Source organism: Zingiber officinale, chromosome 5A (genome assembly GCF_018446385.1).
Source record: "Zingiber officinale cultivar Zhangliang chromosome 5A, Zo_v1.1, whole genome shotgun sequence".
NCBI lineage: Eukaryota > Viridiplantae > Streptophyta > Magnoliopsida > Zingiberales > Zingiberaceae > Zingiber > Zingiber officinale.
In genome coordinates this window covers 139,451,105-139,523,193 of record NC_055994.1, presented here as the reverse complement: position 1 = coordinate 139,523,193, position 72,089 = coordinate 139,451,105, and the positions used below count along the sequence as shown (strand labels likewise).

Below are 72,089 nucleotides of genomic sequence, written 5' to 3'. Positions count from 1 at the left end.
CGAGAAAGAACTTCTTCCCTTTTAATTTTTCTGCTAGAGTTTCCTGGAGCATGTTCAGATTTGTAAGATCAAATTTTGACTTGGTCGCAGCTTCAACCATCGCATTCGTCAGTTTGATATTATTGAAATTTTGAGACACGAAGACCCACATCCTCAGATCAAAATGTTCAGTCACCCTCGTGTCGTTGTAGATGATCTGAGCAAGTGTCGACTTCCCAAGACCCCCCAGACCCAGAATTGGAAGGACTGAAAGAGTGCTTGTTGTATTATTATTATTATCCTCAGACAGCAATAATTTGATAACATTCTCCTTATCTTTCTCTCGGCCAAAAACAGTTGACTCATCTACCAGTGAGCTGGTCGGTGGCCGACGGAGAATTTCGAACCGGCCAGTGTCAGTCAATTCTCGAAGGCGCAGGGTCTCACGCTCCTTAGCGATCCCATCTAATCTCTCCCTGATGTCCTTGATCTTATGTGCCGCCTTTGTACTGAATGACAAATGACTCAACCCAAAACAAGACAAGACACCACATACCTAATTAATGCCAAAAAAAATAATTATTATAATTATAATGCTTGATTGATCGAATAGATTCTTCCTTCGTAATCTTCTTATATTTCATTTTATATGTAATAATATATAAAAGAAAGAAAGAAATACCTGACTGGTTTGCTCTCCACCCTCCATCTTCCTTCGCAGAGCTTGGAAAGCAAACTCATCCAGAAAATCGTCAGCTTCGTAAAAAACGTCTTTCAGATTCCGAAGCCAATCGCGCACTGTCGGGTTTTTGACCTGCTTCTCCTCCGCATCTTCGAGCACAGCACGTATTGTCTCGTACGTCTGGCTGAACTTGCTCAGCTCCTTGTTCACTCCTGCAATCAACTTCAGCTCCTGTTCGGCTTCAATCAGGGCCTTGTTCACCACGTAGCTAACGAAGGGTGATAGCACCGCATCTCCCATTGTGAAACTTGCGACAGATTGCCAATGCTTCGCCTCTGGTACGTACTTCCTTTCCGGAGTGTTCAAACTGATCATATAATCTGATTCAGTGTCTTTCATTGCCTCGTGATATAGTTGTTCGGTTGACTTGACTTCACTTGACACAGTCCTGCAGCGTCAAGTCATTTTATAAGCAAAAGTAATTAAATCCTTTTTTTCTTCTTTAGAGTTATATTTAGATTGATGTGTAATAAAGCTTCTGCTTTTTTACTTCTTTAGTCGATTTGAAATAAAGCTCTCTATTATTTCTCTCTTTCTGTTTATTTTACTCTGCCACCAAACTTTCTTTCGCAGGCACTGCCATTACTCATTCTCTTCTTTAATTCCTTCGTTTCTATCCTCATTTCTTCACGCCCATTTGCACAGCAAATAGTCATTAATCAAATGAACAAACTTCATCATCATGTTGAAAGGAGAGAGATATATATATATTCTCATTAATAGTCTTTCATAATAAATTTGCTCCATGAATGAAAAAAATATTATTGTAAATTTGGATATCCCAGAAGTTATAAGACTACGACATCTCAAATGCGAGATTTTTAAGAGGTTTGTGAAATTAAAAAAATTAGAATAAAAAAGTTCAAATAGTGAAATTTTAAATCTATTTTTTTCTCTCAAAATTAGTAATGTCGGTGAGTGATCATTCGAAATAAAGATGTATGAGTTGATAATATAGGGTCAATAAAAAAGTTATAGGGATATAATTTTAGGATAATACTAAATGTATCTGGTAAGTCAAAATATGTATGCATGTACAAGAGTATTTTAATAATATCATATTTATATATTAATTACATGTATGTATTATAATTGGAAGATAGAGATTTCTATCTAATCAGATTCTGGCCAACAAGATTTACTATTTTTTTAATAGTAAATTTTTATATTTTTGATGTGATATTAATGTAACATATTGAAAATCATAAAAAAAAAAACTCATTTAGAGTTCTAACGATTAGAGATGTCCTAATTCTAGAGATAACATGACATATGTAAAATACTGAAAATGGGCGAATCACCAAAAGGAAATTTTCTGAAATTTTTAGAAATTTTTCGAAAATTTTTTGGAGACCGTATGGACGAGTTTACGGGGATAAAATTGGGGCCCGGGAATACCTGTTTATGGTACCCCATTTAAGCGAGGAAAAGTTGTGTTTCTTTTCCTTTTTATTTTTTTTTCTTTTATTCTTTTTATTTTTCCTTTCTCTCCCGCGCGCCTCGCAACGTCGATCTGCCCTAACCGGCGGCGGTTTCTTCCCCTCGCAATTAAAGTCGTGGCCGAGGGTTCTTGGCATCTCCTTCTTCTTCTTCTTCCCGAGCTCTGCCCTAACCTCTCTGTAGTCTGCCTCACACCTCCCTTTCCTCTGCCACTTCGCCGAGCGACGGCGCCGATCGCCACCCTTTCCCGATCCCTTTCCTCAACCCGATCTCCTCTTCGCCTACTCGCTCCACCGCCCGACGCGCGCAGCGTCGCTGGCCGAACGCCGGCCACCTCCTCTGTGCTAGCCACCAAGCACCACTTGACCTCTCCCTCTCTTGGCCGCGGTCAACAGGAGCTCACCGGGAGACCAGGTGTCAAGTCGTGCCCTAGGCTCTGCCCTCCTCTCCTCTTTCTTACCCGTGCCCTAGTCTCTAATCGACGTCTCCTTCTCGCCGGCAGCCCGAGCCCCTTCCACCAGTCGACCTCAGCGTGCCCTAGCTTCCACGCAGACGCCACGATTGTCGAGCATCTGCACGAGACCGCCGGCAACACAGCCAACCATCTCCCTGTCTTCTTCTCCGGTTGATCCTCTATCCAAAGATATGGTGTTGGATCTCTTCCTCTGTTTCGGCCAAAAGCTTCTAGATGCCTTGTACCGGCCAAACAAGCTTGATCAGGCCAGAAGAAGAGGATCGATTTGGGTGTAAGTAGTTGGTTTAGAGGTTATGCATTAGTAACTAAATCTAATGCTTAGCTGTGGATGTAATGATTTTGTTTTAGGGCAATTGCTTCAGAAATCCACAACTCCACCTCGCTCCGGTTAGGTTTATTGGCAACAAGTTGTCTCCGACTATGGATCACCGGCTGATCATCCGGATTTGGGTGAGTCTTGATGTTTGTTTCATTTTTTTTATAAGGGATGAGGATGGTGTGATGTGGGTTAGGGTTGAAGCTGGAATAACTCGGGTTTTAGCGGTGAATTGTTTTATCGAGACCTAAATAATATATAGGGGGCAAAGTGATGATCATGTTTTGATTGGAGTTACCCTAAATAGAGTAGCTAAATAGGTGTGAGAATTTTATTTAGCTATTTGTTATATATGTAATTAGCTAAATAAAATTATATGTAATTGATACAGGACTTTGCCGCGAGACGAGTATCTTGATGACTGGATTGGACATTTCTATTGGAGGCAGGTACCTTGAATTATCTTTTAGATATGTCATTTGATGTGCATAGTAGATTTTTTAACAAATAGTAATGATTATGTTTTTTATATCTGCATTGGTATGTCATTATCCATTACCTGTGCATACTTTGATTGTTTCCTGTTTGCATTCATGTTTATACCCTTCAGATTACTTATGATCATAGAGGTAATGCCATACCATGCCTTTTGATATATCGGACTAGGTTTTTATCATACCTTACATGTGTACCTTAGATCTTCGGATTTGATCCATTGATGCTAGGGTACACATTTTATATATATGGATAGGTTCAGGATATTTTCATGCTTAGTGTCATGCATCATCTCGCATGATTGCATGTTGTGCGATAGTCGGATCCATTATTGTTGAGCACATCGTCAATTACATAGATCTACACATACCACCACTCATGGGTTAGTGGTATGTCATGCAGGTGTGTGACAGTTCTGCTGTTAGGCTCCGCTAGTCCGGTAACTCAACGTGGTAGTCGGCAGACATTTCTGCTCTGTTAGGCTCCGCTGGTCTGGAGACGCAGCGTGGTAACCGGTAGACAGTTTGCTCTGTTTGGCTCCGTTGGTCAGCTCATAGGTAGTGTGACGCAGCGTGGTAACCGATAGGGATCCCTCCTCTGGACTTGCTCAGAGAGATGAGAGCATTGAGCTCCCCCACTTATGATTTGGGGTAGGAGGATAGGTGTACTCCGACAACATCCTGTCCACTCGGTCACTCATCAGGAGCAGTGATGGCAGAGTGCACGGTTGTCACAGTCCTACCCACTCGGTCTCACCATCGTGTGTGAGATGGCTGACTGGAGAGTAGGAGTGACCAGGACATGTCATTGGCATCATACGCATTGATGCATTTATTGCTTGTGTTTGCTGCACTTGTATGCTGCATATTGGATGGATGCATTTGTTTGACATGCATACAGGATTCCTATATTTCTCGATTGATTATCTGTACACCAGGTCCTGGTTAGTACAGTTTTCTCCTGTTTATTTCAGTTGTATTTATTATTCTTATATCAGGAGACTGTACGCATGATTAGTGCTAGTTGTTATTTTCTTACTATGCATGTCAATATTACCCGCTGAGGAGTTGACTCACCTCGTGGATATTTACTATTTTTAGGTTGAGGTTGTTCGGAGGAGTTCCAGTCGCTAGTCCCCTGCAGATCGCGAGGATGTGCGTTTTATCTTTTGGTTTTCTTATTACTATCTAGACTAGTTCTAGTTTTGACACTTGGATATTGTGTTATCGTTATTGTCGATGAGTTTTATTTGGATGTGTTTTTGTTACATGCCTGCTTGGATGATAGAAGAGGTGAGTTCATTGTGATTTGTGTTTTATGGGTGTAGTGGAGTAGGATATCGGTTTGGAGCTTTATGTGTGTAGTTGAGTAGGATTTTTGAGATGACTTTTCTTTATCGTTGCATTAGTTTAGTTTTGCTATTAAACTGCGTGGTGATTGTTTATTTTTATATATGTATGTTCCGGCCGTGTTGGCTGATATTTCTGGATGATGTAGTAAGTTTCAGATTATCACCCGTACAAGGGAGATGTTGCCGAAATTTCTTCTGGCAGGGACTCCTCCGGGGCGTGATAATTTATTTGGTATCAGAGCCAGGTTTATTGATGCTTAGTTTTCGTATTTTGGTTTTGCATGTTAATCTGATGACAATTTATTTGGTATCAGAGCCAGGTTGGCGATACTTGTTTGTTTTTCGTGTTACAGATTTTCAAGATTTATTTGATATCAATTTATTGGTATCAGAGTGAGTTACGATACCTGCTTTTGGTGTTCTGGATTTTAGGGTTAGCCCAGGTTGCTAGTAAACTTGAGTATTTATTTTCGGATTTGTATGGATTTTCGTTGATTTTCTCGTACGAAATTCTGAGGTTATATATGGGGACTGGACAACGACGGAACATCTTCAGACGGCAAATAGGTATAAAGGTTAATTTTATAATTTTTATACTTGTAGTGATATTTGTGTTATAACTTAACAGATATGAGGAGATCTACACGTGTAGCTGCGAGACGTGGTGCTGGACGACCACGTAAGAGGACTTTGGAATCTCTGGCAATAGAGTCGCCAGAGATCCCTGCTAGGTTTGAACCTGTTAGTCAGGAACAGACTCAAGATACTGCTGGTGTATCGGGCTCTCAGACCCCGATGACTCCTTTAGAGGTACCTACCTCGGCTGCACCCGCTGTACCCACCCCTACCGTATTTACGATACCACCAGGGGTACTATCGGCATACCCCGCACTTGCTCTGGTCGAGCCTACGGCGTACCAGGCACCACCGCCTCTTGGACTTACAGTGTACCCAACACCCGCACCAGCGGCATCGGTTGCTCCATTTCCGGTACCACCACCTACCGTACCTCCAGCTGCGACCACCCATATCGACCCTGCAGTACCACCAGCGGTATATGCTCCAGCTTATGTAGCAGCACCGGGAGTACCTCCCCCGGTCTATCCATCGGTACTACCAGTACCACCAGCTCAGGGGATTCCGCCAGTTCCCGCGACAATCCCTACCCACCTCACAGATATTGTCGCGGCACGAGCGTGGATCCCAGCGTTAGCAGAGTCGATGAAGAGTCGATCCACACTCTTCCGAGGAGATACTGATCCGAGTGTGGTTCAGTCCTGGATAGAGACCATGGAGCGGACCTTCTTCTACATGGCTTGCTCCGAGTGGGAGAAAGCAGAGCTGACTGCTTTCCATTTACGGGATGAGGTCGACACCTGGTGGGTTACGCAACGTTCCGTCATAGGCGAGCAGAACATCACTTGGGCCAGATTCAGAGAGGTTTTTGAGAGCCGTTACTTTCCATGGGCCTATCAGATGACTCCCCGTCAGGATTTTCTGAGTCTGCGATAGAACAACTGATCGGTGATAGAGTACAATGCCGAGTTTAATCGGTTGGTCAGATTTTGTCCAGAATTGGTTGCTAAGGATAGTTCCCGTATGCAGCAGTTTATTCAGGGACTAGATGGACATCTGCAAGTAAAGCTTGCCGACTTTGGGAACTCATCTTACATAGAGACACTGGACAGAGCCCTGATGATAGAGTCAGCTCACCAGAGAGCGTACCCAGACAAGAAAAGGAAGCAGACTGATCGGACATTAGGACAGATGCAGCTGACACAGGCAACACAGCAGTAGAGTGGTCACAGTCGGCCAGGTCAGGGTATTTCTGGGACTTCTGGTCAGCCTCAGAAGTCAGGGCGATCTACATCAGGACGTTTCCGGTCTTCTCAGCAAAACCGAAAATAATCCGCCAGCGACATTCGTTGCACCAGATGTGGGTCTAGAGACCACATCACCTCAGCCTGCTCCCTGGGGCATTCAGTTTGCTATTATTGCAAACTAGCTGGGCACCTGAGCCGAGATTGTTTGATGAAGGCTCAGCATATTGCTTCCGGAGTGTCTGGTCATGGAGTTCAGCTCAGTCAGTTTGGGACTCATCGAGGAGAGCGGAGAGCCCAATCTTCGCAAACCCAGCAGTGGATAGCTCCCCCGGCAGCAGTTGCATATGACATGCATGGACAGGAGCACCCCAGTGCCCTCTTGGTACCACAGAGTTCTGTTATGGGACCCTTGTATCAGCTGCAGCTTCAGCCCCTAGTCAGGTATTTGCAGCCCCAGCCATTGGTTCAGTACCAAACGCAGTCTTAGCTACCAGTACAGTATCAGTCGCAGCCCTCTCATCCACTTTTGGTACAGTCTCTAACACCGTCACAGTGGCAGACTCAGACTCAGGCGCAGCAGTCTTGGGCAGCACTACCACCTCCTCCACCGCCAGAGACTGGACGTATTCATGCGGTGACCAGAGAGGATGCGCAGCGGGCCGACGGATTCATTTTCCGAGGTACGATCTCTATTTATGCCTTATCCGCTTATATGTTGATAGATACTGGTAGCTCGTATTCTTTCATATCTCGTACCTTTATGCGAGAGATTGGTAGATTACCCACTTTCAGACCGAAGCGACTGACTGTCTCTCTACCGTTCGGTGATACCTTGGACGTCACTTAGGAGGTCAGAGGTTGCCCGTTAGATTTTGGCAACAAGATACTTACGGTAGATCTCTTAGTATTGGAAATGGTCGATTTTGATATTATTCTTGGCATGGACTGTTTGTCAGAATATCATGCCACTGTTGATTGGAAGACGAGGGTGGTCACATTCCGGCCTCCGAACTAATCCTCGTGGGATTTCACTGGCATCAGAGACGACGACATATCGATCATTTCGACGATTCAGGCTCAGAAGCTACTGTCACATGGTTATCAGGGTTTTCTATTATCCTTGATTCATACTAAAGACGACAGTAATTCTCAACTCTTTGACGTTCCAGTAGTCTGAGAGTATCCGGATGTATTTCCAAAGGAGCTACCAGGTTTGCCTCCCAGAAGGCAAGTAGAGTTTGCTATTGAGTTGATTTCGGGAACCGCGCCGACATCGAAAGCTCCTTACCGTATGACACCAAAAGAGTTCAACTCCAGGAGCTTTTAGACCGAGGATTTATACGCACTAGTGCTTCTCCATGGGGTTCTCCGATATTATTTGTCAAGAAAAGGATGGTACACTGAGGTTGTGCATGGACTACAGACAGCCAAATGCAGTGACCGTCAGAAATAAGTACATCTTACCACGGATCGATGATTTGTTTGATCAGCTCAGAGGTTCATCAGTGTATTCTAAGATTGATCTGCGATCTGGATATCATCAGCTGAGAGTCAGAGAATCTGATATTTAGAAGACAGCATCCCGTACCAGATACGACCATTATGAGTTTTTGGTAATGCCATTTGGGTTTACTAATGCTCCAACGGTGTTTATGAATTTGAAGAACCGCGTCTTCTTGGAGTATCTTGATAAGTTTGTTATCATTTTCATCGATGACATATTGGTCTACTCGCGTTCCGACGAGGAACATGCACAGCATCTTTGCATAGTCTTGGAGACTCTTCAACGACATCAACTGTACGCGAAGTTCAGCAAGTGTGCTTTCTGGCTATCCTCAGTCGATTTTCTAGGACATGTGGTCTCTAGAAGAGGTATTTCAGTAGACCCTCAGAAGATCGAGGCTGTCACCAGCTTAGAGCAGCCGAAATCAGTTCAAGAGATTCGCAGTTTTCTGGGGTTGGCTGGATATTACAGACGGTTCGTCGAGGGTTTCTCGCGTATTGCTATGCCACTGACACGCCTGGCCATTAAAGGCGTGAAGTTCACTTGGTCCGAGGACTGCGAGACCAGCTTCCAGGAGCTGAAGCGGAGATTAGTGTCGGCTCCGATTTTGGTTTTCGCCTCTAGAGAGGATGGATTCGTGCTCTACACCAACGCATCTCTACAGGGTATGGGCGCTGTTCTGATGCAGCACGACAGGATAGTCTCCTATGCTTCTTGTCAGTTGAAGGAGCATGAGAAGAACTACCTAGTGCATGATTTAGAGTTGGCCGCTATCATCTTTGCTCTGAAGATTTGGCGGCATCATCTGTACGACATTACTTTTGAGATTCTTAAGGATTATAAGAGTCTTAAATATATTTTCACTCAGAAGAAACTTAATCTCCGATAGAGGAGATGGATGGAGTTCCTGAAGGATTATGATTGTACCATTAGCTACCACCCGGGGAAAGTTAATGTGGTTGTTGATGCACTCAGTAGGAAGTCCAGAGGGACTTTTGCTTGCCATCGGGCTTCAGCCACATACTTGATTCAGGATTTCTCCGAGTTAGGCCTTGAGGAGCAGGGACAAACAAAGCAGGGTATTCTTGTTACCATGGTTGCTCAGTCGTCGATCAGGACGAGGATCTGAGAGGTCCAGGCCGGTGATCAGCATTTTCAGTTCATTGGCAGCCATATATCTTCCGGGCAGCAGACCGAGTTCACACGAGATGAGGAGGGTATTATATATTTCCGAGGCAGATTATGCGTACCTCAGTCTCACCTGGTCTTACAGGAGCTACTTCAGGAGGCTCATTGCTCTCGATTTACGATCTATCCAGGTGGGACCCGTATGTATCGAGATTTGAGGCGTTCCTACTGGTGGAACAATATGGAGAAAGATATCGAGGAATTTATAGCTAGATGTCTTGTCTGTCAGCAGGTGAAGGCTGAGCACCAAAGACCTGCCAGATTACTTCAGCGAATTCCTATTCCTGATTGAAAATGGGAACACATTACCATGGGCTTTGTGGTGGGTTTTCCTAGGACACGTCGAGGCCATGACGCAATTTGGATAATCGTTGATCGATTAACCAAATCCACACACTTCTTAGCGATCCAGAAGACGGATTCCCTGGATCGATTGGCAGATCTGTATTACCGGAAGATCATCAGATTACATGGTGTCCCTTTGACTATTATTTCGGATAGAGACCCTCGGTTCACGTCTCTATTCTGGCAGAGTCTGCAGCAGGCCTTGGGCACTTAGCTCCGTTTCAGTACAACTTTCCATCCGTAGACAGATGGACAGTCAGAGCGGACCATTCAGACTCTAGAGGACTTGTTGAGGTCTTGTGTATTGGATTTCAGAGGTAGTTGGGAGGACCATTTGCCATTGGTAGAGTTCGCCTACAACAACAGTTTTCATTCGACTATCCAGATGACATCGTTTGAAGCGTTGTATGGTAGGCCTTGTCGGACACCCACCCTCTGGGATGAGGTTGGGGAGGACCAGCTGTTGGGACCTCATAGAGCTCAGCATGAGGCAGAGTTGGTCCGTACTATCAGACGGAGGATGTCAGAGGCGCAGGACCGCCAGAAGAGTTATACTGATCGGAGACGCAGACCCCTGAAGTTCTCTATAGGTGACCATGTATTTCTGCAAGTTTCACCCACGAAAGGGGTGAAGAGATTTGGCCTTAGAGGTAAGCTAGCTCCGCGATATATTGGCCCTTTCCAGATCCTGGAGAGGATTGGAGCAGTAGCTTACCGGCTAGCACTACCACCGTCTCTGGCAGGCGTCCACGACGTATTATACGTATCTATGCTGAGGAGATACGTACCCGACCCGACACATGTGCTGACAGATATCCCAGTTCCCCTTCATCCTGACGCTACCTACGAGGAGGTTCCGGTACGGATCCTGAATCGGAAAGAGCGTCAGTTGCGGAACAAGACTATCCGGTTGGTTAAAGTTGGATGGTGGCATCATTCGGACGAGGAGGCTACCTGGGAGTACGAGGATACGATCCAAGTTCGATATCCTCACCTTTTCACATGAGGTATGTGGATTAATTTACCGTTCAACATTTATACTTCTATGTGTTGTTAGTACTTGCTGATGGTAGATAACGAAATTTGGGGAGCAAATTTTTATTAGTGGGAATTCTGATTCATTCAGATCAAGCTTCCTTCTTATTAATCTGGAAGTTCTTCTCAGATACAAGGAAATGATTCAGTTCTATAGCTAAAGAAAATACCGAAAATAAGCGAATCACCATAAGGGAATTTTCCAAAATTTTTGGAAATTTTTTGGGAATTTTTCGGAGACCGTATGGGCGAGTTTACGGGGATAAAACTAAGCTCCGAGAAAGTCTGTTTATGATACCCCATTTAAGCGAGGAAAAGTTGTGTTTCTTTTCATTTTTATTTTCTTTTTCTTTTATTCTTTTTATTTTTCCTTTCTCTCCCGCGCGCCTCGCGACGCCGATCTGCCCTAACCAGCAGCGGTTTCTTCCCCTCGCAATTAAAGTCGTGGCCGAGGGTTCTTGGCATCTCCTTCTTCTTCTTCCCGAGCTCTGCCCCTAACCTCTCTGTAGTCTGCCACACGGAGCATCGCCGCACACCTCCCTTTCCTTTGCCACTTCGTCGAGCAACGGCGCCTATCGCCACCCTTTCCCGATCCCTTTCCTCAACCCTATCTCCTCTTCGCCTACTCGCTCCACCGCCCGACGCACGTAGCGACGCTGGCCGATTGTCGGCTGCCTCCTCTATGCTAGCCACCAAGCACCACTTGACCTCTCCCTCTCCTGGTCGCAGTCAACAGGAGCTCACCGGGAGACCAGGCATCAAGCCATGCCCTAGGCTCTGCCCTCCTCTCCTCTTTCTTACCCGTGGTCTAGTCTCCAGCCGACGTCTCCTTCTCGCCGGCAGCCCGAGTCCCTTCCACCAGCTGACCTCAGCGTGCCCTAGCTTCCACGCTGACGCCACGATTGTCGGGCATCTGCACGAGACCACCGGCAACACAGCCAGCCATCACCCTATCTTCTTCTCCGGCTGATCCTCTATCCAAAGATTTGGTGTTGGATCTCTTCCTCTGTTTCGGCCAGAAGCTTCCAAACGCCTTGTACCGGCCAAACAAGCTTGATCCGACCAGAAGAAGAGGATCGATTTAGGGGTAAGTAGTTGGTTTAGAGGTTATGCATTAGTAACTAAATCTAATGCTTAGCTATGGGTGTAATGATTTTGTTTTAGGGCAATTACTTCGGAAATCCACATCTCCACCTCGCTCCGGTTAGGTCTACTGGCAACAAGTTGTCTCCGGCTGTGGATCATCGGCTGATCATCCGGATTTGGGTGATTCTTGATGTTTGTTTCATTTTTTTTATAAGGGATGAGGATGGTGTGATGTGGGTTAGGGTTGAAGCTGGAATAACTCGGGTTTTAGACCTAAATAATATATAGGGGGTTAAGTGATGATCATGGTTTGATCGGAGTTACCCTAAATATAGTAGCTAAATAGGCGTGGGAATTTTATTTAGCTATTTGTTATATATGTAATTAGCAAAATAAAATTATATGTGATTGATACAGGACTTTGACGCGAGACGAGTATCTCGATTACCGGATTGGATCTTTCTATTGGAGGTAGGTACCTTGACTTATCTTTTAGATTTGTCATTTGATGTGTATAGTAGATTTTTTAACAAATAGTAATAATTATATTTTTTTAATATGCATTGGTATGTCATTATCCATTACCTGTGCATACTTTGATTGTTTCCTCTTCGCATTCATGTTTATACCCTTCAGATTACTTATGATCATAGAGGTAATTATTGGTGCAACCTTAGGTCAAGGTTGACCTGGTTGACCCGACTCGAGTTGACCTGACTCGAGTTGTATTTTGATGTTTGACAAGAACAAAAGAGTTGTATTTTGATGGGAGATTGTTGGTGCAACCTTAGGTTAAGGTTGACCTGGTTGACCTGGTTGACCTGACTCGAATTGACCTGACTCAAGTTGTATCTTGATGTTTGACAAGAACAGAAACTTGGGAGGTTGTGGGTGCAACCCTTGGTCAAGGTTGACCTGGTTGACCCGAGGTGAGTTGACCTGACTCGGAAAAGTCCAAGCAGGGAGCTTGGCACGGGAAAAGTCCAAGCAGAGAGCTTGGCACGGGAAAAGTCCAAGCAGGGAGCTTGGCACGGGAGAAAGTCCAAGTATCGAGACTTGGCACGGAGAAGTCCAAGTATGGGAACTTGGCAAGTGGAAGTCGGAGAGGGCTCGGTAGCTCGTTCTCCGGACTAGGTCAGAGAGGGCTCAGTTCTCTGGACCGGAAGTGGAAGTCGGAGAGGGCTCGGTGGCTCGTTCTCCTGACTAGGTCAGAGAGATCGGGAGCTCGTTCTCTCGACCGGATGGAAGTCGGAGAGGGCTCGTGAGCTCGTTCTCCGAATGGAGTCGAGAGGGCTCTGAGCTCGTTCTCTGGACCGATGGAAAGTCCCGTGAGTGAAGCCAGGCAGTTAAAACCCTGGTGAGTGAAGCCGGTGGGAAAGTCCCGTGAGTGAAGTCGCAAAGGGAAAGTCCGTGAGTGAAGCCAGAAAACCCCGTGAGTGAAGCCAGCGGAAAAGTCCCGTGAGTGAAGTTAGCGATTGGAAATCCTAGTGAGTGAAGCCAGTGAAAATCCTAGTGAGTGAAGCTAGGTGAAAGGGAAAGTCCCGTGAGTGAAGCTGAGTGGGAAAGTCCCGTGAGTGAAGCGCAGATTGGAAACTGATGAGGAAGCTGTGAAAACCCTAGTGAGTGAAGCTAGGTGAAAGTCCCGTGAGTGAAGCCGCAAGGAAAAATCTAGATGGATCAAGGATGATCGGACATCCGGTGTTGAGAAGGTCAAGTGGGTCAAAGGATTGACCGGACACTTGGTGGGGAGTCTTAGCAGGTCAAGGGAGTGACCGGATGCTAAGCATGATGTACCAACAGGTCAAGGTTGACCGGATGTTGGTTTGGAAGGCTTGGGACTTGGTTTGGGCAAAACCAAGCTCTGGATCGATCAGTGGATCGATCCAGCGATACATCTAAGTATCTGATCGGTCCGGTGACCGATCGGTAACAAACAGAAGCGTTCTGTAAGTTATCTGATCGATCTGGAGACCGATCAGAGAAGTTGAGGCAACGATTCAGTGAGTGAACTGATCGGTCTGGGGACCGATCAGCAGGGAGTCTGATCGGTCTCCGGGACCGATCAGAGATGCAGCCAACTCTCAGCTGATCGGTCTGGGGACCGATCAGCATAGAGCCTGATCGGTCCCCATGACCGATCAGCAGCACCCTGGACCGATTAGGGTGGAGCCTGATCGGTCCAGGTATAGCCGTTGTGAGTGACAACGGCTATCTCCGTCTTCTTCGCTGTCTTCTTTGCGCAGGTTATAAAAGGAGATCGAGGGCTTTCTACAGTTTCTTCTCTCCCGAAGCTTCTGCTTCTTCTTCTTCACTATTGTGATTTGAGCTTTGCTGAGCTCGCTCCTTCTTGAAGCTTCGGGTGAGCTTTCCTCGACTGATCAGCTGCTGCTGTGAGTTTCCTGAAGTTGTTGCTTCGGATTCCAGTCGACAAGAACAGTAGACAAGCTTTGTTTTGTACATTCATATTGTCTTCTGTTTTGTGCTGTATTTTTGTACACCTTTCTTGCTGTTGCAAGAAGTTTCTGTGGCGAGGTTTCTCCACCCAGAAGGAGTGTTCTTATTAGCCGGTTTTCCAGGGACTCATCCACCGACGGATTGATAGGCTTCGTCCACCTTACGGACACGCCGAGGAGTAGGAGTATCATCTCCGAACCTCGTTACATCTTCGTGTTGAGGTTTGCTTCTCCTTTATCGTTTCTATTGTTTATTTCCGCTGCACTAACCCTAATCGTAGGAAGAAACGAAAGAATTTGGGGTCGGCTATTCACACCCCCCTCTCTAGCCGCGACCATCGATCCTAACAAGTGGTATCAGAGCGAGGTCGCTCTTCGCCGGATTAACACCCGAGGGAGCACAAGCTAGAGATGGATCAACTCGGAGAAGACATCACAATTCCACCCTTCTACGATCGCGACGACTTCGCGTTTTGGAAGGTAAGAATGAGGTATTTTCTTATGACTAACCTTGAAAATTGGAGTTGTGTTCAATTAGGTTTCAAGCCTCCGATGGACAAGAAAGGAGAAACCCTAGAGAAGAAGGAGTGGACCAAGGAACAAGTCCACCAATCCCTAGTCAACGATGAGGTATTGAAAATTTTTGAATTTTCTTTACCTAATGATATTCTATGTAAGATAGGTGGATACAACAATGCCAAGGAGTTGTGGAACAAATTGGCTAAGTTCCATGAGGGGAACTCCACTTCAAGCCATGAAGAGGAGTCAAGTGAGCCAAGGAGCTCACATCATGGAGGAGAGGAATTAGAAGTTGAGGGCTACTCAACATCTAAGGAAGAAGAGGAGGAGAGTTCTTCTTCAAGAATGGAGCAAGAGGAAGAAGCTTCTACCTCCGGAAGGGATGAAGAAGAAAGTCTTCATCCATCCTCAACCCTAGGTAACTCAAGCATTTCAATTTCAAATAAATTACACATAATGTGCTTTGAGTGTAGGGAGTATGGACATTACAAGAGTAAATGTCCAAAGAGGATTAGGAAGACTCCACCGGCGCCAAAGGTCAAGGAAGTCGGAGTCCCAACACGCAAGGGCAAGGAGCACGTGGTATGCTTCCAATGCAAGCGAAGAGGACACTATAGGAGTCAATGTCCGAGGGGGAGGCAACCTCACAAGGACAAGAGACTGAGCACGTCAATAGGGGGAGCGAAGGCAAACCCTAAGGTAACATTTAAGTCTCACTCTTGCAATAAGACACATGCTAGTAGTTTTGTTGCAATTGCTAATAATGATAAGCATGATAATTATAGAAATCGATACACATGCTTAGGTGCCAAACATGTGAGCCTAGATAAGGATAACACTAGGAAAGCCAACCCTAGGATCAACTCATCTAAGGTTAAGGATAACCTAGGTAGAAATCCCAAAACAACTAGACATATGCCTAGGAATACCTCAAAGACAAATGACAAGTTAAAACTTGAGGTATTAGAAAAGGAGAATCAAGTCTTGAGGTCAAGACTTGACACTTTAGAAAAGACCCTTAAAAATTTAGAGAAGTCAACTCTAGGGTCTAAGGGTCAAAAACCCAAGTCCAAGGACAAGAAAGGTTTGGGTCACAAACCTAAGTCCCAAGTGGTCAAGCCCACTTATTACAATGTTCCATTCGATTATGGAACAAAATCTAGGGCTAGGAAGACCATCACCAAGGTCACAAGGGGAGTCACCCCTAGAGTTAATCTTGATGAGTCCCAAATGACCAAGGCTTTAAAGCCTAGGAGGGTCATTAGGAGGGTTGCTAGGGAAGTCATCCCTAGTGAATATTTAGTGAACCCAATGAGCTCTAATAGGTATTGGGTTCCTAGGAGCGTGATTCCATCACGCTAGATGGATTAGAGTATGCCAACCTTATTTGGATAGATAGTTAATCTATTCATAGCAAAAGGTGGCATTTGAGGAATTTTCAAGGGGTAATCAAGGCTTGAAAATGAAATTAACAATTATTCCTAAGGTGATTAGAATGTGCCAACCACATTTGAGGAATTTTCTAGAGTCAATCTAGTTGGCACACAGTGATCTAAAAGTCTTGAGGATATGATTTTAGGTCTATTACACTTAGGAATATAGAATTTATGGCAAAATGATCAAAATTATCAAAAATGGCAACTAAGGCTAAAATTAGGTATTTTCTATACCTTGACATGTTATTTGCCATATATTGTTTGCCATATGCCATGTCATGACATCATATTTATTTTATGATCATTTGAGATGTCATGATAATGCTTAGGTTAGTTAAATGTCATGATTTATTTAAGTTTCATACTTTATGCCATGACATCATGACATTGGCACATGTTTCCATTTATGATACAATTATATGCCATGTCATCATCTTGTGCATTAATGATCAATGAAATTGATTTAAGGACTAAAACATAATTTGATATGGAGATCAAATTGTTATTTAGAAAAATGCATGAGAACTTAGATTAAGCTAACCTAAACTCATATCTCACATCAAAATTGACTTGGATGTGTTTTATACACCTTAGATGTGTGTGAGATATTAGGATCATGAGTTAGGATTAAGGTGCATAGTTCTTGTACCTAGATGAGCCTAATTCAAAATTGGGGATCATAGGGAAAGCTTATGTACAAGTCATGTACATTTAGCCCAAAGATTGTGGTCCTAAATTAAATGGTTTAAAATCATTTCAAAATTGATTTGAAAAACCTTGATGAAGCTTTTCTAGTGATAGCATTCATCATTGAGCAAAGTGATACAAAATGAGTTAACTTTGAGCTATTTCAAAGACTTTTGAACTTTGTATCAAGATTTGAAAAGGGAAGTTATTTCCATAGAAAACTATTTTTCCTTGATAGTATATGTTATGAGGAATGTATCCTCAAAATTTCACAATTTTTGGAATTTTCTGTAATTTTCTAGGAGTTTCTGAATTTCGGGAGGAAAATCAGAAATTCTGATATCAGACTTGTGGACCGATCAGAGAGGATTTAGATCGGTCCAGGAAAGTGTGGATCGGTCACTAGGACCGATCCAGGAGAGTGTGGATCGGTCTGGTGACCGATCCAGTGAGGTCTGACCAGGGCGTGCCAAGTTGCTGAAATTCGACTGGTTGTCTGAAATTTCAGCTCGGGAATTGGTGTTTTAGAGTTCTAAAGGTTTGAAACTCTCCGAGACATTGTTGGTGCAATGGTCAAGGGGGAGTTGACCTTTAGGGGGAGTTTTACCTATTAGTCAAGGGGGAGTTGACTTTTAGGGGGAGTTTTTACTCCTAAAAGACTTAAGTGATATGGGATTATCACTAAGTTAATTGTTGACTCTAGTGTCAAGGGGGAAATTAAGGGTTTCAATGAAAGGTATGAGACTTTCATTAGGAAGAAACTCTTGACATTGATTCACTCCTTTTGATGTGTGTCAAAAAGGGGAAGAATGTTTAGAGAATGTTCAAGGAAGAACATTGGAGTTAGTGGGAGAGTTTGTTGATCAGACGAGTGAAGTTGTGAACAACAATAACTTACTCTTCAGGGGGAGAGTTTGTTGATGTGTGCCAACAGGGGGAGAATGAAGGGTTTAAGTTAGGCCTTCATTATCTAAGAAGGAGGTTGCCTTCTTAGAAGGAGAATGTAAGGTTGTAACTTATGTTTCATTACCTAGTGGCATGAGGAAAGTTGAGGCTATTGGATTAGCCTAACTTAAAGGTATTGTCAAACATCAAAAAGGGGGAGATTGTTGGTGCAACCTTAGGTCAAGGTTGACCTGGTTGACCCGACTCGAGTTGACCTGACTCAAGTTGTATTTTGATGTTTGACAAGAACAAAAGAGTTGTCTTTTGATGGGAGATTGTTGGTGCAACCTTAGGTCAAGGTTGACCTGGTTGACCTGACTCGAATTGACCTGACTCAAGTTGTATCTTGATGTTTGACAAGAACAGAAACTTGGGAGGTTGTGGGTGAAACCCTTGGTCAAGGTTGACCTGGTTGACCCGAGGTGAGTTGACCTGACTCGGAAAAGTCCAAGCAGGGAGCTTGGCACGGGAAAAGTCCAAGCAGGGAGCTTGGCACGGAAAAAGTCCAAGCAGGGAGCTTGGCACGGGAGAAAGTCCAAGTATGGAGACTTGGCACGGAGAAGTCCAAGTATGGGAACTTGGCAAGTGGAAGTCGGAGAGGGCTCGGTAGCTCGTTCTCCGGACTAGGTCAAAGAGGGCTCGGTAGCTCGTTCTCTGGACCGGAAGTGGAAGTCGGAGAGGGCTCGGTAGCTCGTTCTCCGGACTAGGTCAGAGAGGGCTCGGGAGCTCGTTCTCTGGACCGGATGGAAGTCGGAGAGGGCTCGGTAGCTCGTTCTCCGAACTGTGGTCAGAGAGGGCTCGGTAGCTCGTTCTCTGGACCGGATGTGGAAAGTCCTGGTGAGTGAAGCCAGGCAGACGGATAAGTCCTGGTGAGTGAAGCCAGGCAGTGGGAAAGTCCTGGTGAGTGAAGCCAGGCAGTTGTGAAAACCCTGGTGAGTGAAGCCAGGCAGACGGAAAAGTCCTGGTGAGTGAAGTCAGGCAGATTGGAAATCCTAGTGAGTGAAGCCAGGTGAAAATCCTAGTGAGTGAAGCTAGGTGAAAGGGAAAGTCCTGGTGAGTGAAGCTAGGCAGTGGGAAAGTCCTGGTGAGTGAAGCCGGGCAGATTGGAAATCCTGGTGAGTGAAGCCAGGTGAAAACCCTAGTGAGTGAAGCTAGGTGAAAGTCCTGGTGAGTGAAGCCGGGCAAGGAAAAATCTAGATGGATCAAGGATGATCGGACATCTGGTGTTGAGAAGGTCAAGTGGGTCAAAGGGATTGACCGGACACTTGGTGGGGAGTCTTAGCAGGTCAAGGGAGTGACCGGATGCTAAGCATGATGTACCAACAGGTCAAGGTTGACCGGATGTTGGTTTGGAAGGCTTGGGACTTGGTTTGGGCAAAAACCAAGCTCCGGATCGATCAGTGGATCGATCCAGTGATACACTGGGTATCTGGATCAGTAACCAAACAGTAGCCTACTGAGTGTTATCTGATCGGTCTGCAGACCGATCAGGAAACAATTATCAGAAGGCAAGAAGTTCGGGAGAAAAGGGTGATGATTGGTCCCTGGACCGATCAGAGGGAGCTCTGATCGGTCCCCGGGACCGATCAGGGTACGCACAGAGAGTTGGGCAACTCTCTGTAAGCGTTCTGATCGGTCTGGGGACCGATCAGCATAGAGCCTGATCGGTCCCCATGAGCGATCAGCAGCACCCTGGACCGATCAGGGTGGAGCCTGATCGGTCCAGGTATAGCCGTTGTGAGTGACAACGGCTATCTTCGTCTTCTTCGCTGTCTTCTTTGCGCAGGTTATAAAAGGAGATCGAGGGCTTTCTACAGTTTCTTCTCTCCCGAAGCTTCTGCTTCTTCTTCTTCACTGCTGTGATTTGAGGTTTGCTGAGCTCGTTCCTTCTTGAAGCTTCGGGTGAGCTTTCCTCGACTGATCAGCTGCTGCTGTGAGTTTCCTGAAGTTGTTGCTTCGGATTCCAGTCGACCAGAACAGTAGGCAAGCTTTGTTTTGTACATTGATGTGCGAAGATTATATACTCTTTTATGCATGTTTTTACGCACATTTACATACTTTGAGCATGCTTGATCTATGCATTTTTATACTTCCGGCTTTCCTTTTAGCATATTTACTCTTTTGGTTCGGAGATTTGCTTTTTGTGCATTTTCTGTACACAGGAGTCGATTTGGTGAAGAATCTACATCTTTGGGCATGCATTGGAGGAAACGAAAGGAGAAAGCACCGGGCCGTGTACCTCACACGGCCATGCACTGGGCCGTGTGGCGCCCGATTCCCTCCTCTATTTAAACCCTTCTTCATGAATTGAAAGGGGATCTCTCCCCCTTTGGGAGAAAGCAAGTTTTGGTGGTTTCCTCCCATTCTTGGGAGGATTTCTGGGCGATTCTAAGGGAGATCTCGACGATTTCGACTCCGGAGCGAGGATTGGATCCGAAGACAAGGCTTCTTCGTAGATAAGTTTTCTCTTTCCCCCTCTTCTTGTTTTCTTGGATTGGGGATTCAAGGAAAGCTTGTAATCTCTATTTCTTCGGATTTTCTTCCTCGATTCATGGAGTAGATCTTGTATTCTAGGATTAAGGGAGTATTTGTATGATGGATTGATGTAATCTCTTATGGATCTGCCATTTTCTTGTTTCAATGACATTATCTTGCTTGTATCAATTAGATCTTGAATGATTGATGGTGATTTGTGCTTAATTCTCATTCTTGATTGATTGTTTGGATTTCTTATGGACTTTGTAAAGATAAACTCTCACTCGATCATCCGAGGGATCCACGTGACAGGTGCAAGCCCGTGTAAGGACGTTTGAGAGATAATCTTGAAGAGGAAATAGGGATATTCAAGAGAGTAGGATGGATTTTATGATTAGCTTATTGTATCTTGATAGATTAATGAGTCGTGGGCTTCTACGTTGATATCCGAGGAAGGCATAGTAATAGGTGCACTTCTGTGTAAGGACAACATAGGTTCATGTCTAATTAATCCTATTTAGATACATTTCTCAGTCCTTAGCCGGTTGTCTATTGCAAGAGGGAACCGGCAACTTTCTACATGTTTGGCAATTGAGGGATAAGAATTGGTGAACCATTTACATTCAAGAAATCTTACAAAGAAACCGAAACTCCTAGAATCTTCCTTTATCATAACCCAAAACTCTAAACTCTTGTTTGTTGATCTTTAATATTAGATTTGATTACCTTTACTTTGCTTTTGAAACAATTGGATAGTTGTTTAGCTAATTCGCATTGAGACATTTCTAGTGCTTATTCCAGTCCCTGTGGATACGATAATCTTTTATATTACTTGCGACATTTCCGTACACTTGGGGAGAGTAACAACATTCATATTGTCTTCTGTTTTGTACTGTATTTTTGTACACCTTTCTTGCTGTTGCAAGAAGTTTCTGTGGCGAGGTTTCTCCACCCAGAAGGAGTGTTCTTATTAGCAGATTTTCCGGGGACTCATCCACCGACGGATTGATAGGCTTCGTCCACCTTACGGACACGCCGAGGAGTAGGAGTATCATCTCCGAACCTCGTTACATCTTCGTGTTGAGGTTTGCTTCTCCTTTATCGTTTCTATTGTTTATTTCCACTGCACTAACCCTAATCGTAGGAAGAAACGAAAGAATTTGGGGCCGGCTATTCACACCCCCCTCTCTAGCCGCGACCATCGATCCTAACAGTAATGACATACCATGTCTTTTGATATACCGGACTAGGTTTTTATCATACCTTACTTGTGTACCTTAGATCTTCGGATTTGATCCATTGATGCTAGGGTACACATTTTATATATATGGATAGGTTCAGGATATTTTCATGCTTAGTGTCATGTATCATCTCGCATGATTGCATGTTGTGCGATAGTCGGCTCCATTATTGTTGAGCACATCGTCAGTTACATAGATCTGCACACACCACCACTCATGGGTTAGTGGTATGTCAGGCAGGTGTGTGGCAGTTCTGTTGTTAGGCTCCGCTGGTCCGGTAACTCAGCGTGGTAACCGACAGACATTTCTGCTCTGTTAGGCTCCGCTGGTCTGGAGACGCAGCGTGGTAACCGGTAGACAATTTGCTCTGTTTGGCTCCGTTGGTCAGCTCATGGGTAGTGTGACGCAGCGTGGTAACCGGCAGGGATCCCTCCTCTGGACTTGCTCAGAGAGATGAGAGCATTGAGCTCTCCCACTTATGATTTGGGGTAGGAGGATAGGTGTACTCCGACAGCATCCCGTCCACTCGGTCACTCATCAGGAGCAGTGATGGCAGAGTGCACGGTTGTCATAGTCCTACCCACTCGATCTCACCATCGTGTGTGAGACGGCTGACTGGAGAGTAGGAGTGACTAGGACATGTCATTGGCATCATACGCATTGATGCATTTATTGCTTGTGTTTACTGTACTTGTATGCTGCATATTGGATGGATGCATTTGTTTGACATGCATACAAGATTCTTATATTTCTCGATTGATTATCCGTACACCAAGTCCTGGTTAGTACAGTTTTCTCCTGTTTATTTCAGTTGTATTTATCATTCTTATATCAGGAGACTGTACGCATGATTAGTGCTAGTTGTTATTTTCTTACTATGTATGTCAATATTACCCGCTGAGGAGTTGACTCACTCCGTGGATATTTACTATTTTCAGGTTGAGGCTGTCCGGAGGAGTTCCAGTCGCTAGTCCCCTGCAAATCGCGAGGATGTGTGTTTTATCTTTTGGTTTTCTTATTACTATCTAGACTAGTTCTAGTTTTGACATTTGGATATTGTGTTATCTTTATTGTCGATGAATTTTATTTGGATGTGTTTTTGTTACATGCTTGCCTGGATGGAAGAAGAGGTGAGTTCGTTGTGATTTGTGTTTTATGGGTGTAGTGGAGTAGGATATCGGTTTTGAGATTTATAGGTGTAGTTGAGTAGGATTTTTGAGATGACTTTTCTTTATCGTTGCATTAGTTTAGGTTTACTATTAAACTGCGTGGTGATTGTTTATTTTTATATATGTATGTTCCGGCCATGTTGGCTGATGTATCTGGATGATGTAGTAAGTTTTAGATTGTCACCTGTACAGGGGAGATGTTGCCGAAATTTTTTTTATCAGGGACTCCTCCGGGGCGTGATAATATATGCTCACTTTTCTTGCACTAAATTTCAGCATTATCATGAATGAACTGAGTGTTAGTGACAACCTACAGCCTCACAATGCTGAAGTTAGCAAAAATTGTCAGTAGTGTAATAACTTCAATGATTGACTTCAAGTGGTTTAAGCTCAGATTAACTATAACATTTAATTCATCTGAGCTTATAAAACTTGCTATTAACTTATAAATCACTATCGAAGGCTAAATGGGAGCTGCATGTCATACTTATTGACACTCGTGGAGAGAGCTGAGGATGGTGTGGAGATGGAGGTGGGAAATTGAGAAGAGGACATTAAGAAAAAGGATAGACGAGATCGAGGAAGAGGGTTGATGATTAAAGGAAATAAGAGTTTCCTTTGAAGGGTTAATTTATCCCAAATATTTTGATCCTTGATAATTTACCCTTCCAAGTGTATGATTAGTATTGAGCATGATATTTAGGCGGTTTAATGAAATATCTCAAATTTATTTATTTTTTATAGAAAATATAAATAATATTTATTAAAATAAAATATATGTACATGATCTCATAAATCGATTTTCACATCAATTTATATGTCCACAATCCCTTTTCAATGGTTTCTTCCTTCATCAATCAATCATTGACTATATATTGTTTATACAAGAACTAAATTTATAAATAAATCACAAATATTATTTTGTATACCTGCATCTGAATTTTATGGATCATCACAATTGTAAAAACTATTGAGGTTTCAAATGTTGTTTGACTAAGTACCTACTATAATTGGTCAACTGTGCATGCTAATGTTAATCTTAGAGCACGATTTCTCCATGATGTTACTCTTGCCTCCTTAATTATCCATTTACAATCATTTTTTAATGTTCACATAGCTTTAGATATGCTCACCTGCTTTATATATCATTATATTTGACTTATGTATCGACACTCAATAATAAATGATCCAGACTCCTGTAGATTGGTACACAAGTCACACTTTCCATCCAACTCCGTATAAGTAATTGTATATTTAGTTGTCAATTTTACCTTCGATCTTAGACAAAAATATTTCGGTGGTATATAAGGGTTCTAGATCAACTTCATAGGTGTTTGCATTTGTTTCTTCAATCTCAAGCAATTGTATGCCTTTGATGAATTGAAAAACTATATCATGAGTTAAATTTTCCAGCATGCTTATTACAACATCTCTATGCCCCTCTCTCTCCATTAGAGCATCTTCAATGGAGATATTTGGAGGGGATATTTCTCCAAATATCTTCCCCTTTCAAATACCTCTCATTGTAGGGGATATTTAAGGGATGATTAAAAATTACTGAGAATAAATTTATATCTAGTGATTTCCTTCTTATGGGGGCCACCAAAATGATGAGTGTCATTATTTTTGATTTTTTTTATTTTAATTAAATCTTGTGGGGCCCATCAAAATGGTGGGTGGCATATTATTTTTAAGTTTGTTTATTTTTTTAATTTAATTAAATTGAAAATTTTAAAAACGAAAAACAAATCAAACGTTCGAAAAAATAAACGTTCATTTTTTCGAATGTCAGAAAGAAACGTTCATTTTTTTTGAACGTCGGGTAACATTCAATTTCTCCCTATATATACATCATTTCTTTCATCTATTTTCATCACTTTCATACTCATTGCCTATAAAAAATTTAGAGAGAAATGAATAAAAATTCTGATAATTATTTTAGGGATTTGTTCAACTTTCCAAATATCGATGAAAATTCTAGTGAAGAAAATCTCGAATCCGTCCTAATTTCTTTAATCCTCAATTTCCATTTCCCACTCAACGCCCACCAAATTTCCAACCTTTTCCATACCCACCACCATATTACCATAATTTTCAAAGTTATCCAAATTCTTTGAGTGGCGACCCTCGAGCTCCGTTTTATACATATCCTCCAGAATATTAGCAGAGTAGTCAGTATTTCATTCAAGCTCCATCTCATGGAATTAATCGACTTCAATCACCAGAGATTCAATCAAATGAATCGAGAAGAGCTAGTGTTGATGCAACTGACAGTGATAAAGATACACCTTATGTAGTCCCCGATTCACAATTTCCTCCATTCTCATCTAAAATAGGTCCGACGATATTATTCTCAATCAAGCACTAGAGATGAGCAATGAATCAAATGAAGACCATAGAAAGCGAACAGTATGGACAGTAGTAGATGATAAGCTCCTTGATATGACCTACATAATTATGAATGAAGATTCAGTAGTTGGTAATGCCCAGAAGAGTGAGTCATTTTGGAAATGAGTTATGACATACTTCAATGTCAATCGAGCTAAGGGAGCTAAAAAGAGAACTGTGGAGAGAGCAAAATCACATTGGACTTCACTAAAAAAAATCGTAAATAGATACAATAGAATCTATAATAAATGGTATAATGATCGACCAAGCGGATGGAGTGACGAGGATTTGATGGTGCGAGTTCATGAAAAATACAAGAGTACTTTTAAAACTACTTTCCAATATGAGTGATCCGGTGGTAAGGACGGGGGACCCTCATGGGCGGAGGGTCAAAGACACGTGGAGGTCAACTCCAAGTTCGCGCCGAACAGAAGGATGCCGGACCGAACAGAAGCATGCCGGGCCGAACAGAAGGATGCCGCGCCGAACGGAAGGATGCCGGGTTGAACGGAAGGATGCCGGGCCGAACGGAAGGATGCCGGGCTGAACGGAAGCATGGCGGGCCGAACGGAAGCATGTCGCGCCGAACGGAAGCATGCCGGGCTGAAAGGAAGGATGCAGGGCCGAACGGACGCATGCCGGGCCGAACGGAAGGATGTCGGGCTGACCTGACATTCGGCCAGGAGCTTCCCGGGCAGGACAGAAGACAACCCGACCATGGGCGGGTTTCCGACGCTCATAGTGAAAAGGGTCACCTGGCCGAGCGGATAGCCCGCTCGGCCGAAGCATAAAGCATCGTTGCTGTGGAACACTCTCAGCCGAGCACCCGGTCGGACCGATACCTACGCCCGGTCGGACCTATGCCTGCCGAGCGGCTGGCCGCTCGGCGCGGGAACAGAAGAGACAAAAGGACAAAGGAAACATCGGGGGAACATCTCCTGACAACGGGTAGGTTCAACGACCAGGCCATACGCAAGATCTTACAACAGAGGATCCCGCTGTCCCATCATAGATGTGCTCGGACTGTAGCAATATGGTGTCAGGTAAGCCCTTTTGACAAGCCCATACCGAGCTATGGACAGAGGACACGTATGCACCTCGGTATGTGTGTCCGAGCCTCTTCACAGCTCTATATAAAGGGTCCTCACCCTTCACCAGAGGTACGCGCATTCTCCGAGATTGAGAGCCACTTCTTTGTTGTCCGCTTGCTTGACTTGAGCGTCGGAGGGTCGTCGCCGGGAACCCCTTCCCGGCCCAACTTCCTTGCTGGTTCGCCGGAGGTCCGTACGACCGGTGGGGGATCTACATCAGCAACGCAGAGAGCGCCACGTGCCCAACGTCCGTTTGGCTGTATATTTGAAATGCAGAAGCAAAATGTTAAACGCAATTGACATTATCTGCCGAGCGGCCTATCTCCATGATGTATAAGATCCGAGGCACCGACTCAATGTCGAAGACCCCGGGCCGATCGGCCGGGCGTAAAAATTATTCGAGCCAAGTCATCGAAGATGAAGACCCCTCGCCGCTCGGTAGGGCGTATGTCATCAGTGTTAAAATTAGCCTTAAAGGCCATCGAGCTCCGACGTTAAAAATCGAGAGACGAGCCGGCGTCTATAAACCCTCCGAGCGGAAGACCGTCGAGCTCCGACGTTAAAAATCGAGAGACGAGCTGGCGTCTATAAATCATCCGAGCGGAAGACCGTCGAGCTCCGACGTTAAAAATCGAGAGACGAGCCGGCGTCTATAAACCCTCCGAGCGGAAGACCGTCGAGCTCCGACGTTAAAAATCGAGAGACGAGCCGGCGTCTATAAACCCTCCGAGCGGAAGACCGTCGAGCTCCGACGTTAAAAATCGAGAGACGAGCCGGCGTCTATAAACCCTCCGAGCGGAAGACCGTCGAGCTCCGACGTTAAAAATCGAGAGACGAGCCGGCGTCTATAAACCCTCCGAGCGGAAGACCGTCGAGCTCCGACGTTAAAAATTGAGAGACGAGCCGGCGTCTATAAATCTTCCGAGCGGAAGGCCGTCGAGCTCCGACGTTAAAAATCGAGAGACGAACCGGCGTCTATAAAACATCCGAGCGGAAGACCGTCGAGCTCCGACGTTAAAAATCGAGAGACGAGCCGGCGTCTATAAATCATCCGAGCGGAAGACCGTCGAGCTCCGACGTTAAAAATCGAGAGTCGAGCCGGCGACTATAAACCCTCCGGCCGGAAGACCGTCGAGCTCCGACGTTAAAAATCGAGAGACGAACAGCGTCTATAAACCCTCCGGCCGGAAGACCGTCGAGTTCCAGCGTTAAAAATCGAGAGTCGAGCCGGCGACTATAAATCATCCGAGCGGAAGACCGTCGAGCTCCGACGTTAAAAATCGAGTCGCGACGGCGACTAGAAACCCTCCGGCCGGAATACCGTCGAGCTCCGACGTTAAATATCGAGAGTCGGACCGGCGACTATAAACCCTCCGGCCGGAAGTAATGCTGTTTAGTAGTAATTCCAGTTAAAGCCATGCATGTATTCAACTAAGCAAGTCCGGCGGACCAAGTGTGCAAGCGGGAGGGGGGGGGGGTTTACCAAGAGTACCCCGTAAACATCTGACGAAAATCCCATTTGCGAAACGAGATATATTCAGCCGAGCGGACTAGCTATACAAAATACTTCGTGAGAAATCCCTTGCAAAAGGCAAGAGAGGTGGGATGAGAGGCGATTAACGAGGAGAAGCGGAGGATGGTTTCTTGGATGCGCCGCTCGGCACTGCGGGCGTCCAGTCAGTCGGACTATGCGTCTCCTTCGACTAGACTTGAAGGGGAGACATGTGATCCGGTGGTAAGGACGGGGGACCCTCATGGGTGGAGGGTCAAAGACACGTGGAGGTCAACCCCAAGTTCGCGCCGAACGGAAGGATGCCGGACCGAACGGAAGCATGCCGGGCCGAACGGAAGCATGCCGCGCCGAACGGAAGCATGCCGGGCTGAACGAAAGGATGCTGGGTTGAACGGAAAGATGCCGGGCCGAACGGAAGGATGTCGGGCTGAACGGAAGCATGACGGGCCGAACGGAAGCATGCCGCGCCGAATGGAAGCATGCCGGGCCGAATGGAAGCATGCCGGGTTGAACGGAAGGATGCAGGGCCGAACGGACGCATGCCGGGCCGAACGGAAGGATGTCGGGCCGACCTGACATTCGGCCAGGAGCTTCCCGGGCCGGACATAAGACAACCCGACCATGGGCGGGTTTCCGACGCTCATAGTGAAAAGGGTCACTGGCCGAGCGGATAGCCCGCTCGGCCGAAGCATAAAGCATCGTTGCTGTGGAACAGTCTCAGCCGAGCACCCGGTTGGACCGATACCTACTCCCGGTCGGACCTATGCCTGCCGAGCGGCTGGCCGCTCGACGCGGGAACAGAAGAGACAAAAGGACAAAGGAAACATCGGGGGAACATCTCCTGACAACGGGTAGGTTCAACGACCAGGCCATACGCAAGATCTTACAACAGAGGATCCCGTTGTCCCATCATAGATGTGCTCGGATTGTAGCAGTATGGTGTCAGGTAAGCCCTTTTGACAAGCCCATACCGAGGTATGGACAGAGGACACGTATGCACCTCGGTATGTGTGCTCGAGCCTCTTCACAGCTCTATATAAAGGGTCCTCACCCTTCACCGGAGGTACGCGCATTCTCCGAGATTGAGAGCCACTTCTTTGTTGTCCGCTTGCCTGACTTGAGCGTCGGAGGGTCGTCGCCGGGAACCCCTTCCCGGGCCGACTTCCTTGCAGGTTCGCCAAAGGTCCGTACGACCGGTCGGGGATCTACATCTGCAACGCGGAGAGCGCCACGTGCCCAGCGTCCGTTGATTCAACGTTCGGACAGGATCAATGAGCATATATGTGTGGAGAATCGTGAAAGATAGTCCGATGCATGCTCCTCAATCCTCAGAGCGACGGACTACAAAGAAATCAAGAACATTAGAATTATCAGGTGCACATACTGACTCTTCTAATCCTAACACAACTGTTGATATAGATGATAGAGAAATCCGATCTCGTCCAATGGGATAGAAAGCAGCAAAGAGGAAAGACAAAGAAAGAGTAAGCTTAATTGATGAATTGAAATCAGGCTATGCAACAATCAATGTCACATTTGGAAGAGTATAATAACAATAAGAAAGTGGATCAACTCATCCAAGTACATCAACTCCTCGTAATGGACACACGAGACATGACAAATGAACAACTTCAAAATCATCTAGCGATATGTGAACAACTGAAGAAAAAAATTAAATATGTAGTTAATTTCTATGGTTTATTTTATTCGTTGCATGCCTGCATGTTTATTTTATTAATTGTAGTTTATCTTTATGTATTTTATTAATTTAATATGATTTGTATCTCTGTATTTCAATTTATTTCAATTTTAAATTTATAAAATATTTGTATTTGTATTTATATTTATATTTGTATGAACTTAAATTTATATGTCTTCTATTGTATTTTTCTTAAAATTAAATGTAAGTTAATTAAATGGTCATGGGCTCCATAAATATTTGGTTGGTGAGATATTTGATTATGTAATTGATGATATTTGAGAGTGAATATTTGAGGGGTGGGACCCATAAATATTTAATTGGTGGGGTATTTTATTATGAAAGTTGAGATATTTGAATAGTAGAATATTTGAAGAATGATATGAAAATGGGGACCACAAATAATTAGGAGAAATATTCCTAGTCATTATGAATGCTCTTAGTAGATTACAAAGTTCAATCATCTACTCCATCAACGATACATAAGATTACGAAGTTCAATCATATACTCCATCAACGATAAATCTCTTTTTAAGGTTGTCATGCACTCTCAAATGATTCGTGACTTAATATAGAAAGCATGCATGGCCATTGGATCCCTCAGCCCCCCCCCCCCCAGCTTGCTGCCGTCCACTATACATCACCGAAATGAGGAGGCTTCAGCCCCCCCACCTCCACCTGGACCGCTGGACGCCGGGGCGCCGCCCACTGGCCACTGCCATTGTCGGACGCCGATGGCCCTGTGGCGGAGCGTCATGCGCCGCCGCTGGTGCCGGCGTGCCGCGACAGCTGTGCGACTGTGCCTGTGCTGTGCCGCTGTGCGTAGTGCGCCGGTCTGGCGGCCTGTGAAGTGTGTGTGCCGTGTGCCGGTGTGCGGTGTGCGTCTGTGGACTGTGCCGAAGAAGACGAAGAGTTTTGTTCTGTTTTTTTTTATTTTTTTTACCAATTTTAATTAAACAATAATAGAGTGGGGTCCATTGTTAAATAAATTAAATAATAAAAAAATAAAAAACATTAAACAGGGTTTGTAAAATGTAAAAGCCCCAAATTGCTTTGCTGCTGCTTGCTGCTTCGCATTTCGCAGACGGCGGCTCAAACCCTAACTCCACTTCTTCCTCCTCAGTCCTCAGCTCTTCTCCCACTCCCACTCGAGTTACTCAACTCTCCTCCAACTCTAACTCTCCAACTCTCCAAGCCTCCAAGGTTCTAGAGACTAGAGTCCAAGGCTCCAGCCTCCAACTCGCACTCTCTCTCGACTCTAACTCTAAGGCTCCAACTCCAAGCTTCAACACCATTTCTTCACAAGGTTATAACTTAGATTTGCTATGTTTTAAATTATTTTTATTATTTGATTTTTTTTTGAAATTGTACAGCCTACACTCTACATAATACCATATTACAATTTAGTGAATTTACCATTGTAATTTAGTTTTCTATTAGATTGGTAGTTTTCCATTATTATTTATTTTATTTTTTTTTGTAAAATATGCAGAATTACATTTATAGTTTAGACTATTTAGTTTTCCATGAGTATTCTATATTTCTATTAAATTGGCAATGGTACTGTGGTCTATGGTAGTTTATTAAAGTTTTAGTTCAACATATATTTTTCCATTACATTTATAGTTGTTCATTACATAATTTATTTTTAGTTATTTATTTGTGTAGGATATGGCGAGATTTTTTAAACGAACTCGTAGTTCCGGCTCTAGCTCCTCTAATGAGCCGAATGTTATTGAACAAGTAGAAAATCAATCCCGTGTAGAATTGAATTTGGATGATATTGTTAGTGATCCGGGATTACGAAAATTAATTGAAGAATTTGATATTACTATTCGAGATCAAGCTCGAAGAGAGTATGCACTCTGTGTTGGTTGCTACTCGGAAAACCTAGAGGTTCCACTGTACAAAAATTTTGTACAAAGGTCTGAACCTTTTCCTAGCTACCATGTGTTCTTTTAAATTAAATTTTGGATCGCCTGCGGAACTTAACACGTTTGATCCAAAACTTAATCTATTCGTTCTTTTAGGTTTTGACTTGGGTCTCCTGCGGAACTTAACACGTTCGACCCAAATCACCTTAAGTTATTAATTCCATTAAATATTAATTTCCATAATTGGTTCCCAGTACTGACGTGGCGAGGCACATGGCCTTCTTGGATATGGGAGCAACCACCACCGACTAGACAAAACCTTTTATAGAAAGGTAATATTTAATTTCCTAAAATAACTTCAGGTTAACCGAAAAGAACAATCAAATCACAAGGAAAAGAAAAAACAAAAGAACACAACATCGAAAAACATATTCGAAATTCTAGAATCGTAAGCCTCTTGTATTTGGTATTATTTCCATAAATAACTAGCATGATGCGGAAAGGAAAAATTACTAGTTATACCTTCTAAAAGACCTCTTGATCTTCTACCGTATTCCTCTTCTAACCTCGGACGTTGTGTGGACAACGATATTCCGAGATGAGAACCACCAAGCACCTTCTTCTTCCTTACAAGTTTCGGCCACCACAATTCTCCAAGAGAAGTAGAGGTCCGGCCACCACCACCAAGCTCCAAGGGATGCAAGAAACAAAACCACCTTTCTCTCCTTCTTCTCCTAGCTAGAACCGGACACCATCAAGAGCTCCAAGAGAGGTTGCCGCCGGCCATAAGAAGAAGAGAAGAGGAAGAAGCTAGGGCCGGCCACCAAGGAGGAAAAGAGAGGAGAAGAATAATAGAGTTGATCACCCATGAAGGCACCTCTACCCCCTCTTTTATAATCCTTGGTCTTGGCAAATAAGGAAATTTAATTAAAAACTTCCTTAATTCTTTTGCCATGAAAAGGAAAAATTTATTTAATTAAAACAATTTTCCTATTCTCAATTTACATGGCCGGCCACCCCAAAGCTACAAACAAGGAGAGTTTTAATTAATTAAAACTTCCTAATTTGTCTCCAGAAATTTATAAAATTTCTTCAATAATTTAATCCCTTCATGATTGGTTTATAAAAAGGAAATTTAATAAATTAAAATCTTTCTTTTAAACATGTGGATAAAAACCAAAAGGAAAGTTATCTCTTAAAAATTAAAATCTCTTTTCAATCTACAAATAAGGAAAGATATCAAATCTTTTCTTAATCTTTTGTAGAAACTAATAAAAGAGAATATTTAAATTTTAAACTTCTCTTTTAAATTATTATCATGGTTAAAAAGGAAAGTTTTTCTTAAAATAAAATCTCCTTTCAATCTACAAATAAGGAAAGATTTCAAATCTTTTCTTAATCTTTTGTAGAAAGCTTTTAAAAGGAAAGATTTAATTTTTAAACTCTCTTTTAAAACTATGATATCCACATAAGAAATAATTTTAATAAAAAATCCTTTTTAATATGATGTGGACGGCCACCTAAGCTTGGGCTCCAAGCTATTGGCCGGCCACCTTAAGGCCAACCTTTAGGCTTGAAGCTTGAGCTTCAAGCTTAGCTTGGCCGACCCCTATTGGTTGGGTAAGAAGGTGGTATGTGGTGGGTATAAATCTCTATATACAAGAGGCTACGATAGGGACCGAGAGGAGGAATTGGTTTTGGTCTCCGATAAAATTAAGCATCCCGTGCTCGCTTGAACACACAACTTAATTTTATCAATAATAATTCATTCCACTAGAGAACTATTATTGAACTACGCACCAATCCCAAATTACATTTGGGCTCCTTCTTATCATGAGTGTGTTAGTCTCCCTGTGTTTAAGATATCGAATGTCCACTAATTAAGTGAGTTCTTGACAACTCATTTAATTAATATCTTAGTCCAAGAGTAGTACCACTCAACCTTATCATCATGTCGGACTAGGTCCACCTGCAGGGTTTAACATGACAATCCTTATGAGCTCCTCTTGAGGACATTATCAACCTAGTATCTCTAGGACACAGTTTCCTTCTATAATCAACAACACACACTATAAGTGATACCATTTCCCAACTTATCGGGCTTATTGATTCATCGAACTAAATCTCACCCATTGATAAATTAAAGAAATAAATATCAAATATATGTGCTTGTTATTATATTAGGATTAAGAGCACACACTTCCATAATAACCGAGGTCTTTGTTTCTTTATAAAATCAGTATAAAGGAAACGACCTCAAATGGTCCTACTCAATACACTCTAAGTGTACTAGTGTAATTATACAGTCAAGATAAACTGATACCTAATTACACTACAACCTTCTAATGGTTTGTTCCTTTCCATTTTGGTCGTGAGCTACTGTTTATAATTTATAAGGTACTAATAACATGATCCTCTGTATGTGACACCACACACCATGTTATCTACAATATAAATTAATTGAACAACTACATTTATCATAAATGTAGACATTTGACCAATGTGATTCTTATTACTAGATAAATGTTTATACCAAAAGCTAGGCTTTTAGTATACACCCTAACAATCTCCCACTTATACTAAAAGACTAAGCTGCCATATCTGCTGCCATACATCTGATTCCTAACCCTTCAACATGTCCATCAAAAGCTCTTGCCTTAAGGACCTCGGTGGAAGGATCTATAGGTCATCACCTGATGCAATCTAGGCAGCAACAACTTCTCCTCGTTTATACGATTTCTCGTATTGGGTGGTACTTGCGCTCTATTGTGTTTACTTGCCTTTATAGACTTATGGTTTCTTCGAGTTTGCTACTGCACCAATATTATTACAATAAATTGTAATAATCTTTGGACAAACCAGAAATCATATCTAAGTCTATCTTGAGATTATTGAGTCATTCAGCTTTTATAGCTACCTCAGAGGCTTGCCATATACTAAGCTTCTATGGTGGAGTCCAGAAAAACACCTATGCTTATCACTCTTCCATAGTTATGACTTTACCTCCTAAAGTAAACACAAAACCCCGAGGTTGACTTATTATTGTCCCTATCCGATTGGAAGTCAAAATCCATGCAACCCACAAGGACCAAATTAACTGTCTTGTAAGCTAGCATATAATCTCTAGTGCCTCTAAGGTACTACAATATATGCTTTACTGCAGTCCACTGTCCTTGTCCAGGGTTACTTTGATATCTGCTAACTATGCCTTTGGCAAAACAGATTTCTGATCTCGTGCATAGCATACATTAGGCTTCCGTAGCATAAAGAACCGCCTTTATTTCCTTTATCTCCTTTGATGTCTACAGAGACATATCTTTAGATAAAGTTACTCCATCCTTAAAAAGTAAGAAACCTTTCGAGGAGTTTTGCATGCTTAAAACGAGCAAGGATTTTCCGATGTATCAAGCTTGGGATAAGTAAAATATATTTTTCTTTCGATCCCTTATTATTTTGATCTCAAAAATATATACATTCTCCCAAGTCCTTTATATCGAATTATTTGGACAACCATACCCTTACTTCTGACAACATTTTGATATTGTTTCCAAGTACCAAAAATGTTATCTACGTATAGTACAAGAAATACCACCACGCTTCCATCACACCTTTTGTATACACAAGACTTATCCAGTTACTAAATAAATCCATAGATCTGGATTACTTTGATAAACCGGATGTTCCAAGACCTTGAAGCTTTGCCTCAGTCCATAGACTGATTGAGCTTACACAAGATGCTCTTAGCCTTTTGCAATGAACCCTTCTGGTTGCTTTATATGGATGCTTTCTTCAAAACTTCCATTAAGGAATGCTGTCTTGACATCCTCTTGCCAAATAGATAAAAGAATCCGGATAGACTTAAGCATGACTACCAGTGAAAAAGTTTCCTTTTTCATCAAGCCTTGCTTTGAAAGTTACTACCTTCCTGTCTATCCCTCTTTTCCTATTATAGACCTTTTTATACCCAACGGCTTTTACACCATTTGGTGATTCTACAAGCTTCCAGATTTTATTAGAATACATATATTCTAATTCTTTTATTCATTACTCTTTGCCAAGATGCTGCATCTTTATCTTGGAGTGCTTCATCATATGACCGGAGATCAGGTTCATGCCCTCCAGGGATCGAGTCCAAAAACTCTCCCAAAACATGAACCTATTTAGGTTGCATAACAACCCTCCCACTACAATAAGACGCTTTCTGTAATTGTGTATCAATTTGTGATACGTGTTGCAGTTTTCTTGTGGTATCTCATTTTGTACAGTTGGTACTAGGTTAGACATGTCCTTTATTATTTCCTTAAGAACAAATTTACTTATGAGCACGTGGTTCATTATATAGTCCTTTTCTAAAAAATCAGTCATTGATGCTAACAATGACCTTCTGATTTTTAAGACTATAAACCTACTTTTGTTTATCTAGGATAACTTACAAACAAGTGAACTCCTATCCAACTTATCATTGTCTCTCTTTAACATATGTGCTGGATTACCCAAATCCGAATATGCTTCAAAATAGGTTTTCACCTATTCAGCAATTCTATATGAGTAGAGAGTTCTAACTTGGAAGGTACTATGTTCACTTTCGTTATCAGAGTTTATCGTTAAAACAAATTTGGTAATTTTCTAAATAACTCATTATCTATCTAATTATTTCATAAGAGTCCTTTACCTTCTTTCTACTACACTATTCTGTTGGGGTGTACCAGGTGCAGTTAGTTGGGATTGAATCCCTACTTTTGATAAGTGACTCCTAAATTCTCCCAAGAGGTACTTGCCACTACGATCTTACCATAGTGACATTTACTTTAACATTTCTCCGCATCAGCCTTGTACTCTTTGAACTAATCAAAGTACTTAGTCTTGCGGTACATTAAGTAAATTTATTTGTATCTTGAATAGTTGTCTATAAAATAGATGAAATATTCAATACTACCTCTTGTCTGGATAGTCATAGGATCACACAAATCAGAATGAACCGATTTCAACATATCTTTGACTCCATACCCCTTGGACTTAAAAGCTTCTTGGTTATTTTCCTTCCAAGTAAGACTCGCAGGTTGGAAAGATTTCCACTACTAATGAACCCAAAAGTTCATCAGCTACCAATGAATCCTACTTAAGTTAATATAACCTAGCCTTAGATGTCAAAGATATAATTGATTCATTTTCGAAAGTTGCTTTCTCTTAAGTTAGAAGATGTGTTATTAATTTCCATTTGTTGCATCATGGGAGTTATTGGATTATAAATTGTCAACCAACATACCAGAATAGATAACTTGCCTATTTTTCTTGATAACAACTTTGTTATCAAAATAGACACAATATCTATTCTATAATAGTTTAGAAACTGAAATCAGGTTCTTTCTAAACTTAGTATGTAAAGACAATTCCTAATAATCCAAATTTTATTCCTATTAGAGAATAAACCTCTCCCACTGCAACAGCTGCTACTTTTGCAGTAGTGCCCATGTGGACGGTGTTTTTATTTTCATTTAGTTGTCGGGTTTCCCGGAACCCTGCAATGAATTGCAGACATGATCAATGGCTCCCATATCTACACACCAGGTATCGGTAGATAACTCCACTAAACATGTATCAACTAATGAATAAAATACACCTATATTGTTCTTAGTTCTAAGAGGACAGTCTACCTTAATGTCCAAATTCTATTTCCAATCAATTATAATTGAGACCACTAAGTCTATCCTAAAGTATATCAGCTAGGGATTGACCATCTTCCTAAGAATCACAAAAATATTTGGTTAAGACCAACTCCTTAAAAATCCCCATGAATTTTGTATGCCACGTTAGTGTGGACGTATACAAATTCAAAGAGGAAATTTTATCATTTAATTTTATTATCTCGTCAACCTTACTTTATGAATAAAATTAATAGTTGGTCTATCTTTAATCAAATATTTGGTCAAGACTCTAAATTTAAAATAATATTGATTCCTCTAACAATACTATTTAAATTTACCAACACCTCAAAACACCGTGAATTTTGCATGCCACGTTAGTGTGGACGTATACAAAATCAACATTTGTAAGAGGAGGGTTTTACCCATCAACTATCTTGTCAACGTAACTTTATGACAAATAAAATTATCTCAAACACCGTTAATTTTGTATGCCACGTTAGTGTGGACGTATACAAAATCAATCATTTGTAAGAGGGGTTTTAACCCTTTAATTTTATTATCTTGTCAACCTAGTTTTATGACAAATTAATAGTTGGTTTCATTTGGTCACACAAATAATAGCAATGACTCCGATGGGGAGGATACTATTAGATGTGTCTAAGTGTATACCATTACTTGACACTAAGTCCATTAATAAGATTATGCCCCTTCCGTTGGGGAAGATCACACGCTCTTAATTAACTTCCTATAGTCATCCAAAAATGGAAGCCTGTTCTAGTAATCCGCAAACAAGCTCATCCGTTATGGAGGAAGGCACTCAGAGCCAACGCGCAAGCTTGTTTGCATCACTTACAAACCAGTAATGGAGACTATGGGATTTACTTAAAAAACCCTCTCCCACTTAGTTATTTATAAATGAGGAATTTTAACTATGCTAGCCTACTAAATATGTAAACCAACATGCACACACAGCACAATATAAAAGCAATAAATAGAAAATCTAATTTTCAACTATTATGGCTTTTATCTCTAGTTGTCCTCCGTGTGTTGTCATCCCAAGCTGCTGCCATATTTGGCCACCGCCACCGGGTCTAGCTGTCGCATCCATCTTGCTCCTAGTTCCGCTGCGCCTCTGGTCCTTAGAAGGTTCCACGCTTTGCAAGATTCGATCCGCGACATAAATAGAATTTTACATTTTTGATCCTATATTCCATAAAAGGAATGTACATGTATCTAGATCAAAAATAAAATCCTAATCAAACTAAATACAGCTCCTGCTGTATTTTATAATACAATCATGCACACACATATAAATGCCCTTGACATGTCCAAGGGTCCAATCACACACATAATAACTAAAAGCCATAATAGTTGGATCCTGCATCCACAAAGTTAGCACATCCTACTATTAACCTGCCTAAATTATGTATGACATGTGCATAATTAAACTAATACCAAATACACAGAGGCAAAACCCTAGCTCTGATACCAATTGTTGGTTGCTACTCGGAAAACCTAGAGGTTCCACTCTACAAAAATTTTGTACAAAGGTCTGAACTTTTTCCTAGCTACCATGTGTTCTTTTAAATTAAATTTTGGATCGCCTGCGGAACTTAACACGTTTGATCCAAAACTTAATCTATTCGTTCTTTTAGGTTTTGACTTGGGTCTCCTGCGGAACTTAACACGTTCGACCCAAATCACCTTAAGTTATTAATTCCATTAAATATTAATTTCCATAATTGGTTCCCAGTACTGACGTGGCGAGGCACATGACCTTCTTGGATATGGGAGCAACCACCACCGACTAGACAAAACCTTTTATAGAAAGGTAATATTTAATTTCCTAAAATAACTTTAGGTTAACCGAAAAGAACAATCAAATCACAAGGAAAAGAAAAAACAAAAGAACACAACATCGAAAAACATATTCGAAATTCTAGAATCGTAAGCCTCTTGTATTTGGTATTATTTCCATAAATAACTAGCATGATGCGGAAAGGAAAAATTACTAGTTATACCTTCTAAAAGACCTCTTGATCTTCTACCGTATTCCTCTTCTAACCTCGGACGTTGTGTGGGCAACGATCTTCCGAGATGAGAACCACCAAGCACCTTCTTCTTCCTTACAAGTTTCGGCCACCACAATTCTCCAAGAGAAGTAGAGGTCCGGCCACCACCACCAAGCTCCAAGGGATGCAAGAAACAAAACCACCTTTCTCTCCTTCTTCTCCTAGCTAGAACCGGCCACCATCAAGAGCTCCAAGAGAGGTTGCCGCCGGCCATAAGAAGAAGAGAAGAGGAAGAAGCTAGGGCCGGCCACCAAGGAGGAAAAGAGATGAGAAGAATAATAGAGTTGATCACCCATGAAGGCACCTCTATCCCCTCTTTTATAATCCTTGGTCTTGGCAAATAAGGAAATTTAATTAAAAACTTCCTTAATTCTTTTGCCATGAAAAGGAAAAATTTATTTAATTAAAACAATTTTCCTTTTCTCAATTTACATGGTCGGCCACCCCAAAGCTACAAACAAGGAGAGTTTTAATTAATTAAAACTTCCTAATTTGTCTCCAGAAATTTATAAAATTTCTTCAATAATTTAATCCCTTCATGATTGATTTATAAAAAGGAAATTTAATAAATTAAAATCTTTCTTTTAAACATGTGGATAAAAACCAAAAGGAAAGTTATCTCTTAAAAATTAAAATCTCTTTTCAATCTACAAATAAGGAAAGATATCAAATCTTTTCTTAATCTTTTGTAGAAACTAATAAAAGAGAATATTTAAATTTTAAACTTCTCTTTTAAATTATTATCATGGTTAAAAAGGAAAGTTTTTCTTAAAATAAAATCTCCTTTCAATTTACAAATAAGGAAAGATTTCAAATCTTTTCTTAATCTTTTGTAGAAAGCTTTTAAAAGGAAAGATTTAATTTTTAAACTCTCTTTTAAAACTATGATATCCACATAAGAAATAATTTTAATAAAAAATCCTTTTTAATATGATGTGGCCGCCTAAGCTTGGGCTCCAAGCTATTGGCCGGCCACCTTTAGGCTTGGCCGGCCCTAAGCTTGAGCTTCAAGCTTAGCTTGGCCGACCCCTATTGGTTGGGTAAGAAGGTGGGTATGTGGTGGGTATAAATCTCTATATACAAGAGGCTACGATAGGGACCGAGAGGAGGAATTGGTTTTGGTCTCCCGATAAAATTAAGCATCCCGTGCTCGCCCCGAACACACAACTTAATTTTATCAATAATAATTCATTCCACTAGAGAACTATTATTGAATTACCGCACCAATCCCAAATTACATTTTGGGCTCCTTCTTATCATGAGTGTGTTAGTCTCCCTGTATTTAAGATATCGAATGTCCACTAATTAAGTGAGTTACTGACAACTCATTTAATTAATATCTTAGTCCAAGAGTAGTACCACTCAACCTTATCGTCATGTCGGACTAGGTCCACCTGTAGGGTTTAACATGACAATCCTTATGAGCTCCTCTTGAGGACATTATCAACCTAGTATCTCTAGGACACAGTTTCCTTCTATAATCAACAACACACACTATAAGTGATACCATTTCCCAACTTATCGGGCTTATTGATTCATCGAACTAAATCTCACCCATTGATAAATTAAAGAAATAAATATCAAATATATGTGCTTGTTAGTATATTAGGATTAAGAGCACACACTTCCATAATAACCGAGGTCTTTGTTTCTTTATAAAATCAGTATAAAGGAAACGACCTCAAATGGTCCTACTCAATACACTCTAAGTGTACTAGTGTAATTATACAGTCAAGATAAACTGATACCTAATTACACTACAACCTTCTAATGGTTTGTTCCTTTCCATTTTGGTCGTGAGCTACTGTTTATAATTTATAAGGTACTAATAACATGATCCTCTGTGTGTGACACCACACACCATGTTATCTACAATATAAATTAATTGAACAACTACATTTATCATAAATGTAGACATTTGACCAATGTGATTCTTATTACTAGATAAATGTTTATACCAAAAGCTAGGCTTTTAGTATACACCCTAACAATCTCCCACTTATACTAAAAGACTAAGATGTCATATCTGCTGCCATACATCTGATTCCTAACCCTTCAACATGTCCATCAAAAGCTCTTGCCTTAAGGACCTCGGTGGAAGGATCTATAGGTCATCACCTGATGCAATCTAGGCAGCAACAACTTCTCCTCGTTTATATGATTTCTCGTATTGGGTGGTACTTGCGCTCTATTGTGTTTACTTGCCTTTATAGACTTATGGTTTCTTCGAGTTTGCTACTGCACCAATATTATTACAATAAATTGTAATAATCTTTGGACAAACCAGAAATCATATCTAAGTCTATCTTGAGATTATTGAGTCATTCAGCTTTTATAGCTACCTCAGAGGCTTGCCATATACTAAGCTTCTATGGTGGAGTCCAGAAAAACACCTATGCTTATCACTCTTCCATAGTTATGACTTTACCTCCTAAAGTAAACACAAAACCCCGAGGTTGACTTATTATTGTCCCTATCCGATTGGAAGTCAAAATCCATGCAACCCACAAGGACCAAATTAACTGTCTTGTAAGCTAGCATATAATCTCTAGTGCCTCTAAGGCACTACAATATATGCTTTACTGCAGTCCACTGTCCTTGTCCAGGGTTACTTTGATATCTGCTAATTATGCCTTTGGCAAAACAGATTTCTGATCTCGTACATAGCATACATTAGGCTTCCAACAGCCGTAGCATAAAGAACTGCCTTTATTTCCTTTATCTCCTTTGATGTCTACAGAGACATATCTTTAGATAAAGTTACTCCATCCTTAAAAAGTAAGAAACCTTTCGAGGAGTTTTGCATGCTTAAAACGAGCAAGGATTTTAGAATAGTTGGATACAACAATTGGAAAAGGGCATTAGAAAGATTCAATCGTCATATGGGGACTGTGAATAGTTGTCACAATGGAGCTAGAATACAATTTGAGGCTTTTCAAGATCAAAGGCATAGTGTGGGAAATATTTTACGGGTACATAGTCGCGATATGGAAATTGATTATCGAACTCGTTTAACAGCAATGTTGGATATGACACGCTTTCTATTGAAGCAAGAGTTGCCCTTTCGTGGACACGATGAGTCAACTAGTTCTTCAAATAGAGGTAATTTTCTTGAGTTGCTTGAATGGTATAGTCAACGAAATGAAGAGGTTTCTAAAGTTATAAAACAAAATGCTCCTGCAAATAATCAATTGACTTCTCCAAAAATTCAAAAGGATTTAACACGTGCTTGTGCTTCAGAGATTACACTTGCTATAATCAATGATATTGGAGATAAATTCTTTTCTTTGATGGTTGATGAGGCTAAGGACAGTTCAGTGAAGGAGCATATGAGAGTTGTTTTGAGGTATGTGAATAAAAAAGGATGTGTGATTGAACGATTTCTTGCAGTTGTGCATGTGCCTGACACCAGTTCTCATTCTTTGAAAATGGCTATTGATGCTTTATTTGTGCAACATGGTTTATCATTATCTAGATTGAGAGGCCAAGGATATGATGGAGCTTCAAATATGCGTGGTGAGTTCAATGGATTGAAATCTCTGATACTACAAGAAAATCCATTTGTAATGTATGTTCACTGTTTCTCTCACTAGCTCCAATTAGTTCTTGTTGCTGTTGCCCATGACAATTTTACTGTGAGTGAATTTTTTGGGTATATCACTATGATTGTGAATATATCTGGAGCATCTTGTAAGAGGAGAGATCAGCTTAGAAAGATTCAACATGATAAAATAATTGCTGAATTGGAAAGTGGAGAAATTACTAGTGGAAAAGGAAAAAATCAAGAAACTAGTTTAGCAAGACCTGGAGATACTCGTTGGGGATCACACTACTTAACATTACTTCGTTTATGCTCTATGTGGTCTTCAGTGATAGAAGTGTTAGGAAATGTATATGATGACGCCTCTTATTCTGCAAATAAAAGTGTTGCCGTAGGTTTAATTGAGAAGATGGAGAGTTATCAATTTTTTTTTGTGTTACATTTGATGAAATATATATTGGGAATTACAAATGAGTTATCACTTCCTTTACAACAAGGGGATCAAAATATTGTTCAAGCCATGTCCTTGGTTAGAAGTGTGAAATGTCGACTACAAGACTTCAGGGAAGATAGATGGCAGATAATTTTGGAACAAGTTAACACATTTTGTGAATTGAATATGATTCCAATACTTGATATGGAGGACAACATGCTAACTCGTGGTCATAGTAGGCGTAGAGGGCAACTCATCACCAATTTTCATCATTATCGTGTGGAAATTTTTTGTCAGGTATTATTTCTAAAAATCTATTTTTTTTGTTAAAGATATTTCATTGATTATTAATGTTATCATGGTTGCAAATTTGAATGATAGATTGTTGATTTAATTATACAAGAGATGAATAATCATTTTTCAGAAGTTAGTGTTGGAGCAATTTGGGCACCCTAGGTTTTGATGTTTGGGCAAAGGTTTAAGTTAGGTTTATTGTTGTATTTGATATGCATTGTGAGTGTGCAGGATACAGGTACAACAAGGGAAGTCCAAGGGTGAGTCTTGGCGGTGTAAGTCCAAGCATGTAGTCTTGGCAACGTAAGTCCAAGTGTGATCTTGGCAAAGGAGGAAAGTCCAAGGATGAGTCTTGGCAGTGTAAGTCCAAGCATGTAGTCTTGGCAACGTAAGTCCAAGTGTGACTTGGCAATGGATGAAGTCCCGGAGGCACGACCTCTTGGCAAAGGAAGACCCGACAACAATGACAAGGCCGATGGAAGCTCCAGAAGGCAAGACGTGAAGGATAGGGAGGCATCCGAGGGACGCAAGGCTGATGGAGGAGGCTAGAAGGCTAGGTCTAGGTTGGTCGGGCGAGAACGAGTGCTGAGTGGATGTACTCGGGGTAAAATTCCAAAATTAGGGTTTACTGTAGCAGCACTGTAGCGTTACTGTAGCAGTCGACTGGTGGTTTCATCAGTCGACTGGTGTAGTTATCGAGCCGTTGGGCTGCAATGGTCGAATTTCCACGAAGGGCAGTCGACTGCATGTTTTGGCAGTCGACTGGTAGGCGGGGTTTTCTAACCCGTGGCCTATATAACCAAGCTTTGGAAGCTTGGTTGAAGTTGACGAAATTAGACTTGGTTAAAGCCTAATTAGTAGTCACTAAAGTACTCAAGGATCTCTTGTGTCCAAGTGTTCTTGGTTGAAGTTGTGGTGAGGTTTCTCCACCCACAAGGAGCGGTTTGAGCTAGCCGGAGTTTCCGGGGACTAATCCACCGACGGATTGAGGGATCGTCCACCTTACGGACAGCCGTGGAGTAGGAGCATCATCTCCGAACCACGTTACATCGACGTGCTTTGGTTTGCTTGTTCTTTTCTTTATCTTTAGCTTTCGTATTCATAATTTGTATTCTATTATTCCGCTTGCGCACTAACGAATACGTAGGAAGCCATCGATTTGGTGAGACGCTATTCACCCCCCTCTAGCGGGCGTCAATGTCCCAACAAGTGGTATCAGAGCGAGGTCGCTCTTCTACGGACTAACCGCCAAGAGAGCAAGAAGCTAGAGGAAGAAGAAGATGGAGTCCGAAGGACCGCTCGGATGGGATATCCGAATTCCACCTCCGTATGACAAAGAAGACTTCAATTATTGGAGGAAGCGGTTGGAGACATGGTTCCAAATGGATTGGAATCAATGGGTTGTCTTGAGTGACCCATTTGAAGCTCCTACGGACAAGAATGGTAAACGCCTCCGACCTCGGCATTGGACCGAAGAGCAACGAGAGCAATCGGAGGCAGACAAGGAGGTAACGAGAATTTTGCATAATTTACTACCTTCTAATATCATTGTGAGTGTAGGTGAATGCACAAGTGCATGTGATCTTTGGAAAAAGATCATCGCCTATCATGAAGACCCGTCATAATTCCAAGGAGTAGAGGAGTCCAAGGAGAAGGGCTCATTGGTCCAAGAAGAGAATGACCAATCCGATGTTGACATAAGGTCAACATCCGAGGAGGAGAAGGAAGATGAGGAGGTATCATCCACATCTTCAAGGGAGGAAGAAGTGGAATCATCGACATCTTCAAGTGAAGAGGAAGAAGAGCAATCCAAGGAAGAGGAGATCTTGGAATCTCAACCCTCCACCTCAACTACCAAGAAGAGCACAAAGGACCACATCAAATGCTTTGAGTGTGGTAAGATGGGGCACTACAAGAGTAGGTGTCATTCACTCAAGAAGGTAAAGGAGGTAAACCCTAAACTCACTAAAGTTAATTTAGAAACTAATGTGAGTTGTAGGAAGAAGAAGAAGGAGGAGAAGAAGCACATTAGGTGCTTTACATGTGGTGAGTGGGGTCACTACCACACAAAGTGCCCAAGGAGAGGAGAGCTCAAGAAATTGGTGCACTTGAAGAAGTGGGAGAAGAAGAGAGCTTCAAGGGTAAGGGAGGTAAACCCTAACTTGAATGCTAGTTCAAATTTAAATCGTTATAATGCTATTTATCATGAAAATAGAATGCATGATAAATCTAAGGATAAATATATCCCTGCTCATGCTAGATTTATCACACCTAAGGCTAGGAAGGTAAATAACAATTTAGGCAATAACTCTAAGGATTATAGATATATGCCTAGATATAGAAATACTCATAGGGGTCAATAAAAATCCAAGTCTATGGATTCAATGACGGAAAACCAAGTCTTGAGGTCAAGACTTGATAATTTAGAAAGAACCCTAGCAAGAATGGAAAATATTCTTAGGGGTCAAAATGAGCATAACCTAGGAAAAGCTAGACAAGAGCCATCCAATGGCTATATAGGTTTGGGATACAAACCTAAAGCCAAGAAGGATGTGACTTCCTTTCATAGGGTTCCATATAGTTATGGGACCAACCCTAGGTTTAGTGGTCAAGCTAAAAGTACAAGGGAAGTTGTCCCTAAGAGTACTTTTGCAAAGACCAATGTGACTAACACTTCTAAGAAGTCTAATAATGTCACAAAGAAGGTCACAAGGGAGGTCATCCCTAGAGTTGACTTAGTAAAGGTGACTAAGGCTCCAAAAAGGCTAAACAAAGTCACAAATAAGGTTACAAGGGGAGTTAGCCCTAGAAGTGACCTAGTGGAAGTGACCAAGGTTTCTAAGAAGCCTAGAAAGGTCCTTAGGAAGGTATCTATGGAAGTCATCCCTAGTGAGTACCTAGAGCATCCAAGGAGCACCAATAGGTTTTGGGTTCCTAAGAGCATATTCTCTACACCCTAGATAGGTTAGAGAGTGTCAACTCCAATTGGAAAGGTAGTTAACCCAACGTTTGTAAAGTTGACACTTGAGAGCATTTCAAGGTTATTGTTAACCTTTGAAAAAGAAAAAGGTTATTGGGTTACTCTTTGAAAGAGTAATATATGTGTCAAAATTTGAGGAGTTAAATATAATTTAAATTGATACACTAGAGAGAAGCAAAAGTAATGCCAAATTTGGAATTTGACATTTTCTTAGAAGGTTAAAGGCGAATCTAAGTTTTAATTTGATTTCATTTACTCTTGGAAAGAGTAAAATGTGCCATACTTTGAGGAATTTGTTTAACTTAAAATGGCACAAATTTAGAAAGAAATTAAAGAAATGTCAAGTTGGGGTTTGACATTTTCTTGATAAAATTAGGCAATCTAGGGTTAAATTTTGAGTTAGCTAGCGTTAAGAATACTTAGATAGGTAATCTAGGTAAATTTTATTTATGTTAACTTACCATGATTGTTTGCCCATCATATGCCATGACATTATATTTAGCATTCACATTTTATTATGAAAAATACAAAAATACCATGTCATGTCATACATACATCATGTAGCTATAACATGCTTTGCTTTTGAAAATTACTTATTTTGATGTATGTCATTAATCATCATGCAGTATGTCAATTTCCTTCTGATTAAGGACAAAAGACATTTATTATGTATGGAAGTGTTCCAACAAGAGGGATCATATCAAGTGACATCCTAGATGGATGATCATGATTTTTACAATGCCTAGATAGAGATGCATGATCCCTTAGTTTAGGGCAAGACCAAATATACATCTCACAAAGAACTATAAGGTGACTTGTATGTGTTTTAATACACGTTAGATACAAGTGAGATGTTAAGATGATGAACAAAACTCAAGATGTTGATCTAGTGCATCTTGTTGAGTTTTAGGTTCATCAAAACACATAGTTATGTGTCTTCCAATCATTGGGAAAGCTAATGTACAAGTCATGTGCATTGAGCCCAAAGAACGTGGTTGGATATTGGTTTTGAAAATGATTTCAAAATACTTTTGAAAAACCTTTGTGAAGACTATCTTTTGATAGTAATCATCATTGAAAAGTTAGACACATATTAGGAGAAAACATTGAAGTTTTCAAGAGTTTTCAAATTTGTGTCAATCTTTGAAAATAGAAAGTATTTTAATAGAAAACTATTTTTCCCTGATAAAGTATACCCTAAATAATGTCTACATGAGTTTTCATGATGAAAACAAGTATGGATTGGTTAAGAAAAACTAAAGTGAAGTTTCGGTTGAGGTTTAGTTTCATTATTGAATTTTTGACCCTTAAAACTTCGAGTTTTGGTTTTCCTAATTATTTAGAAACCCCAAGTCATTGTTGGTGCAATGATGAAAGTTTGACCATATTTTTAGGGGGAGTTACGCTTTGGAAACATAAAAATCTTTTCCAAGACCAAAAGGAGGTCAAGTGTTAAGGTAGCACATGACATTGGTATGAGAGGTGTTACCAAGGACAAGGGAGAGTCATCCAAGGCCAATAAGAAGGAATATGCTAGGGTAACATATAATTATAGCAAGGATGAAGTGTCCAAGATTAAGGACAAGAAGAAATTAATCAAAGACAAGGTGTCTAAGGTTAAGAAGGTGAGTTTAGTAGGCCAAGTGTCACCCGAGGTGCATCGAAGTGACCTAGCCATAGTGGATGAGTCACCAAGGGAGGTGACTAAGGTTAAGATTCCTAAGGTTAGGAAGAGCCTTTGGGACCCATGGTAGATGGGTTATCAAATGTACCAAGTGGTTAGGAGACGGACTTAAGTCTCTAACATAGTGGGTTGGCACAATTGAGTTGAGTTTCATGCATAGAAATATGAATTGAGTTCATATTGCATGAAAATTAGTTTTTGATGTATAGATGCCATATAAACTAATGCTAGTGATGCATTATGGTTTAGTATGGGCAAATACATCAAGAGGAAGCCAAAACTAGGACTTTAGGTCAAGGTTCAATTGAACTTTTTAGCTAGTTTTGTGTTTTGTGTCAATCTTGGGATTGGTGATAGATATATTTATATATATTTTTTTCCCAAGTAGATATTGATATAATAGACCTCTCCACAAAATTTGGGGATTTTTGGAGATCTGTGGAATTTCTGGTGCATTTCTGAAGTTGGCCAGAAAATGTTGATTTTTTCATGAATAGTGTACCAGTCGACTGGTAACACTGTTCACGAGCACAGAATGTCTCTGTAAACTCATTTTCATGGGGGCAGTCGACTGGTACTTCTTGCAGTCGACTGATACGGTCTGAAAATATTTTTCAAGCATTAGAAAATGACCAAAAGAGTGGTGAACATGTATGTAATCTTATGGGGGATTAATACATGATGTTTATGGTCATTAGAGGTCAAAGAGTCCAATAATTGGGATATTGTTGGAGCTCTTTTTGATGTATGGCAAAGGGGGAGAAGTTTAGGTTTAAGTGGGAAACTTACATACCTTTGCAAGAAATCCTAGCTCAAGGGGGAGCTTAGGTGAAGGGGGAGCGATTGCTCATTTATTAGCAAAAGGGGAGAAGTTTACCTTTGCAAGAAATCCTAGCTCAAGGGGGAGCTTAGGTGAAGGGGGAGCATAGGATTAGGTTCCATGATTTATGCATGTGTAGATTACATATATTTATTTGCATATGTATTGCTATATTGTTTCCCTAACTTAAACGGGTTGCCAAACATCAAAAAGGGGGAGATTGTTGGAGCAATCTGGGTACCCTAGGTTTTGATGTTTGGGCAAAGGTTTAAGTTAGGTTTATTGTTGTATTTGATATGCATTGTGAGTGTGCAGGATACAGGTACAACAAGGGAAGTCCAAGGGTGAGTCTTGGCGGTGTAAGTCCAAGCATGTAGTCTTGGCAACGTAAGTCCAAGTGTGATCTTGGCAAAGGAGGAAAGTCCAAGGATGAGTCTTGGCGGTGTAAGTCCAAGCATGTAGTCTTGGCAACGTAAGTCCAAGTGTGACTTGGCAATGGATGAAGTCCCGGAGGCGCGACCTCTTGGCAAAGGAAGACCCGACAACAATGACAAGGCCGATGGAAGCTCCAGAAGGCAAGACGTGAAGGATGAGGAGGCATCCGAGGGACACAAGGCTGATGGAGGAGGCTAGAAGGCTAGGTCTAGGTTGGTCGGGCGAGAACGAGTGCTGAGTGGATGTACTCGAGGCAAAATTCCAAAATTAGGGTTTACTGTAGCAGTACTGTAGCGTTACTGTAGCAGTACTGTAGCAATCGACTGGTGGTTTCATCAGTCGACTGGTGCAGTCGACTGGTGCAGTCGACTGGTGCAGTCGACTGGTAGCGAACAGAGGGTTGGTATCGAGACGTTGGGTTACAACGGTCGAATTTCCACGAAGGGCAGTCGACTGCATGTTTTGGCAGTCGACTGGTAGGCGGGGTTTTCTAACCCGTGGCCTATATAACCAAGCATTGGAAGCTTGGTTGAAGTTGACGAAATTAGACTTGGTTAAAGCCTAATTAGTAGTCACTAAAGTACTCAAGGATCTCTTGTGTCCAAGTGTTCTTGGTTGAAGTTGTGGTGAGGTTTCTCCACCCACAAGGAGCGGTTTGAGCTAGCCGGAGTTTCCGGGGACTAATCCACCGACGGATTGAGGGATCGTCCACCTTACGGACAGCCGTGGAGTAGGAGCATCATCTCCGAACCACGTTACATCGACGTGCTTTGGTTTGCTTGTTCTTTTCTTTATCTTTAGCTTTCGTATTCGTAATTTGTATTGTATTATTCCGCTTGCGCACTAACGAATACGTAGGAAGCCATCGATTTGGTGAGACGCTATTCCCCCCCCCCCCCCCCTCTAGCGGGCGTCAAGGTCCCAACAGTTAGTACAGAATTACTTGGTTGCATATCATGTCTTCATCCAAGAAATTCTTTCTCTCAATTTGATGTTCACAAACTCATCCATCTTGCTGATTTTTATCCCGAGGACTTCTATGGTACTGATTATTTATCTTTGGAACAACAACTTATGAGTTACTTTTATAATCTGCGGGATGATCCTTACTTTTCTTCAATTGATGACTTGGGAATTCTTGCTCAGAAATTGGTTGAGACTGAAAAACATTTGGTGTTCCCATTGGTTTATCGTATGATAGAGTTGGCATTAGTTTTACCAGTTGCAACTGCTTCGGTTGAACGAGTGTTTTCTGCAATGAAGACTGTGAAGACTGATTTACGCAATAGAATGGGAGATGAATGGATGAATGACAGTCTAGTTGTATACATTGAAAAGGATATTTTTTCTACAATTGAAAATGAACAAATATTACAACATTTTCAACAAATGCAGTCTCGTAGAATCCAATTGCCTCCTCTTGTACTGACTACCGTCGCAGACTTCTGTGCCAACCCGGAAATGAAGCTCACCTATGGAAGAAAGGTAGACTAATCTTTCCTAAACTTCTAGTTTTTTTCTCTTGCAAGTTAGATTAAATGTTCTAAATGTTAATTTATCAGGTTATGGAGAATCGGTCTAGTATTAAGTGGGACAAGGGAAAGGCTCTCGAGTTCTAGTCTCTTGGACTCTTGGTAAACTCTAATAATATCATTTCAATCAGATATTGCAAGTATTAGTATTGCAGCCTGTTATATGGTTTAAATGAGAATCCTAAGTGTTCAATAAGATCAATTGGTTATTTGGTTGTGATTAACTTAATAGGCTAAATGGCTAATAGTTTTTGCATGGAGAGTGTTTCCTGTTGTTAGTCATCAAGTGGGTTGCAAAATGAGATGTAGACCTATTTCTTATTGCTTCTGTATTGATAGAAACATTTGCTATTAAAGTGTTCTTTGTTCATCATTGATTCCTCAAAATTCTGAACCTCTTTTTTTTTTGCTCTGTTCTACACTATATCTCATAAGAATTCCATGCATATTATGATTTATGTGAGTGACGCTCATGTTTATTTGGCTGCAGTTTCTACAGCAACATATATTATGCAAGAGTTGGAGCCTTGGAGGGATCAACACAGTGGAAATGAATAGACTAGAGTCTAGAGGTTAACTCCTTTGTTCGTTAGATTTCAGACTTTATGTGTATAGTTTCTGTAGACTGTAGTATCGTATATTATGTAAGAGTTGATATAAAATTTTAATTATTAAATATTTTTATTTAGTCGTAAAAAAAATATATGTATAATTTAACCCCCCTGAAATTTTTTTTCTGGTTCCGCCCCTGACTCTACGTAATGTAATTATAATTTGTGGTTGGTATAGGAAAGATGAATAGCCAATAACATTCAATTCTTTATAGTACAGATTTGATTAATTTAACTATTACTACATATGATAGTGTCTTGCTCCTGTGATTTACTCTTTTTCAGCATGCAAGTGTGGGGCTATTCTAGACGACGATTTTATCTTTTGCCATATATAATGCCTTGCTTGATAAGACATTAATATATGCTATAATTTTATCTATTAGAAGTATAACGTGTAACTCTGAGTTTGACTATTATAAAAGATAAATGCATTTAATTCAAGGTTATTATATATATATATATATATATATAATCTTAGTGACCTGAATATTAGGTAATCATATAATCTAATATTATTGTTTGGTTCGGCCAGCCGAGTCGCCTGCCACTTCGTCCAGTGAGCCGCTTACCATCTCCATCTCCCGGCAACGACATTCGGCAGGCGGTGTTCAGCGACGCCGTTTGGCGACGGCGTTCGACAGGCAGGCAGCGTTCGGTAGGTAGGCAGCGTTCGGCAAGTAGGCGGCGTTCGGCGACAACGTTCGGCAGGCAGGCCGCGTTCGGCGGCAGGCGGCATTCGGCAAGCAGGTAGCGTTCGGCGGCAATCGACGCGGTTCGGCAACGACGTTCAACGATGGCGTTCGGCAGGCGGTGTTCGACAACGACAAACGCGGTTGAATTGACGATAAAATCGGAATAGAGAAAAAAAAAAAATCCAAAAACCGAGGTAATCTTATTCCGGATTACTGACATACCCTGATGCATGCAAGATTACTCAGAAATAGTTCATTACCTAAACAAATGAATAGTCAAAATCATCAACGATAACTCTCAACCAAATACCAAATGCACCCTTAAAATATTTCTATTATTGCTAGGATATCCTCTAACTCTGGGCTTATCACTATAAGAAATTTAGCAATTATCAGCAGATTCGACTCTGGGCCTATCACTATAAGAAATTTAGCAATTTTCATCAGCAGATTCAATCGTTAATCGATTGGGTCGCTAACTCATAATATCTTCTCGCTCATGTACAAATAGCCATCTCGTGCGCCATGGCCAGCCACCTAGGATGGGCACGGTTAATTCGATCTTAGCAACCTTTCGTTATGATTTTTTGCAATCTCCTAAGTTTAAAAAAACTTTTAAATCGAAAAAAATTAAATACACAAAGAATGTGGACCTATATGCATCTAATTTTTTTTTATTTAATTTTTTTATATATTTAATACTATATTTAATCTCTAAATCCTAAAATTAAAATTCTATTGAGTAGACGAGAGATTTAAAAAATCATAAAAAAAATGTTGGGCACATTACGAGCCCTGCCCGTAATTAAGGATAGGATTGAATTAACCCATGGGCACATGTGGCGCTTGACCACGAGCAGCCGCACTAGGGAAGCAAGAGTCACCGCCCCACTACATGGGGCATTCGGAGGAAGTCACATCCACTTATGCTAGGGAATGAGATTCTCTGGACCATTTTTCCTGATCCGGACTAGGAAAGGTGGATTGGTGGGAGGCATACCTCTCACCAATACAGGGATGATCCAGCATTTGTGGACCAGAGTATCTCTTCTCTCATGCTAAGGCACCTGAAGCCCTTGGCCAGGGGTGTTCAGTATATATATGGACTTATAGTCCCACATCTATTATTATCTGTGGACTGATAATAGATATCCACTATATATAGGGTTGGACTCCAAAGGCTTAGGGAATCATCTTTACATAGTTTCTTATTCCCCATTAACAAGAAGCTTTATGGCGCTGTTATCCTTTAAGCCCCTTGGAAGATCTTCCTTTCCTGCATCTTCTTCCACAATAAGGATATGACTCTTCATTCAAGTTTTTTGTCTATTATGTTTATGTATTTATTTTTCTTATGTGATGTGTAATTGATGAAGCGAAGATCCATGCTGCTTAGGTTTTACAAAAACTATCAATTGATATCAGAGTCAAGTTTTTTTGTTTTGTCATTTTCATTGGCAATGTTTCGTCAATCTTTATTTGTGTATGCTAGATTAAGTTTTCCTAGTTAATACAAATTTTTCTATCATCGAAAATCATAAAAAAGAAAACTAAGTGATCCGGCGGATAGAACAGGGGATCCTCATTCTGAGGGGTCAACGCCACGTGGAAGTCAAAAGGCTAGGGGGTCGACCGGAGAAGGACGAACCGAGCGGCCGACCGGAGAAGGATGGGCCGACCTCCCGGCCGACCGACCGATGAATAACCGAGGGCAAAAGGCGCCCTGACAGGAGTCGGAGTTCCGGCGCTCGACTGAACAGTAACGATGGGCCGAGCGGAAGTCATGCTTGGCCGAAGACAAGGTAACATACTGCTAGCAGTCCCTACATGACACCTTACCGAAGATCTCCCCAGCATACCGATGCAAACGGAAGGCCGGAAGGGATGTGAGTGCCGTCCGGCCGGGCGTAAGATGAGGGCTGGCCGGACGGGACGCCCCGTCCAGCTGACCGGACGGAAGCCCCGGCATGGGGTAGGGAGAGAAGGACAAGGAACATCTTATGACGGCCGTCTAGTCCTATGAATAGGCCATACTCCTAGTCTGGTGATGAGGTGTTCTGCTGTCCCATTGAAGACGTGCCTGGACTGTAGCAGTATGGTGTCAGGTAAGCTTTCTGACAAACACATACCGAGGTATGGGCTAAGGACACGTGTTTGCCTCGGTAGGTGTGCGTGAGCTCTTTCACCGCTCTATATAAGGAGCCTTATACTTCGCCGGAGGTACGCATTCTTTGATATTCGGAGCCACCTTTTGCTGTCCGCTTACCTGACTTGAGCGTCGGAGGGTCGCCGCTGGGAACCCCGTCCTGGCTCGACTTCTGTGCAGGTTCGCCGGAGCTTCGTACGACCAATCGGAGATCTACGCCAGCGACTCGGAGAGCGCCACGTGCCCAGCGTCCGTTGATCCAGCTTTCGGACATGATCAATTTGGCGCCGTCTGTGGGAACACTCCTGCATCCGATCGGAGGCAATGGACGACGCTGGACGACAACACACGGTGACGCTTTCCACAGAGGAACTCGATGATTTGATCGAGTTAAGGGCCGCTAAGCTTGTGGAACAAAAACAGAAGTCACAAGCTGAGCGGGCAGAGCAGCAAGCAACATCAGCATCAGGCGGTCGAGCGGAAGCACCTCAGGCCACCGTTGCATTCCATCGGGCCCTATTCCGCACGCCTGAAGCTGCAACAGCTAATAGAGATCGGGGATCATCTTCGGATGAAATGCCGAGACGAGATAGCAGAAAAGGGAAAGCCCCCCGAGCGGACGCATCACCTGAGCGGATCAACCGACAATTCTCAGAGACAATTCTACGAGATCCTCTGCCCAAGCACTATGTGCCTCCGACGATCGGCGAATACAATGGAACCACCGATCCAGACGATCATTTGGGTAAATTCGACAACACTGCTACCCTTCACCAATATACCGATGGGGTGAAGTGCCGAGTTTTTCTTACCACTCTCTCGGGATCGGCTCAACGGTGGTTTCGGAGGTTGCCGGACGGGTCCATCACAAGCTTCAAAGATTTCCGTACGGCCTTCCTCCACCACTTTGCCAGCAGCCGGCGTTACCAGAAGACGAGTGTCAGCTTGTTCGCCATCAAACAAGAACCAAGAGAGCCGCTCAGAGCTTATATCCAGCGGTTCAACCGGGTGGCCATGGACATTCCAACAGCCACCTCAGAGACAATGATGAACGTATTTACACAAGGCCTCGTGGACAGGGACTTCTTCCGCTCACTCGTTCGGAAGCCGCCCGGAGATTACGATCATATGCTACACCGGGCCAACGAATACATCAATGTGGAGGAAGCCCAAGCTGCCCGAAGAAAGGAAACTCCAACCGAGCGAGCTCCTCCGGCCGAGCGGAAGCCGCACATTGCTCACAGCCGCCAAGAGGACCGAGGGCCGAAGCAATCCGCTCTCCCCATGCTAGGTCCCAAGTGCAAGAGGTAGCTGCCGCTCGGCCCAAGCCAAAGAAGAAATAGACCCCAATGTTCTGCTCCTTCCACCGGACGGACACACATAACACCAGGGATTGCCGTAGTCTTCCTTTGATCGCCCACCCCATTCCCAGAAGCGGCGGTCGCCGATCGCCATCAGCCGACAGGCGACAGAGGCCTCGTGAAGCCGATCGAACGATAATAGACAGGTGACAACAACAACAGACGCCCGAGCGACATCGCTCTCCAAGGCGGGAGAATCTCCGGATGTCCAGAGAACGGCCCCGACCGTCCGCTCGGGAAGAAAAAAATAGAAGCAATACTTCCCGAAGCGAGATCAACATCATAGCTGGTGGGCCGACCGGAGGAGATTCCAACCGAGCAAGGAAGGCGAGCGTCCGGCAGCTCCAGATCCATGCGGTCGGCTGCAGCCAAGAACGGGCGAGCGAACCTGAAATTAGTTTCGGACCCAGGGACTTGGAAGGAGTTGAAGTCCCCCATGACGATGTTCTTCTTATCAAAGCGGTAATAGCCAATTACACTATTCACCGCGTTTTTATTAACACAGGAAGCTTGGTCAACATCATATTCAAAAAGGCGTTCGATCAACTGCAAATTGAACGCGCCGAGCTACTGCCCATGACAACCCCCCTTTATGGGTTTACGGGCAATGAAGTTCAGCCGGTCGGACAGATCCGGCTGGCCATATCGCTGGGAGAGGAGCCGCTCAGAAGGACGCGTACTGCAAACTTCGTCGTAGTGGATTCTCCGTCGGCATACAACGTCATATTGGGGCGACCGGCTCTCAGTGAATTCCGAGCGGCCGTTTCCACCTTCCACCAGAAGATCAAGTTCCCCGTCGAGGACAAAGTGGGGGAAGTACAAGGGGATCAACTGGCAGCTTGGCGATGTTACGTCGAGATGGTCCAAGCAGAAGCCAATGCCGCTCGGAAGACGCCCCGGATCGAGGTGAACGCTATCACTGAAAAGCCACCCTCTTTGATTTATGAAGAAAAAGAGAAAATACAAATTCACCCGACCCGATCGGAGGCCACGACATTCATCGCGTCCGACCTGGAGGCGAGCCAGAAGGAGGAAGTGATCCAATGCCTCCAGAGAAACCATGATGTCTTCGTCTGGGTGACGCATGAGCTGCCTGGAATTTCACCAAGTATAGCGCAGCATGAGCTCCATGTCCGACCGGATGCTCGGCCGGTAAAGCAGAGAAAGAGGGATTTCAGCGCCGAGCAGAATATCATCATCCGAGCAGAGGTGGAAAAACTCCTGGAGGCCGGCCACATACGCGAGGTCCAATTCCCGAGCTGGTTGGCGAACGTGGTGCTTGTCTCCAAGCCCGGCAATAAGTGGAGAGTGTGCATCGATTTCCGGGACCTTAACAAGGCATGCCCAAAGGATTTTTATCCCCTGCCCCGGATCGATCAATTGGTGGACTCTACGGCCGGCTGCGAGTTGATATGCATGCTCAACGCTTATCAAGGATATCATCAGGTGTCGCTCGCCCGTGAAGATCAAGAAAAAGTCAGCTTCGTTACAGCCGACGGCACCTATTGCTATAATGTGATGCCGTTCGGATTGAAGAACGCGGGAGCCACATATCAGCGTCTGATGAACAAAGTGTTCAAAGAGCAGATCGGGCGAAATCTGGAAGTATATGTGGACGACATTCTTATTAAGTCTGTCCGAGCGGCCGACCTCTTTAAAGATATGGAGGAGACTTTCAGAACGCTGCGGAAATATGGCGTTAAGTTAAACCCACAGAAGTGCCTGTTCGGAGCAAAAGGAGGGCGTTTCTTGAGTTACATAGTGACCGAGCGGGGCATCGAAGCAAATCCTAGCAAAGTGAAAGCCTTACAAGATATGCCGTCTCCAAGAAATCTGAGGGAAGTGCAGCGTCTGACCGGTCGGATAACTGCTCTGTCCAGATTCATCTCCAAGACTGCCGATCGGAGCTTGCCCTTTTTCAAAATCTTGCGCAAGGCCACCAAGTTTCACTGGGACGAAGAATGCGATCGGACGTTCGAAGATCTGAAGACATATTTGGGTTCTCTTCCGGTACTAGCCAAGCCAGCCGCGGGTGAGCCACTTTGTATATACTTATCTTCAACCGAGCAAGCCGTCGGCTCGGCGCTAGTGAGGGCGAGCGGAGAAGAGCCTGTATATTTTCTGAGCCATATTTTAAAAGATGTCGAATCTCGCTACACTGGGCTCGAGAAGTTGGCCTTCGCTCTGGTCCTCGCCGCCCGGCGCCTTCGTCCATACTTCCTGGCGCATACCATCATTGTCAAAACTAATAGTCCGCTCGGACGAGTATTATTGAATCCAGAAGCGTCCGGACGGCTTATTAAGTGGACAATGGAGTTAAGTGAATTCGACATTCAATATCAACCCCGCTCGGTAATTAAAGCGCAGTCCTTAGCAGATTTTGTGACTGAGGTGCAGAATCCAGAGCCAGAACCTATGTGGAGAATATATGTGGACGGATCGTCCACTCGGCTCGGAAGCGGGATTGGAGTGTTGCTGCTCTCTTCCCAAGAAGAAAAGATGCACTTATCCATCCGACTGGATTATAAAGCTACAAACAATGAAGCAGAGTATGAAGCCCTCATAGCCGGCTTGCAGGCAGCTCGGCATGTGGGTGCCGGTCGGGTAACGCTTCATTCGGATTCGCAGTTGGCCGCTCAGCAACTCTCAGGCTCCTTTGAAATCAACAACGCTCGACTCAAGCTTTACGCTCAAGCCTTCGAGAAACTCAAAGCCGACTTCAGAGAAGTTATTATCCAGAAGATACCCCGAGCAGAGAACCAAGCGGCCGATGAGTTAGCCAAACTCGCAAGCTCAATAATGTCGGTCGCCATTCAGCAGCCAATCGAACAAGTTTCACTGGTGGCTCACGTCGACCGGATGGAGGGCCTCTCGTTTCCGAGCGACTGGCGGACACCCATCATGGAGTTTCTCCGCTCGGGCGCTACACCATCCGATCGAGATGATGCCCAGCTACTGAGGAGGAGAGCCGGTCGGTTCACGCTCATTGGAGATCAACTGTATAAGAAGGCTTTCTCTCGCCCGCTGTTGAAATGCGTAAGCTCGGAAGACGCGACATACATCCTCCAAGAAGTGCATCAAGGATCGTGCGGGGGACATCCGGGCGGACGATCATTGGCTAAGAAGATCCTGCTGGCCGGATACTTCTGGCCAACCTTACAAGCAGACGCCGCTCGGACCGTGTCGACATGCCTCTCTTGCCAGAAGTACCATAACTTCTCCCACCGACCGGCAGAGGAAATGAAAGCAGCTACTGTGTCCTGTCCGTTCGACCAGTGGGGAATGGATATCGTAGGTCCGTTTCCTATGACGACCGGGCAGCGGAAATTTTTACTAGTAGCCATCGATTATTTTTCCAAATGGGTGGAGGCTGAGCCGCTAGCCAAGATCACCGAGCAGATGGTCAAGAAGTTTATCTGGCAACACATCATCTGTCGGTTCGGCATTCCCCGTCGACTTATTTCCGACAACGGACGGCAGTTCACAGGAAAATTACTTGAAGATTGGTGCAAAAGCTACGACATCGAACAACACTTCACGTCTGTGGCATATCCCCAAAGCAATGGTCAAGCCGAAATAGCCAATTGGGAAATTCTTCGCATTTTGCGGGCTCGGCTCGACCATATGGGAGGTAGCTGGGTGGATGAAGTGCCAGGCGTCTTGTGGGCCATCCGAACGACACCGAAGGAAGGAACTGGAGTAACGCCTTTCCATCTGGTGTATGGCGGCGAAGCGGTTATTCCTGTCGAAGTTGGCGTCGAGTCCGCTCGGATCCAGAATTATGATGACGACAACGCTGAGCGGAGGAACATGGAGCTAGATTGGGTTGACGAGGAGCGAGCCAAGGCGTCCGTCCGGCTGATGGCGTACCGACAACGGATGAAGCAAAATTACAACCGACGCGTCATCCCCAGATCATTCCAGGTAGGTGACCTTGTATAGAAGAAAGTGAAGCCGGTCGGCGACGTCGGCAAGCTAGAAGCTCCTTGGGCTGGCCCCTTCAAAATCATCGAAAAGCTCCGCTCGGACGCTTATTATTTGGAGGATGAAGATGGGCGGCAACTGGATAGGCCATGGAGCGCGAATCATCTCCAGCCTTATCGAGCTGGGTGAAAGGTGCACGGATGTAACTCATTTTTGTGTATATTTTGGTCGCCCATGTCCTTGTAATGCAGGAAGCAAAAATGATTCAAAGGATGGCTAATGTGTTCGCCGAGTGGAAGACCGTCGAGCTCCGACGTTAAAAATCGAGGGACGAGCCGACGTTTATAAACCCGCCGAGCGGAAGACTGTCGAGCTCCGACGTTAAAAATCGAGAAACGAGCCGGCGTCTATAAACCCGCCGAGCGGAAGACCATCGAGCTCCGACGTTAAAAATCGAGAGACGAGACGGCGTCTATAAACCCGCCGAGCGGAAGACCGTTGAGCTCCGACGTTAAAAATCGAGAGACGAGCCGGCGTCTATAAACTCGCCGAGCGGAAGACCGTCGAGCTCCGACGTTAAAAATTGAGAGACGAGCCGACGTCTATAAACCCGCCGAGCGGAAGACCGTCGAGCTCCGACGTTAAAAATCGAGAGACGAGCCGGCGTCTATAAACCCGCCGAGCGGAGGACCGTCTAAATCCTCCGGACGGATAGCTTTCTGCAAGGTCTTACTCGGTTGTAACGGACGGCCCATGATCGGGCCTGCCTTAAGGGCAAGAATGAAGACATCGTGCGGCCGAGCGGCTCCTTTATAAAATGTACTTGGACGCGAGAAAACTGAGACCGAGACGAAAGTTAAAGATTGGACGCGGTTCGAACAAACAAATAACATAAGGAGATTATCCGTTTACGCCAAGCGGCGGACAGACAAAACTTATATTCGCCCCTAACGGCAGGCATACAAAAGATTGTACACTTGAGAGAAATTGCGTAAGCTCCTCATTCACTATCATCGAAATTAAAGAGGGAGTCGGGGATGGAGCCCATCATAGCCGCCAGATCTTCGACGGACAGCTCGGCGGGTATGTGGCCTTTGGTCTTCAGATATTCCACTGCCACTTTGATCGCCTCCTCAAAAGTTAAGGATAGCTTGTCGCTAAACCTTTCGCCAAATTCATCCGAACGGACGAATGCTTTGCGCACCTCCGCCGATCGGCCAGGTTCCCCGTCCTGATATTCTTTAAAAGTAGCTTTAAAAGCATTGAAGGCAGCTTGAAGATCTTTCAGAGCCCCTTCTGCTCTAGCCTGGTCGGCCGAACGACCCTCCTGTTCGGCGGATAATGAGGTTTCCAATCCTTTAACCCGCTGCTCTAACCCCCGGTTCTCTACCTTCATCATATCCATGTCATCTATGACTTTAAGCTTCCGGGTGGTAGCGGTCTTTATCTCCTTGTCCCGCTGCTTGACCAAAGCTTCGAGTCGAGCCACTTCGCTCGACAAGCCGGAGGACTTACCCCGTTCGGCTTCCAGCAGCTTTTTGTCCTTCTCCAGAGCGGCCGTTGACTGTCTGCTATCTCCTGCGGCTTTGAGCTTCTTCAGCTCGTCCTCCAGTTCGGCTAGGCGATTGCTGATTGCAATCTGCTCCACCCAATTCTACAAACGGATAGGAGCAAGTTAGAAACTAAATCCAAATAACAAATATGGCAAAGAACATACCCCGGTCGCTTGTTGTAGATTGCTGTCGCCCAGCTGACCGGGAGTCATCATTGCAATTCGGAGCCGAGCGTCCTCCCAGGATTTGGCGAGAGGACCCGTAAGGGTGATCTGTTGCTCGGGGACTACTGGCTGATCAACAGCCGCCATATATTCCTCGGACGGGAGGCGCAAGATAGTTTTTATCAATCTCGGGCCGCTCGGATCACCCTCGGGCGCAGCGGCCTTACCGGACGGCTCACCGGTGGAGGAAGAAGGGCGGTCACCCAAACGCTTAATACGCCGTAGGGATCGGGGAGGGCTGGAAGGCGACACCTCAGAGATAGCCTTTGGAGAGCCACGCGGCGTGGGGGTACTCTCTATAGAGACCGTCCCGGATAGCACTGGAGCTTCATCGCCTCGCTCGGACTGTGGTTCATCAGATGCAGTTGGATGAGAAGCTGGCTCTGGCCGTCTGCGCTTCCGAGTTGCCAGGGGAACGTTGTCGGCCGAACGTGTTGGTTGCTACTCGGAAAACCTAGAGGTTCCACTGTACAAAAATTTTGTACAAAGGTTTGAACTTTTTCCTAGCTACCATGTGTTCTTTTAAATTAAATTTTGGATCGCCTGCGGAACTTAACACGTTTGATCCAAAACTTAATCTATTCGTTCTTTTAGGTTTTGACTTGGGTCTCCTGCGGAACTTAACACGTTCGACCCAAATCACCTTAAGTTATTAATTCCATTAAATATTAATTTCCATAATTGGTTTCCAGTACTGACGTGGCGAGGCACATGGCCTTCTTGGATATGGGAGCAACCACCACCGACTAGACAAAACCTTTTATAGAAAGTTAATATTTAATTTCCTAAAATAACTTTAGGTTAACCGAAAAGAACAATCAAATCACAAGGAAAAATAAAACAAAAGAACACAACTTCGAAAAACATATTCGAAATACTAGAATCGTAAGCCTCTTGTATTTGGTATTATTTCCATAAATAACTAGCATGATGCGGAAAGAAAAATTACTAGTTATACCTTCTAGAAAGACCTCTTGATCTTCTACCGTATTCCTCTTCTAACCTCGGACGTTGTGTGGGCAACGATCTTCCGAGATGAGAAACCACCAAGCACCTTCTTCTTCTCCTAGCTAGGTTCGGCCAACACAAAGAAGCTTCACCAAGGACGAAGAACAAAACACCAACCAAGCTCCAAGGGATACAAGCTTTCTCTCATTCTTCTTCTTCTTCTCCAAGTAGTATCCGGCCACCACAAGAACTCCAAGCAAGAGATAAGTTTCGGCCACCACAAAAGAGGAAGAAAGGAAGAGGATGGCCGGCCACAATAATTTTCTTCAAGGATGAATAATTTCGGTCACCACCAATGCTCCAAGGGATGCTAGAGATGAGACTTGCTTTCTCTCCTTCTTCTCCTTCCTTGATCCGGCCACAAACAAAAGCTCCACCAAGAAGATAGGTTTCGGCCAACAAGAGGAGAAGAGAGAAAGGGAAGGGCCGGCCACCACACCAAGGAAAAGAGGGAGAAAAATAATAGAGGTTGTTCACATGAAGGCACCCTCACCCCTTCTTTTATATTCCTTGGCCTAGGAAAATTAGGAAATTTAACTACAATAAAATTTCCTTAATTTTCCTTGACATGAATTAATTTGAAGTATTAAATAAAACTTCCTTTTTATCCATGTATTGGCCGACCACAATCAATAGAGAAAAATTAGGAGAATTTCAAACAACAAATTAAAACTTCCTAATTTATCTCTGAAAATTTTAAAATTAAAATTTCTCTTCAAAAATCCCTTCATGATTAATAAAAAGAAATTTCTATAATTTTATTTTTCAACATGTGAATAATTTTACAAAGAGAAAATAAAATATCTTTCCAATCTACAAATAAGGAAAGAGATCTAATCTCTTTCTTTAATCTTTTGTAGATCCTTTTAAGAGAGATATTTTAATTTTAATTTTCTCCAATAAATTATATCTTTCACATAAGAAAAATTAAAATTAAAATTCTTTTTATTTAATTATGGCCGGCCCCCTCTAGCTTGGGTTCAAGCTTAGGGCCGGCCACCTCTTTAACCATGCTTAGGCCGGCCCTAGCTTGATCCAAGCTAGCTTGGCCGACCCCCTTTAGGTGGGTATAGAAGGTGGGTATAGGTGGGTATAGTACTCTATAATTAAGAGGCTACGATAGGGACTAAGAGGAGGAATTGGTTTTGGTCTCCCGATAAAATTAAGCATCCCGTGTTCGTCCCGAACACACAACTTAATTTTATCAATAATAATTCATTCCACTAAAGAACTATTATTGAACTATCGCACCAATCCCAAATTACATTTTTGGGCTCCTTCTTATTATGAGTGTGTTAGTCTCCCTGTGTTTAAGATATCGAATGTCCACTAATTAAGTGAGTTACTGACAACTCATTTAATTAATATCTTAGTCCAAGAGTAGTACCACTCAACCTTATCATCATGTTGGACTAAGTCCACCTGTAGGGTTTAACATGACAATCCTTATGAGCTCCTCTTGAGGACATTATCAACCTAGTATCTCTAGGACACAGTTTCCTTCTATAATCAACAACACACACTATAAGTGATATCATTTCCCAACTTATCGGGCTTATTGATTCATCAAACTAAATCTCACCCATTGATAAATTAAAGAAATAAATATCAAATATATGTGCTTGTTATTATATTAGGATTAAGAGCACATACTTCCATAATAACTGAGGTCTTTGTTCCTTTATAAAGTCAGTATAAAAGAAACGACCTCAAATGGTCCTACTCAATACACTCTAAGTGTACTAGTATAATTATATAGTTAAGATAAACTAATACCTAATTACACTACAATCTTCCAATGGTTTGTTCCTTTCCATCTTGGTCGTGAGCTACTGTTTATAATTTATAAGGAACTGATAACATGATCTTCTGTGTGTGACGCCACACACCATGTTATCTACAATATAAATTAATTGAACAACTACATTTATCATAAATGTAGACATTTGACCAATGTGATTCTTATTTCTAAATAAATGTTTATACCAAAAGCTAGGCTTTTAGTATACATCCCAACAGAACGACCCTCTACCTCGACTTGAGTAGGAGGCTCAAGATCGCCTGTAGCCTCGCCAAGAGAGGCAGGAGCGTCTGAGGCTTCGGGGACAGTCTGAGTCCCCTCACCCTCTTCGCTGGTCGGACCAACTGTGTCCAAGCTCCGCTCGGCGATCTCTTTTTTCTTGGCCGCCTCGATCTCAGCGGCTCGCAGTTTCAGCCGCTCGGTAGCCTTGGCACGCCACATGACTTCGGCTGCAGAAATAAAGAATAAATCAGTTAGAACAAAAGAAACGGGAAGATAAGAGAACTTACTCATACTGCAAGGCAGATCGGCTGGGATAGAGGACAAGCCGAATATATACAGTACTCCCGGAAGGAGCAACTTGTCGATGTGATATCGCTGGCCGACCAGCCGATCGGTTGCATGAAGGTAGGCCGGATCGCCCCTAAACTTGCCGAGCTCTGGTTGCGCTGGCATCGCCGTCTGCCACTTGATTCGGAAGGCCGGTGGCTCGGGAAAGCGCATATAGAAAAAATGCTCCTTCCAGTGTTTGTTGGAGCTCGGCATATTATCAAAAAGGACGAAACCTATCCTAGATTGGAAAATAAAAGTACCCCACTCGGCCTGCTTAGGGTAGTAGAAGTAATGGAACACCTTGGGATCCAACGGGATGTTATTCAGTTTAAACAAAACTACCACCCCGCTCAGCAGCCTGATGGAATTCGGAACTACCTGGCCGAGCGGGATGCGAAAGTAGTTGCAAACTTGCAAGAAAAACTTATGGGGTGGAAAGCGTAGCCCGGACAAAAATTGGTCTTGGAAGAAAAGAACGGTGTCGGGCGGCGGTTCATGTGGCCGGTCGGCGGGTGTGACTATTACTATATGGTGGTCGGAAGGGATGTCATAAGTCCGAGCGAGGCACAGTACGTCCTCCTCGTCAAACCGGCTCTCCATGGTCGTGTACCAGAGACCGGGAGCACCGCCGGTCGATTGTGAGGTACTAGTCATGGTATAGGGACGGGAATGAACGCGGAATGAAGGGAAAAAGAAATAAAGCCAGGAAAGAAGGGGGCAGAATGATAGAGGTGACTAACGCGAAGAAAAGGAGCGAGGAATCGAGGAAAAGAAAGGCTTACAAGCAAAAAGATAATTGCAGGGGGCTTTGAGGTCGTCGGAGAAGCGAGGTCGCTGGAGAAGAAAGGAGCAGTGAGGCGTCTGGGATCGATGAAGCCAAAGTGCGGCGAAGAGGAGAAGTCGGGAGCTTTATAATGACGGCCGCAATCAGCTTTCACCGTCTGATTCAGGTCGTGAAAAACGAGGTCATCATCCGGCCGTTCATTTCAAACGGCGGATGTCCCATCGGAAGTGACGCCACCTCCATACGCTGACAAAAGCAGGATCGCCACGTGTCAATAGGATACGGGTCACATTTAATGAGCACCCCTTACCGTGCGCAGCGCACGTGATTGGCAGTAAAGGAAAGGATTTGGTAGGGATTTCAAGGGAGTACAAGGCACGAGCAAGACACCGCCGACCGGATGAGCATCTCTATGCCTGGCCGAGTGGACTAGTGTAGCGGCCGTTACTCAGTCAGATCGGTAATCCAGTCAGTCGGACTTCGCCTCCTTCGACTAGACTTGAGGGGGAGGCAAGTGATCCGGTAGATAGAACAGGGGATCCCCATTTTGAGGGGTCAACGCCACGTGGAAGTCAAAAGGCCAGGGGGTCGACCGGAGAAGGACAAACCGAGCGGCCGACCGGAGAAGGATGGGCCGACCTCTCGGCCGGCCGACCGATGAATAACCGAGGGCAAAAGGCTCCCTGACAGGAGTCGGAGTTCCGGCGCTCGACTGAACAGTAACGATGGGCCAAGCGGAAGTCATGCTTGGCCGAAGACAAGGTAGCATACTGCTAGCAGTCCCTACATGACACCTTACCGAAGATCTCCCCAGCATACCGATGCAAACGGAAGGTCGGACGGGATGTGAGTGCCGTCCGGCCGGGCGTAAGATGAGGGCCGGCCGGACGGGACGCCCCATGCAGCTGACCGGACGGAAGCCCCGGCATGGGGTAGGGAGAGAAGGACAAGGAACATCTTATGACAGCCGTCTAGTCCTATGAATAGGCCATACTCTTAGTCTGGTGATGAGGTGTTCTGCTGTCCCATCGAAGACGTGCCTGGACTGTAGCAGTATGGTGTCAGGTAAGCTTTCTGACAAACACATACCGAGGTATGGGCTAAGGACACGTGTTTGCCTCGGTAGGTGTGCGTGAGCTCTTTCACCGCTCTATATAAGGAGCCTTATACTTCGCCGGAGGTACGCGTTCTTTGATATTCGGAGCCACCTTTTGCTGTCCGCTTACCTGACTTGAGCGTCGGAGGGTCACCGCCGGGAACCCCGTCCCGGCTCGACTTCTGTGCAGGTTCGCCGGAGCTTCGTACGACCAATCGGAGATCTACGCCAGCGACTCGGAGAGCGCCACGTGCCCAGTGTCCGTTGATCCAGCAGTGATCCAGCGGATAGAACAGGGGATCCCCATTTTGAGGGGTCAACGCCACGTGGAAGTCAAAAGGCCAGGGGGTCGACCGGAGAAGGACGAACTGAGCGGCCGACCGGAGAAGGATGGGTCGACCTCCCGGCCGGCCGACCGATGAATAACCGAGGGCAAAAGGCGCCCTGACAGGAGTCGGAGTTTCGACGCTCGACTGAACAATAACGATGGGCCGAGCGGAAGTCATGCTTGGCCGAAGACAAGGTAACATACTGCTAGCAGTCCCTACATGACACCTTACCGAAGATCTCCCCAGCATACCGATGCAAACGGAAGGCCGGACGGGATGTGAGTGCCGTCCGGCCGGGCGTAAGATGAGGGCCGGCCGGACGGGACGCCCCGTCCAGCTGACCGGACGGAAGCCCCAGCATGGGGTAGGGAGAGAAGGACAAGGAACATCTTATGACAGCCGTCTAGTCCTATGAATAGGCCATACTCCTAGTCTGGTGATGAGGTGTTCTGCTATCCCATCGAAGACGTGCCTGGACTGTAGCAGTATGGTGTCAGGTAAGCTTTCTGACAAACACATACCGAGGTATGGGCTAAGGACACGTGTTTGCCTCGGTAGGTGTGCGTGAGCTCTTTCACCGCTCTGTATAAGGAGCCTTATACTTCGCCGGAGGTACGCGTTCTTTGATATTCGGAGCCACCTTTTGCTGTCTGCTTACCTGACTTGAGCGTCGGAGGGTCGCCACCGGGAACCCTGTCCCGGCTCGACTTCTGTGCAGGTTCACCGGAGCTTCGTACGACCAATCGGATATCTACGCCAGCGACTCGGAGAGCGCCACGTGCCCAGCGTCCGTTGATCCAGCTTTCGGACAGGATCACTAAGATAGACTTGTTTTTTTTTAGTTTTTTGTGTTTATGTGAAAAATACGAAGAATGATGAAAATCATCACTGTTTAATCTAATTTTAAGTAAAATTATGATAGTTCAATCAATTGCTTTAGTCGAGTAATCGATTGTCGAGTCTAAAATTTTGAACAAAAACTGGATTTATTTGGAATCGATCAACTAATCGATTGGTATTTTTAATCAATTGATTAGAATTGAAATATAATCGATCAATAGTTCTAAACTTGTGACTTCGTCAATTTTAATCGATTAAGTTTGATTTTAGTCGATTATAATTGTTTTAAACTCGTGACTACGCCCCTCGAAAGCATCATGCATATCCCTTATATTCCCTGGTGTACTCTTTCGCAGCTCCTCGTCCCTCAGATGCACCGAGCCTGTCGACTCACTCCTCATGTTATCTTTCTCGTTCGCTATGTCTTCCGCTCGACTTCTTGTATTTCTAAGTCCATACACACTTAGATACAAGGTATAAAAAATGCATAGTATAACTTAGTAGTTGATCATGTCAAAATCAACCTGGGGGATTTACAATCTCTCAATTTTTGATGTGCATCAACCCAAGTTTAGTTAGGGTAAAAATAAATAATAAAATATTTATTTACATTTATAATATGACATAAATTTATAATAAAAAATTTAAATCTCCCTCTTAACTTAATATATATTTCTCCCCTTTAATCACATAAAAAAAATATGAAAAATATAAAAAAAAAATATTAGAAAAGTATTGAAAGTTTTTATAGAGGGTTTAAAGAATGATCAGTTATATGTCATTTTACCGAATTTAATTTTCAGAATAATAACTTTTAATTGATTAATCCAAAGAGTTTGGAAAAATAATTTTAATTTTTTTAAAGTTTTAGAAAATCTTGAAAATTTTTTGTCAATTACAATCACAATGATTTAAAAACATGATAAAAATTTTCAATACAGAATATTTTTATTTTAATCATAATAAATATTTTTGAATAGATAGTGTTATTTTTAAAAACAATTTTTTAAAAAATAGTTTATGAGTTTTAAAAATTTGATTGATTTTTTTTACATATTTCTAATGTAATGGTAAGTTTCCAAAAAAATCAGGTTTTTTAAAATTAATCATAGAAAAAATTTTAATTTTAAATTATATTTTCTGATCTAAAATTAATAAAAAATTATCTATTTATGGAAAAATCTTGAAAATTTTTATTCTAATGGAAAAAATAATTTATTATCACAAATTTTTTTTTTGAAAAATAAATTTTCAAAACCCCTTTAATTATTAAAATTTATTTTTTGAAATAAGAATTCTAACAAATAATATAATTGTCAAAAAATTTTAAAAATATTTATGATAATAAATAATCCATTTTGTGCATCACGTAAAAATTAAAACCAAATTAAATTTGAACAGAAGGTGTATGGAACAATTAATTTAACTAAAGAAAATAAAAGCATGCATATAAAAATTAATTTAATAGTTTAAAATAAATTTATGAATCCAAAATAAATTTATACTGCATTTATCAGAAATTTTCTTGAAATATAAATTTTTATAATATAACCCCTATAATTTCTTAAATATAGTTAAACCTACCATTGTATCTAACATGAAAAATTTTTGTCAAAAAGTTCTAATAGACATGCATTAGCTAAGTTTATCTTTAACTCATTATTTTTTATTTTTAAATCCATACATTTAGTTTATAGTTTACATAATGGCCTAGATAGCAATTTTATATCATCATTGAGCTAATCAAGTGGTAAGAGTCATACCTCACTTACTGTGTCAGACTTGTAATTCGAAGCTCCCCCTTCATTGATGCACTCGATGCTCATCTTGGAAGAAGTTTCGTCTTATTCTCCTTCTTGGTAACTTGCCATTAATGCTAGTCCAGCATATTGTTCCATCTCGGATTTGGATGATGACATTTTATCCCAAATCACCTTGAGGTTCTTGTGTTTTAATCATCTTGGCTCCTTTTCTTTTTTCCTTACTTTTGAGTTTCAGATAATTATCTTTGATGTTCCCTTCTTCTTACCAGTTATAACATCTGACTTTCCTCTTTCTCGGAAGAAATTTCTTAGCTTGCGACTTATTTAGCTTTTTTACCATAAACACTTCTTTGTCTTCGTCGAGTGATGTGTTGGAATCCAGTTCATCTTTTTAGTTAGCTTTTAGTGCTAGGTTTTGACTTGACTCTTTTTCTTTTCTTAGAGCTACGTATCTTGATTCATATAATTCATAAGTAGAAAATAAATTATCTAAAGTACATACCTCAAGATCCTTGGAGATATAGAAGGAGTCTACTATAGACATCCATTCTGGTATTCTTGGGAACACAATTAACACATACCTTAGCGAATCTCGATTTGTTACCATTTTTTCAAGATTCGTGAGTCCGGTAATCAGCTCTTTGATTCTTACAGGTAGATGAGCTACTATCTCTTCCTTTTCCATCAGGAAGTTATTGAGTTGGTTTTGAAGCAGGTCCCGTCTTGCGAGTTTAATCTCCGAGGTCCCTTTGTGAAGCTCTAGAAACTTCTCCCATAGTTCTTTAACTGAATTATAGCTGTTGATCTGATTGACTTCTTAAGGCGGAAGAATACTCAACAGATGGAACTCTGCTTTGTTGTTTGTCACGAAGTCGACTCACTCCTTCTTGCTTCGCAAGTGATTTTCTTTTTTAGCTCTATGTTGATCTATGAGTACTACAAAATTATATTTAATAGTAAGTAATATATTAAAATCTGTTGTAAAGAATACCTCCATTTTCTTTTTCCAGATCGTGAAATCTCTCTCGAACTTCGGTGGATGAATGTTCGCTTCAACCATCTTGTTGCTTCAGTTGACCGTTAGTTCGTCTAAAGCGCACCTTGCTCTGACACCAATTGATGGCCCCATGTTGACCGGCTAGAGGGGTGAATAGCTGCAATAGTAAATAAGAACTTTCTCTTGCTACTTAGCAATGACACAACACAGGTCAATTAAAAATAATAAAAGCATAAACAAAATAAAGAAGAGAATAGAATTACTTGGTTACAACCTGCATAGTTATTAATCTAAGGTAATAAAAAATCTCCACTAAAATAATCTCCTTCCAAACAGGCGGAGTAGCCTCTTCCAAGCGTTTAAAGCGCAGAATACTAAAAATAAAGTATAGAAGTTTAAGAATGAATGTGTTGTTGTATTTAACTTCGAAGATCAGGACTCTATTTATAGTCCACTAGTCAAATTAGCAGTTTGTTGACGTGGAAGCTCTTGGACACTTGGACCCGGTCAGAGCACCTAGATGTAGTCACCTCAATCCACTCCGCAACGGCTCTTTGTCAATGACTTATCAACTTCTGGGCGCCTGGACCTGGTTTGGACTCTTGGAGTCTATTGATGTGGACTCCAGTTCCGATCCTCTTCGTAACGAGTCACTGATGTTGCTGGGACATCCCGGGTGCCTGGACCTAGTCTGGTCGCCTAGACCATATTGGTGCAATTTGTACTAATGATTTAACTCATATTTTGATGAATGACAAGGGGATTAAAGTTAGAGTATTATTGTGATCTAATACATTTATCCAGCGTGCAAAGATTGACGTGTCTAGAGAACCTGACACCAGGATAAAACCCAAACTAGGTCTGAGGATCTGATAGTTGGTACAAAGTCTAGATAGGTCAAAAGGCCGACCTAATATCTGGTAGGAAGTCCAGCTGGGTCTGCGGGGTCTAACAGTTGGCCGAAGTCTAGTTGGGTATACGTGTTGGACCCCGTAGGTGTTTTGATGTGATCAACCAAGTTAGGTTAGGTTCTGCTAGTTATCTCATCCCTGTATCTAAGTGTGCAGGAACTTAGGAGCGCAGGAAGTCGAGCAGAAGATGCAGCTAGCGAGAATGACGGTACGGGAAGGGAGCCGACGGGCTCGGTGCATCCGAAGGACAAGAGACCTGCGGAAGAGTACTCCGGTGGACGAGAAGAACATGCATGACGTTCGAGGGACGGAAGCCTGCTCGAGGAAAAGGTTGGTAATTGGGTTCGAGTGAGCCCTATTCCGGTTGACCACAATCACCCAATCAATCAGAGCTTCGGAAGATGAAAAGGAGTCAAAAGGAGCTGAAGAAGCTAGCTGGAGGCGCCTTCAACGAAGAGCTGAAGGTGCCTGCACTGCCTGCAGTCTTGGAGGTGCTCCATTCCCTTTGAGGCGCCTCAAACAGTCCGAGGCGCCCTCAAGGGCAATGGAGGCGCCTCAGACCCAATAAAAATGAATGTTTACAATCGGATAAAGCTTTATCCGATCAAACTCCTTAGAGGCGCCCTCAACCCTCTTGGAGGCACCTTCAACACTCGAGATAGACTTTCCAGGAGCTATATAAAAGCCCCTGGAGCAAAGAAATAATCATTCAGTTCTATATTAAGTTCCTAGCAACCTCTGAGCATTCTAAGTGTGTAAAAAAGGCTTCTCCGCTTACAGTGAAGGAGA

At 42.9% G+C, this 72,089-nt stretch overlaps 2 protein-coding genes across 4 annotated transcripts in view; one reads left to right on the top strand and one right to left on the bottom strand.

The window, feature by feature from the left end:
• Positions 1 to 1,112, bottom strand: part of LOC121982098 (putative disease resistance RPP13-like protein 1) — a 4,581-nt gene extending 3,469 nt beyond the window's left edge. Inside the window, exons 1-2 of one of the 3 annotated variants that reach the window (XM_042535004.1) lie at positions 662 to 1,112; positions 1 to 535 (exon numbers count right to left, since the gene is read on the bottom strand). The exon at positions 1 to 535 is cut by the window's left edge and continues 2,371 nt beyond it. In XM_042535004.1, the coding sequence (XP_042390938.1) occupies positions 1 to 535; positions 662 to 1,060 (934 nt within the window). In that variant the 5' untranslated portion in view covers positions 1,061 to 1,112. The remainder of the gene's footprint in view (positions 536 to 661) is intronic. The other 2 variants (XM_042535003.1, XM_042535002.1) reach the window with 2 other exon arrangements.
• A 40,756-nt stretch (positions 1,113 to 41,868) lies between these two features.
• On the top strand, positions 41,869 to 50,792 carry LOC121980086 (zinc finger MYM-type protein 1-like). The gene is made up of 4 exons (XM_042532054.1): positions 41,869 to 42,502; positions 42,857 to 42,918; positions 50,320 to 50,658; positions 50,736 to 50,792. Exons 1-4 carry the CDS (start codon positions 41,869 to 41,871, stop codon positions 50,790 to 50,792), a joined length of 1,092 nt encoding a protein of 363 aa, XP_042387988.1.
• Positions 50,793 to 72,089: the final 21,297 nt, after the last annotated feature.

Excerpts from the sequence above, each read along its gene's own strand:
- LOC121980086 (XM_042532054.1), top strand. The coding sequence starts at position 41,869 with ATGGGGACTGTGAATAGTTGTCACAATGGAGCTAGAATACAATTTGAG. Across the intron at positions 42,503-42,856 it reads TGGAGCTTCAAATATGCGTG|TGATAGAAGTGTTAGGAAAT; the intron begins GTGAGTTCAATG and ends TGTGGTCTTCAG. Across the intron at positions 42,919-50,319 it reads CTGCAAATAAAAGTGTTGCC|AAATTGGTTGAGACTGAAAA; the intron begins GTAGGTTTAATT and ends ATTCTTGCTCAG.